The following is a 60948-nucleotide window of genomic DNA, read 5'->3' as shown; positions in this document are numbered from 1 at the left end:
CGCCATAATAAATGAGTCCGCATCATATTTTGCAAAATAAGACAGTTGCAAATGGTTGGTAAGACCACAGCAGGCACGAAGCGGTTTGCTTTCAAAAGAAGTTTTCATGTGGGGAAGTTTCCAAACACTGCAGAGCCTCTCTAAACTCCTGACAGGACTTCATCCTCCTGCTTGTATTCAACTTCATACACGCAAGGATCAGACACGTGTTACAGCCGGGCTCAGATACCTAAAATATTCATAGTGTCCTTGTCAGAACACATTTATGCAGCTCCAGTGAACAAATCTCTGTAGAAAGAACGGGCGCCAAGATGACTCAGTGAAGTAAGGGCTGCGTCCGTTGTGCTGGCATTGTAAAACAGGCAATAAATACTTAAAATTATTATTTTGGACTTGGTTCAATAATTAATGTCAAACGTCAGAGATAAAACCCATCTTCACGACAAAGTAAAATCTTTTTTTTATAAATGCCATATACACAAGACAAAGTAACACAAAATAAGAAATACTATTAGTAACAAGTACTGTGCAAAAGAGAAGCGCAGTGACATATGGAGATTAGCTGAGAGGAATTATACAGCACAGAGATGCAGCTTTATCTGCTTTACAGTGAACAATGACAGATAACCACATAAATACATTTGGATTACATAATGTCATCATTGTTTCACTTGTACGCTTGCTTGCTACAGTAAAGCAACCACAGAAGGACCTTTCATGAAAGTGGAATATATAGGATACCATCATTTTTTAAACGAACACATTTGCAGCTGGTGTAATTACTGTCCTGTGACTGCAAAGCAAACTCAGATCATCACTCCTCCATCTTCCCTTTTCAACCTCTTCTCTCTAAAAAAAAACCAAACACCTCATACTTGTTCAGGTTTATCTAATTTTGATGTCCTGAACTTGAACTTTTAACATGCTAACTGAGGCCTGCAGCCAAGAGATGTAGCTCTTAGCTGTTTTTGCTATTTCTGAACAGCTGTGCTAATATACACTTGAATGCTCCAGACCAGCAAGCTGCCAGAACGTCTGCTTTTATAGAGATGTCACTCGTGCTGAGGATCGGTTAATCAATGGTTTAATTAGCAGCATCCGGCTGCAACCTAAAACCTTTATTCTTAATTGGAAGCTGTAAGGGTGCCCTTAGTTTTTCACAGGACGCTCTGCAGTGCTCATAAGATGTTCTTTTATCTGTATTTCTTGTCTGCCCCTGAGGCTGCACTACTAACAACTGGGATTTTAAGCTTTCCATCTGGTTAACATTTCATGCTTTGTTTGGGTTGATGTTGTAGCTTTTATCATTTATAATTTAACGTTGATTTGATTCTGCTCATTCCAATAAAAGGCATTATAATAATAAAGTCCTGTGGACACTTAAAATATAAGTCACACTGCAAACTAACACTTCAGAAATGACTACAGCTTTTGTACACAACTAAGCTAAAACAGAATATTTGAAATACAAAGTTTTGGGCTGTTTTTCTTAATATCGGGGATGTTTTGGAAATGTATCCCTCTGGCTACTCAGTTCTCTTCTTTCAAGCCGACTGCTAAAAACACCTCCTTAAGAAACTAACTGATTGTTTGGATTGTGTGGCTGCTTTCCAGCTATAATCGTTGTGTGTGTGTCTGAAGCTCCAGGCACTGTGTTGCCTGCCAAGAGCTCTTCATTCCCTATTCCACACGGGCATGAAAGTGATTTTGCAAACAGAAAGCTTATAGTGAGCACATCATGTGTCTTAATGCATGCTCAATCATCCAGGCAAGGAAATCCCAAAAAGTTGATTGTGTTTGTCTGGATGTAGCGTTCTCAGTGGGAGAAACTGAAAACTGGCCATAGGTGTGAATGGTTGACTGTCTCTCTTTGTTAGGGTGGAGTTCAAACATTTATGCTACTTTAACTTTGATCGTCATGTTTAAATGTTCATACAAGTGTTTTAACAGTGACAGGGAGAAATGTATCACTGATGCATGAAGGTCAGGTTGTTCTGTTAGGTCCTTGGTGCTTTGCTTTTGGAATTGCTTGGTTTCCTTAGCTGTCTGTGGAGAAGCTTCCTCTGCAGTCCAGAGACACATCACTGCAAAAACATTCAGAGGTCAAATATTAAACAGGCTCCATCTTTGTCATTCACTCATTTATTTTCTTGAACATTAGCCAGCAATAACTTATCTCACCTTGTCAGGAATGTTAACCTACATGGATGGAAGTACCGCGTGTTGTGGTAATAATACCAGCACAAGAGCTGTTATGAATAGACTATGCTGTGTTGATACCTTATATGTGATGGCTAAACTCTGACTGCGGCTCTTATCGCTGCGGTTACCAACATATGCTCTTGTGCTGCAGACAAATAGACATGCTCACAGTGCAGATACTGACTGACTGACTGACACGTGGCTATGGAAGTGATTCCTATCCTCTAATCTAATTACTGACGCACTGAGTTTGTACTAAGCTCCATTCAGTCACAGCAGGTGAATGGGCTCTTCTACAATGACGTCCTTGCAGTAGCAGCCACGGTTTAGTTTGGATGTTCCTTTTTAATGGACATCACTTGTGGTAATTGTTAGAGCTTGCTGTCATGACTCATAGGATCAGTATATTAGTAATAGCAAGTAAATTTTGGCAGGTGCATTCAAAAGACAGAGAAGATAAAAGACTATCCTATTCAAACAGGACACTATAAGGCCACTTTAATCTCGTTTCACTGTAGATATTTTACTACTTTCTCTATTATGCTGATATGAATGGATGAAAGAGGTTTAGATAAACGTAGGAAAAACACATTTCCATGATGATCATACGAGGAGTGGTATATACTGTAAGGTGATTCAATTTTGAGGAAATTTTATTAACAAAGGTCATCATCTCCATAGCAACCACACTCTGAAAAGTTGCTTAGAAATACCTTAAACGCAACAGTTAATTATAATCGAGGAATGAGCCTTTTTAAAAGAGTTTTTAGGACTAGTTATTAAAGAAATATTAAAATGTTTCATGAATAAATTAATAACGAATAAATAAAATAAAAATAAATAAAACCGTCTTTCTCAGTGTGTTTCTAATAATCCACCGCGCTTCGCTACAACCTGGATTTCATCATTTTCACAGTGGGCGTTAAGGACCGCCCACTCTCGGTGACGCGGGGGGCGGAGTGGCGGTTCTCGGGAGCGCGCGTTCTCATTTTAGCGCTGCTCGGCCATTCTGGCACAGAGACAGTCGAAGTTTGACTGTGTGTCGACGGTCCTTTACTGAGGAAGAAAAGACCTACCGTTAGCTCCACACGCCGTGCCTGTAGCCGCGTTGCGTCTTTTCTCCAGCTCGACTCCACCAAGTCTGAATTCGCATTAAATATGTCTCATATCATTTGTTATCAAACGCCTCAGGTAAGACTGTTCTCTCTCTTAAAAATAATTCAGAGATGAACTGATGTTGCTTGATGGCTTCGACGTGTAGTCAGCTGTTAACGCGTGGTGAAGCCGTTGTATGGGTTATTGGGCACTAGCACGGCCGTAAAACGACTCTTAGATGTGTATTTTGGAGCTTAAGATAAATGGCAATTTTCGCATTTATCGGGTTTGTGCGACAACCGCTGAAAATGCCGCGCAATGCTCCCTCGTAGCGGAGAGTCGCGGACAATTTACCCCGGCCGCAGCTTTCAGGTTGGCGTTACTGATGACTACAATAAGCTAACACTGACCGGTAACATAAGAGTATTGTTATTTTAGATGTAATTACTGAATAAAACACAGTGTCTGAATTTATTGTTGGTGTAGCTGCCCCGTGGTTACCGAGCTAGGAAGCGGTTGCTAGCTTAAAAAAAGGCTAACATGCGCTTCCCTCGGATCCATCTCTCCGTGACTTCCTAGCTCATTCCGTTCATTCCACCTGCATGCCCATGCCTAGGTCGCGTAAATGCAGAGGTATTTGTATAGTCTTCCTTTGTAGTCTTTGGAGAAAAAAAATCGATTTAACCTAATCTGGTACTTTAGGGCGGGTGGGGGGGGGGGGTCCCTTTCCCGACTCAGTTTCCGGTGGCGGGATTGTATTTAGTGGCTATATGACTTCTGGATCATCGCCAGACATCATGGCCCTGGTGGTGGTTTCCTCTCGCTAGAGTGAAGGAGAGAGGGGGTTATTGAATGGCACTGCATAATAGCGACGAGACAAACATACGTACTTTAAATCAAATTGCAAGATTTACCCTTCGAGAAATGGTAGGTAGTTAGGGTGGGACACGCTGTCCTTTACTGACCCTTCATGTAGTTTAGCCACATTCTGTGGGCTGTGACCAGTCTTGCCACAGTACTGATGCCCCGTTTTTGCCACTGGGGCTTATTGATTACCCTTGATCATTTGGTATTCATTGGCTGCATGCTGCCTAACGCCATGGTAGTATTTGACCTACTGTGCTGTTAATCGGTTTCTGAAGCTAACAGTCACGTGGAAAATTCCCTAGTAACACACTGATTTAATGAAAGGGCTAAAAATAAACATTTAACGGGTTCCTTAATGTATGTCCAGTATGTGCTAAATGGAGTGTGTGCGTATATATGCAGTCTGATCAGTTGTGCTCACAGGCATTAGTGCTTTTATTTGCAGACGTGCTATTTTAATGAGATGGCCAGTAGTTGACTTGGGGGAGGGGGTTGGTTTGCTCCTTACATGCATTTGACGGCCTCCTCACCTTGTAGCTTATTGGAATGGATTTCAACTACAGACATGTTCCAGCGTAGGAAGGACTGTGTTTTAATAAGCTACAGAGGCAGCTGGGTGTATAGTGCTTTTTGTTATTGTTGTTCACCCTTATTAGATTCCCTTTGCGACGTGTTACAGGCGGTAAATTTCCACACGGTGAAAACTGGGTGTAATATTAAGCAGTGCCTCTTTTCACCACAAGAGGGCTGCCTAACAAGCATTAATTGTTCAGCTTTCCTACCAGCATTCTTTGTGCCTGTTTAATCAGATGGAAAAACGGAGAGAGGATCCATTCAGAGCTGTCCTCTGTGACAAAGTTGTGAACAGTGTCACTCTTTCTCTTCCAGGCTATTGTTCTCCCTCCTTTGTTTAGTGGCTTTCAAGCCTGCCTGTACAACGGCATTTGAAGCTCATCAACCATGCGCCCCGACCCCCCCCTTCTTATTTTACTGCTTGCTCAGTGTCTGATGTGATACAAGTTTTGATCATGACTTGTGCTCACACAAGTGCCCCAAAGGACAGCCACAGGCAACAATTTCATACATATTCTGTTAAGCCTGAGACAATAAACATTTACTGGTTCCCAGAATAACTGTGTCAGTGGTTTAAAATTATCCAAATACACCAGGTCCTTGTGTCAGGAAAGCTGGGTTTAAGATGGAAACTCTGTTAAAGAACTATCTGGAAAGTTGAAGGTGTGGCTTTTGGCTGCCAGAGTTTCGCGTAAAGTGCTTGGTGGGAAAAAGGGAAGTGAAACGAGTCAATATGCCAGTGTGGTGGACCCAGGCCTGTGGAGGAGTTCACAGCATTTGTTCCTTCTCAGGGAGTCTTCTGCCAGATGTTGCGTAACGACTCAAAAATAGGTCAGCGTGCCCTCCGTCCACACGCAGACGGGCTGAATTATAGCTTTCTGTGCCAGTCTCGCTGTGTGTGCTGTTCATTGCTTTGTAAAAAGCCTATTTTCTAGAATGTGCCACCGAGCTTTGCTTTTTTCAGTGTGTGCTTTGGCACACATTATTGGCAGGTTCACATATTTGCCAATGAGCTCTTTCCCAAAAACAAAACAGTTGCGCAACATGGCACATCTTGATGCTTTCTGGCTTTAATTTTTATACTGCACGCAAGTAGCATCACTCCAGCACTTGCAAAAAAATAAAGCCAGTAGTGACTGACAAGTAGTGTAATGCTTTTTCAGGAAAATGCATTACTTTTTAATCTTTTTTATTATTATTTTTTTAATCATGATCATTTTGTCCCTCAGACTTGAATTGTCCCAATTTATTCACGTCCCTTTGTGGGTTGCAGTGGAGGTAAAGAAACTGTTGGATACAGCCTGAAGCACAGTAATCCCTTCTTAGAATAGATCCTCCTTCCATTACTTTCTTATAAAACTGCTAACAGTATGGTTATGAGTTTAGTAGGTCACTGGATTTGAGTACTTTTACTTTGTTGATCTGGCTCAGTACATGTGTGTACTTGCTCTGCGAGTGTGATTGTAAATGATATCGGATAGAAGTTTAAGATTGATTTATGTATTCATACCGTTTTTATTGATCCTTTTCTAATGTTGCAGTAAAAACAAACATGCACTTTATTCAAAGTTAGCTGGAAAATAAATGTTTTTAAAAAGCAGAGTACAAATTAAGTTTTCTCTCCTTTTTGTTCCTTTATTACAAATGTGTCATTCACACGTGACCTTGGCTTGGAAAGAATGTGTTTGTTTCCTCTGAACTATCTGACAGCGGATAACATGGTTGTTATTTCAGCAGCGGCTTACAAAGACCATGCTGTTTGTCTGCCTCATTGTCAGTCTGGTCTTTTGCTGTTTCTTTATCGGGTTAGCAGTGAAGTCAAACGTAGAACAGCTGTATTTACTTCTGTTAAAATCTTTTTGTTAAACTGGGATAATCGTGTGTTTCGGGGTCAGTTTAGGTATCCCTCTGCTTTACTTTTTGGTGAAGTCTAAATTTGTTTTTTAGTATTGGATCGAAATGTCTGAGGGGGAGGATCTTTACTAGGTCAGTGGGTTTTGGTCAGTGGTTGTTGATCAATGGTCATGAGAATTTGCATAATTATGATTACGGAACTGACCTCCCAGCCCATTGTTCCTTCAGTGGGCTGGTTTCAGTCATTATGCAAATGTACTGTTTATAAGATTTGGGGAAACCTGCAGTCAGCTGAGACTGAAGACGTCACTTGGATGAGTGACAAAACGTTTCTCCCACAAAACGCTACGTCCAGATGAACAGAATCAACTTTTGGAGATTTACTAGGTGTGATGTGATTTGTAGGTGGGGTTGTGCACTAGGGTTACATGTATATGATGCATTTGCTGTACAGTGTCCTTGGGTGTTCTGAGGGGCGCTATTTTTAAATTTAAAAAAAATTATTATTATTATTATATGAAGCTTCACATGTCACAAGTCGTTTCCTCCTGCATTTTTCTTATAGGTCAGTGCCTGATTATAAAGGTTCCTATAGGGAGGAGCTAGCCGAGTAGGCCTGTCATGTAACATAGAGCTGATGGAGCCTTGCCTCGGAGAGAAGGGGAGATGAAGCTGAAGACATGAGATGGATTAAATGGTCTTGCTTGGCCTTATCAGCAGGTGTGGAGATTTAGAGCCAAATGGAGTGTTGCAAGGGAGGAGTATATGGTGCTTGGCTACCAGTGCTGCAGGCTCCATGCTTTACAGCAGGGGTAGGCAACTCCAGGCCTCGAGTGCCGGTGTCCTGCAGGTTTTAGATGTGTCCTTGATCCAACATGCTGATTTAAATGGCCAAATTACCTCCTCGACATGTCTTGAAGTTCTCCAGAGGCCTGGTAATGAACTAATCATGTGATTCAGGTGTGTTGACCCAGGGTGAGATCTAAAACCTGCAGGATACCGGCACTCGAGGCCTGGAGTTGGGGACCCCTGCTTTACAGGATATTGGGATAACAGTTTCTTAAACATGATGGGATTGACTGGTCTGATTTATCTTTTATTGAATTTTGTAAGCAGTCTTGTGACTATTGAGGAAAACTGAGCTCTGCTGCGTGATTGTTTGTTTCCAAAGAGAAGGGACTGCAGCGCTCACTTTCTTACCACGTGGAACTGACTCATGCTCACATTGCCTGAATGCCAAGAACATGCAGCATCCATTTAAAAACCAAGCAAGAACATAACTCCCTGTTTTCCTTCTCCTTTTTTTTCCCCCATGCAGGTTATAATGTGCAACAAACACAGAATAAGTACTACTCTATAGCCAACGGGATACCAAGGACTCGATTGCAGTCGCTTCAAGCCTGATAGTTTGTCCTTGTGGCTGCTTCCCCTCTCCATTCTGCTCAGTGGTCAGCTGGCATTTCTTCTGACAACTTCCCATCCCTCTCCCTGGGTGAAGAAGACTTAGTTCTCACAGGGATCTTAGTCTGCTTTGCCTGGTGCCTACGTTTGTTTCCTGTTCTGCTCTCAGCAGTGGTGCTTCCCTGGATTTGAATTATTCTCTATTAGGTAAGACAACCACTAATGCAAGGATTATAATTGACAGTGCACGTTGCAGACGCCTAATCCTAATCCGGTGTAGTCGTCAATGAAATAAGCCAGCGTTTACGATCCTGCATACCTGAAAGCATGTCTCACACTGCAGAAGATATTCATTAGTGCTTGACTAAATGCATATATTTTTTGTTCTCTTTTCTTTTTTTTTCCTTAGATAATTTGTCAAAATTTTCCAAGATGATTCAAAACGGTTATTTGATCTTTGAGGATGAAAGTTTCCTGGACTCTACCGTGGCCAAAATGAATGCCCTGAGGAAAAACGGGCAGTTCTGTGACGTTAGGCTGCAGGTATGCTTTATTGCAGAAACACTTGCATGGTCCATTGCACATTCTCAGAAAAGCCACCGAGTTATTCTGTGAACTTCTATGAGCTGAGGTGGAGCAGGGTGTGCTCTAGAGGACAAATGACCACTTACTCCACTGATTAACCTTTAAATACATGTTGTAAAAAAAAAAAAAAAAAACTCAATTGCTTTTCATTTTAACTTTATTAGTTTTACCCACTGTGATCTTTTATGCATTTCCCCCCCGATCCTGATTGAGTGACCCTTCTTTCTCTTTATTGCCCAGGTGTGTGGTCACGAACTCATGGCCCACCGTGCAGTTCTGGCTTGCTGCAGTCCCTACCTGTTTGAGATCTTTAACAGTGACATTGAGTCTCATGGAGTCTCACATGTCACTTTTGAGGACTTGGACCCAGAGGCTGTGGAGATCTTGCTAAACTACGCCTATACTGCCCAGTCAGTAGCAACTCTGACCTTTGACCCTTACGCCCATCTCTTTATGATTCTTAACCTTTGGTTGATAACGACTATGCATTTTCTGTGTGATAGACTCAAGGCAGACAAGGAGCTGGTCAAGGAAGTTTACTCTGCAGCCAAAAGGTTCAAAATGGAGCGAGTCAAACAGGTATGTTTTTTCCTCATCGGCCCCATTCGTCACAATTTTCTCCCCCATCATCCTTAAAGGTTATTTCCTCAGTTAATCCCAGTGTGTTCCGCTCACTTCAGATTTGTGGCGACTACCTGCTGTCTAAATTGGATTCCCAGAATGCCATCTCCTTTCGAAACTTTGCCAGCTCTATGGGAGATGCTAGATTTTTGTCCCAGGTAGATGCCTTCATCCAAGACCATCTACTGGAAGTGTCTGAACAGGAGGACTTCCTTAAACTTCCCCGCCTTAAGGTACTGGCATAAAGGATCACACATGTAGTTAAATATTTAAGTATTTATTGACTGTTTAAGTGCATTTGAGCCATTCTGTAATGAAGAAGTGATACATTGTAAGCCTCCGTTAACAGTCTTATGTCTCTGTAGCTACAGTTAGTGTTTAGTGAAATAACTCAGGATTAAGCTTTACATTTATACCTTTCTGACTCTAACGCAAGATTAACGATACTTACAGTATGAACGTGCGCCCTTTAATCATTACACTCAAATCCTGTTGAGTGTGGGGGACGTGAAGCACAGCAGGCTAACATGAGGCTTTTGTTCACACTGGACTGAATTAACCCCGTGGTTGAGTCAAAGTGAGCCTCTCCAGTTTTGTAAGGCTGGAATATAAACCTGCATGTGATTTCCTTTATTGTAGGATTGCATTATGCTGAGAGAAGAGCTGAAATTGGCATTTTAAACAAACTAATGGCAAAATGCTAATCATTCAGTAAGATGAGGTTCCCAGCTACCCAGTAAAGCTCGTGGTATTCATTTTCTGTTACGTGCTCACTTCATTTCTGCCGTGCACGCCTCCTGTTTCACCTCCTCACTCTGTTTACAGTTGGAGGTAATGCTAGAAGACAACCTCACCCTGCCCAGCAATGGCAAGCTCTACTCGAAGGTTCTCAACTGGGTGCAGCGTAGCCTGTGGGAGAACGGTGACCATCTGGAACGACTGATGGAGGAGGTCAGTATCCGGGTGTGCCGTCTCGGCTCATACTAATCTGCATTCTTGCCTTCCCCCTTCCCCTCCCTCTTAACTCCTCCTGTTTTTGACATTAAGAAGTCATTAGGAGGCTGAAGTAGAAATGGCATGCCATTTTCATGCTGTTCTATCAGCATTGTTCTTTTTTTGTTCCCTCTGATTTGTTGGAGTGTTTGCAGTAAGAAACTCTGTACCCCTGAACCCTACTACAAATTAGAGGTGAGCCCAAAAGAGCTGCTGTCTGCTCTTGTCTTTATATTTTTGGTTTGTTTGTTTTTTCCAATATTCTCTTTTGGGTATGTGGTTGGATTACATGCAACCCCATCTGAGTATTACGGTGCTCCTCTCCTCCTATGAACACACACACACTCAAAGGTCTGACCCTTGATTCTGATTTTTCACTTTTTGCTATCTGAACAGGTGCACGTTTGTTGCTGCAGCACTAACAGGCACTCCTCCCCGTTGATTTATATCTCCTGTAGGTTTATTAGCAGCAGCAGGAGACCAGACTGAGGAGCCAGGACTGAGCCACCAGGGTAATGAGTCAGAGAAAAGGGAGGGAGGAGAGGAGCACAACTGCCCCTCAGCAGCTTCTCTTTGCAGCCAAACAACACTGTGTCCCCATCTGTCCATGGCATACATGCACATGAATCCCATTTCCACATTTATCAGAACACATGGTTCATCATCTCCCTCGCAAGCGATACATGCAATTGAATACCCCGTTACTGCACATAAATTCATGTTAAACTTTTCTAAAATACACACACATCAATCCTTTGCCTTTTATTTTATTTTTATATGCCCTAAAGATGGGCAGCTGAGTGACTCCAGCAGCTCCGACAGAATACATCTGACTGCTCGCGTCTCCTGGTGGATTTAATCTGTTATGTCCCAGCAAAGTTGTTTTACCTGCACTGTTGTTAGGCATCTGGATTTGCCTGCTCGTTGTGGCTGCTGTCACAGTAACAACTTCAACTAGAGGCTGAATTTTGAAGCAGCTGATGTGGGAAGTGTGCCACACGCAGCTCCTCTTCTTCATTCTTCACAGAAGATCTTTCCAGATGGAGCTTCGCATTTTATTATTTCTTTTTTTTTACCAACTCCCTCTGTTCATAGATGGAAATTAAGGAGATGCTCTGTCACATTCGGCCGATATCTTCTTGCGCTTGAACGCCTAACACACTCTGTGCAGTGCTGGTGGTATGTGTGTCTTTAAAGGAAGCCTTTCTATTCAAACAGCAGAAGATCCAGGTCTCTGTCCCTCCCCCCTCTCCTCTTTACAGCACTGCCTCTCCTCCCCCCCCCCCCCCTTTTTTTTTTTTCCCCCTCCCCCCTTATAAGGGGCTCTCAGTGTGTTGCCATGGAGACAGCCACATGGGTGTGTTGTTCCTGTTTGTCTTTCAGGTGCAAACGCTGTACTACTCACCTGACCATAAGCTGGTGGATGGAGGGCTGGTGATTGAGGGGCACAGTGAGGTGTTTGGTGGCGAGGAGGACCACCTTCAGTTTGTGCAGGTACTCAACAGCTTGTGCCTGGCTTCACCGCCTCTACCACACTTTGCTTGGCAGCGTGCGGCATACAGCTTGTGCCTGACCATGCATCAAAGAACTACATGGTCCCTTTCTGGCTAAAAGTCTATATGGCTCATTTGTACCATAATTTAGCCACAATGTAAGAGCTAATGTAACGTAGAACATGACCAATGATGCCGGCCTGGCAGTGCTGTTGAGCATATGTTAAAAGCTCTCTGTGTTTATTAAGCTAATCTCAGCCAGCTGAGCGTGGACAGTTGCTGTTTCAGGTTTTTATCGGCCTCCTTTAAATTGTGTGGTGGTCTGACACTGCTGTAGTAGCTGCTGTAGCTGGCTTCAGATATGGGGAGGTGAGATTTTGGTACTTGCTCCGGCAAGATCATGCTACGTCTACGTTAGAGCAGCTGGATCAAAGAGTAGGCTGGGATGGAATTGGTTGGCGTTGGCCACTGTTGGGGCCTGTGGTGCAAGCTTGGTTTCTGTAGCTGCAATATACTCTTGCAGAAGAAACCTGTACGGGAGAGCGACCAGCGACAGATGAGCTGCAGCTCTTCAGGAAGCCTGTCTCCCTCCAACCAAGCAGCAAACGCCCCAAAGCAGACCGCCAGGAGAGAGTGGAAATACATCGCCTCTGAGAAGACCGCAAGTAAGTCCATTAACTGTGCGATCAGAACTTGCCTTTGGGTGGAATAAACGCCACATGCTGTACATGAAAAGCAAACTTTTTGTTGCCTAACCATCTCTAATCTTACTCCTAGGCAACAACTACTTGTGTCTGGCTGTGCTGGACGGTGTGCTGTGTGTGATCTTCTTGCACGGTCGCAACAGCCCTCAGACATCTCCCTCTGCCACTCCCTGCTTGATGAAGAGCCTCAGCTTCGAGGCCCAGCCAGAAGAGCTCGAAGAGCAACCGCTCTCACCGATGCATTATGCTCGCTCCGGCCTGGGCACCGCAGCCTTGAATGGAAAATTCATTGCAGCAGGTTGGCAAATCATCCATTAGCCTTACTGCTTTCTCTGTCGGTGGGGTGTGTATTTGTAGGTTATAGTGCAGCACGGACAGACGTACACACGTTGTTCTCACTGGACATGTAGGTTTTGCACTGATTAATATTTTGAGTTTATATAAGGGAGTTATTGACTGTGGTGCCTCTTTGTGTTCCTGCAGGGGGCTACAACAGAGAGGAGTGTCTGAGGACTGTCGAGTGTTACGACCCCAAGGAGGACCGCTGGACTTTCATCGCACCCATGCGGACTCCGAGGGCTCGTTTCCAGATGGCCGTGCTCATGGTAGAGTTTTAGCATTTATCTTATTTCAGGTTCATTTGTTCTGGATTACAGAGACATTTTAATATCCGCCCGGGAGCGTAGCTGCACCTGTTCAAACAGGATTAGTTGTCCTGTTTAAGTATTTCTCTACTCCTCGTGTTCAAATATGTTTGTTACATTTCTGTTAGTTGGCACTTGATGTTGCAAAAATTGGAAGTGTGAAAGGGTCTAATGACCTCTTGCAGGGTCAGCTTTACGTGATTGGAGGTTCAAACGGACATTCTGATGAGCTGAGCTGTGGGGAGAAATACGATCCTCGTACTGATGAGTGGACTCAAGTACCAGAGCTGAGGACGAATCGCTGCAACGCAGGTCGGTCCACTGTGCATGCATGTAACTTTTTTTCCATGTCTAGAAAAAAAGTGTCTGAAGTCTTCAACTCGTCGCTTTCATCTCTCTTAAAGGCGTCTGCTCCTTGAACAACAAACTCTATGTTGTGGGAGGGTCGGATCCCTGCGGGCAGAAGGGTCTGAAGAACTGTGACGCTTTTGACCCTGTGGCCAAAACCTGGACCAACTGTGCCTCCCTCAACATCAGTGTGTATCCACAGTGGATTTTGACTTTTTTGCAGCCTGAGGTGAGATGAAAAGCTGTATTCATTAAGCGAATATGATTTCAGGGAGGCACCAGGCAGCAGTGTGCGAGTTGGACGGCTTCATGTACGCGATCGGAGGGGCAGAGTCGTGGAATTGCCTGAACACCGTGGAGCGCTACAACCCCGAGAACAACACCTGGACTCTGATAGCTCCCATGAATGTGGCTCGCAGAGGGGCCGCCGTCGCCGTTCATGCAGGTGAGTCCACAGATACGAAAAGCTAGACCTGCCTTTCAGACTGATCCGTTCTCGGTCAGACTTCCCTGATGTTGGCATCTCTGGCTCTCGATAGGCAAACTGTTTGTTGTCGGCGGCTTCGACGGCACCCACGCTCTTCGCTGTGTGGAGATGTACGACCCCGCCCGCAACGATTGGAAGATGCTGGGCAGCATGACATCGTCTCGCAGCAATGCGGGCGTGGCCATGCTGGGCGACACAATCTACGCCGTGGGCGGCTTCGACGGAAACGAGTTCCTTAACACGGTGGAGGTATACAACCCCGAGATGGACGAGTGGTACGACTGCGCCAAAGCCCCGTCTCCCCTCTCTGACTGAAGAGGGAAGACCGGGAGGAGGGAGAGCAGGGGATTGGAGTTTCAGTGCTTCACCTATTTTTATTTTCCCCCCAAACTAACAGGCTTAGTGACGTAATCGTGTTTCGTGATGATCTGTGTGTATGAGCGGATACGTGTGGGGGTGGGGGGACGGGCGAGGGGTCTTCAGTGAAGATCGACTTATATGTAGGGGGGGTGGGGGGGTTGTTGCCCAAAGCAACATGACGCCTTTGCATATTGCATACAATGGTTTTTGTGCTGTATATATTTAGTTTCTTCCTCATTTCTGTCATATGCCAACACATTTAGTGCTTCTTTTCCCCCTTACATTTCAAAGGTTTGTCACCTTTGAGGTTTTCACAGAAACGTTCGACTTTTGGTTACTTAAAAGGTGGCTGTATGGAGTGGTTTTGTTTTCATTTAAGAATATTTCTGTTGGGGGAAATGTAAGTTTGCTCACACATTTAAAGGTCAGTAGTTTGAAGCCTTACTCAAAAGTGCGAGTAGATAAACACCTATCATGGCTTTTTGTGTCATTTTAAACCAGCTGGGTTGCTTTTTGGATCTTAAATGATGGCCTTTTTTTATATTTTTTTATACACTGCTGATTTACCAGTTTAAAAATAAAAAAAATAGTAGTAGCAGAGAGCTTCAGTCATTGACTCTAACCAGTGCCAGATTTAGTTGCATTCACGTGCACACACACGCACAAACCATGCTTCTGCTAACTACATTTTTGTTTTTGTGACTTAAGAAATTGATGTATGTAGACATGCAGTTTACTAAAAATCTTTTCTTTTTTTTCCCGTCTTGGGTTTAAAGTGTCAGGCATTGGCAGATTCTTCTGGAAGGATTGTTAGAGCAAGAAAATGACCACATTTGTAACATTTCTTAATAAATCATTTAAACCAGATTCTTTTGGCGTGATGTGTCATGATTTGAGATGAATCATCAGTTTGCAAATTCTGACATTAATCAAGTAATTAACAAAGTATCGCTCGATAACAGACTGTATCGTTTTTAAGTCGTGACTCAGCAGGTGACCCTAACTTTTGCTGCCACCTCATCTTCCTCTAGTTCTGCTCCTGAGTAATTGCTGTGTCCTGTTCACTGCTAAGCTTTCACTGCCACCATTTTCCACAGTGACTACCACACTAAGCCAGTTTTTTTTTTTTTTTTTTTTTTTTCCCCTCCCAAGTGTCTTTTAGTGGAGATTATGCTAAGCTGGCTAACAGACATCAGCAGGAAGGGATGACGACAGTCATTCTGGATAGTGGAAGTGTTGAAAGAGGACTGCCTGACCTCGTATCACTGCCTGCCTGCTGGAGCTGGTTTAATCCCTGCCCTGCACTCAATTCACAACTTGGTCACTGGTAACTTGTATGGTGGGGTAAATGGGCTAGTATAAGTATGTGTGGCTGTACACTTTTCTCTTGCATTGTAAAGTGGGATCATGACTAAAGAGCTGAGAGCATCGACATGTGTTGAAGCATTTTAAACTCTTACCTGATCATTTACAATTATAACTTTGATAGTTTTTCTTCCAGTCATTTTCTAAGTACAACGTCACAGCGAGGTCCCTCGACAGCTACAAGTTTAAAAGAAAGGCTCTGTACATTTTTCTAAATGACTAAGCTGAGACAGGAAGTTGGGGTCCTCATTACCTGTCCTTTCACCATCTTCCACCTCTCCCTGCATGGTGTCTGATGCTTCAGCCTCTGCTTGTGTCACACTACCAGCAGGTGTATTCTAAGCCTGTCTGCTGGCATCACAGGCATATAATCCCCTTAGTCACCCTTCACACACACGCATGACCACGCTCGGGCTGACGATCACAGCAGCGCTCTGCACATGCGAACGCTACCTCGGGAAAGAAAACGTGACGCGTCTCTTTAGTGATTCAAAACCAAGCAACAGTAAAAAAAAAAGTTCTTTACTTGACAATTTAGCCAACAATAAGTTTAGATGTCAAAATGGGCTCTTAAAAAATGCACTGAACAATCTCAACATTCATAAGAAAAATAGTGTTTTATGGATGTAACCTGAGCCTCGTGGTGAAAACGGTCCTTTTCTGTTCACTGACCTGCTGGTTTATCATGAAAGGGTTTTTGTCCTGATCTACATTAAAGAATTATGTTCAGGCGTCAGCTTCATACTGAATGAGAGCGACGTCAACAGATTAAGCTCTGTAAGAAGCTGTCAGGTAATCAGAAATGATTTAAAAACAAACCTAAATAAATGCAGGCCTTTAAATAACAAATGGTACATATTTTATTTTTATTAAAAAAATATTTCAAGTAAAAATGTTTTGTCATTTAACTAATCACTCTAAACAAAATAATATGCTTTTTTAAAATAGATTTAAATATTTATAAACTAAATTTCACCTTAACTCACCAAAACTCATTCAGGACACAAGTGCAAAGCTATTAGAGAATAATGAAATCTGTACTTAGTGAATTATACAAACCAGCTGTTACAGCATTAAACAAACCTTCAGAAAACAGCGTTATCTCTGTAACATGAGCTTTATGGATGGAGAACAAAGGCAGAAACGGGCACAGCACAAGCAGATGCGCCTTTAACTCGACAGCTTTGAGTTCAAGTTAAGAATCTGTCACGTTGAGGAATCAGTTTGGTTGATGAGCAACGTTCCTGACGGTGCTACGTGGGGAACGTCGTGTATTGACCTGCAGCTTGAACACAGTGTTCCAAGGCCTCTTGAAGCTCCATTAACTTGGTCCCTCCCACCCTGAGCTTCTCCCTGGGAATACGAGAAAACAGAGAAAGACATGAGTACAGAGAAGGGAGTGGCATCCACCTCTCTCACACAGCTTTGCCTGTATGGTTTAATTAGATCCACTAATAGAGCCACTAAAGCGGACTTGTTCACTTTATAATCCAGAGGCAGATATTAACCCTTCAACTACACTTTCCTGTCGTTCGGCTTTTACACAAAGTACACGGAGACTGAAAGGCTGGGATGGAAAACAGATCGATGAGTGAATTTTGAGTTATAAGATAAGCGTTCAGTGTTGTGAAACTGGAGGATGTGCAGAACATCCACCAGGATCAGGTGACCCTGAATCCTCCCTTAGTTATGCTGCAACAGGTGTAGGCTACTGGGGGAGTCCCATGATGCACTGGGTGTTTCTTCTTCACTCACTATGTGTCAACAGACCTCTCTGCACTGAATCATACTTGTTATTAACCTCTGTATCTCTTCCACAGCATGTCTTTCTTCTCTCACACCAACCAATCACAGCAGATGGCCCCGCCCCTCCCTGAGCCTGGTTCTGCCGGAGGTTTCTTCCTGTTAAAAGGGAGTTTTTCCTTCCCACTGTCGCCAAAGTGCTTGCTCATAGGGGTGATATGATTGATGGTTTTTTTTCTGTATGTATTATTGTAGGGTCGACCTTACAATATAAAGCGCCTGTATAAATAAAATTGAATTGAACATTTCAACAGAAAGGTGTCAAACGTACGGCACTTTGGTCACAGGAATGCACTCTCCACCAGTACACAGTGTTTAAGATGGGCTAAGCTTTACAAAAGGAACCTTGTGTGTGACACTTTTTCTCTCAGGAGAGATGCCATCCATCCCACTCTGGATGGAGCAGCTCTCATTTCTAGAAATCTGGCCAAATTTATTAAAACCCCCAAAATGTGACTATCCAGAGCTGGGAGCAGAAAGCAGAGTTGCAGTCTTCAATGCCTCTCTGCAGCTTCCCTCCTCCTGTTATCCCCTAAACCCATCCCCTTAGAGACTGCGTCAGCTCTCAAAAAGACAAAAAAACAAACTAAAAACCAGCAACAAACAACTTAAACATAAAACCCTGAGAACCCCGCTCCAGAAATGTCTCTTAGTGTGCGACAAGGAGTTGAGAGCGGACAACGATCTAATCTCCAAAAAGCCTGTGGCTAATGAAATGTTTTAAGCCTGATCGTGTCAATGGGAATGGAGGTCAAGTTGAGATCTGGAAGATCGCAGCACTTTTCAAGAAAACTGCTCACAGGACAGCAAGAAAGGAAAACCTGTTTCACTTAAAAAGACCTGGAAGCACAGTCGGGCATGGCGCTGCACCGTTCTTATCTGCGGCATAAATATGACCTTCATGGAAGAGTCATTGGGAAAAGTCTGTTCCTGTGACCTCCCCATAAAAGTCTGCAAATGAGCATCGAAACAAGCCTGTGGACTGATGAACTAAACAACAGGAGTCTCTAAGGGCCCTGAGTAAAGACGTTGCAGCAAGTGGCACAGGGAACATTTCAGTGGTGAGATGAAGAATGGTTTGTAGGTAAACAACGACAGTTAAACACTTCTGATCACAACACTACGGATGATCCTACCAAACCTGATAATTCACAAGGTGTTGTCTCTAGAAACAAAAGCTAAAGGTTTAGACACGTCCTCGCCGTCCACCAGCAGAACGTTTCATCATCATCAGGTGACGTCTTCAGTCTCAGCTGACTGCAGGTTTCCAACCTTATAAACAGGACATTTGCACACTGACTGACACCAGCACCACTGAATGAACAATGGGCTCTGAGGTCAGTTCCTTGATTATTAATATGCAAATTGTCATGATCATTGATCAGCAACCATTGATCAAAGACCACTGATCAATGGCCATGAGTACCATTCACATTGCTCCTTCAGTGGGTTAGTTTCAGTCTTTGCACTGCAGCCCTCCACCCCCCAAAAAACCCCTAAATAACCCGAAGGCACTCAAAACCTTTAAAAGCTGACAGTCACCTAACAGAGTGGTGCCGTGCACACACCACGAGGTGCCCCAACGTTTGCTTAAGGCTCTTTTTCCTATTTGTAATTTTGAAACTGTGAAAGTTGAAGTTAGAAATAATCAACACGTCGTCTTGAATTGATGCCTGAAAATGAAACCGAACATGGCACCGTGTGGATGAATCCAGACTTTTCTACGCTAACAGTTTGATCACTGAACTTTGGATGTGCTGATCGCACTCGCCACTCACAACAGACAATCCTGCTTCTGTGTACACGGCAGCTTCCAGAAGCTCTGGATTTCACTGGCAGCTATTTAAGCACATTTCCCTCAGCTGAGCTAATTTTTTTTGGTAACACTGCTACAGTACAGCACATCCAGGCAGTTGCAAACGCACATAACGAGGGTTCGGCATGCACAGACATGCAAACTGGCTGCTGAAATCTTGGCAACAGCTGCTTAGCAGCGGAGACGCTGAGGGAGCTTGTTGCTCGTTGGCCTTTTTTCTTTGTTTTCACTAGATGATTGTGCAACTGCAGGAAGGAGAGGAATCTGCTGACTGCTATCCATCCACTTCCCGTCCCTCACCCCAGGGTGCAGCTGTGTGTTTTTGGAGCCTGTGGAAATGGGTACAGGCTGCTCCCAGGATGTGCTGATTGGTGGCAACTGGGCTGGTTTTGCATTCCAGAGCGCGCCATGGACAGACAAGCTTCCCTCAAAGTGTTTCCACTGACAAACTACTGCGACACGTTTGTCACATCGACAGTGTGTACACAGGGAAGGGCTGCTGTGTTACATAACAGCCTACATGTGTTTGACAGGTAGTTAATGCATGTCCCCGGGAGACACTAATGATTTGCACTCAACTGAAAATAGGACCACGTGATGATGTGATGTTCTAAAGCAGAGCATCATGTGATTAGCAGGAGCAGAAAGCCTCCGATTGTATTCCATCCCCTCTGATGGCGCTAAGAACATTTAGGATCTTGCATCTGAGCAAAAAGCATCACAACAGTAACAATAAAGACGAAAATGGTTGCATTTATATCCATGTTTCCCTTTTCCCCTCACCGGTCCTGCCAACAAGCACAGAGAAATCTTTCTTTGTCACTGTGATGCGGACAAAGAATTCTAATTACTGATCAAATTAATGCAACACAAATTAATGCAACACATGAAAACAAAGATTCATATTTCACTAACATCAGGCACGAGAGGGCGAAATAAAAGCTTCTATTACTGAAGGAGACCGATCTGCCTTATCAGACACACAGCAGCACTCGAGTATAATGAACAGAAAGTTAACTAATGGAACGCCCGAGGCTTTCTTGTGCTGAACGATGTGCTGTTCCCCACAGGCTTACGAAACGGCAGAGCGGCGTTTCCCTCTGGATGCTCCGTGTGACCGAGTTACATAAAACTAATGTGTAAATTTCATGACATGAGACGACGCCAGAAGGAGCCACCGCTAAATCTGTCGAGTGAGTCAGCGTATTATGCCAGAAACGATATGAAAGTTAAACATGGACGTGGCTAATGCGTGAACAAGCACTCTGTGATAACAGAGTCATTCGATTATCAGCTGCGGTAACCAACAGGCACGCTGCTCTGCACTAAAAGCCATCGGGCATCAACCTGACGGCACGTCTGCGAGTGAAAAATAATCCAGGTGTGGTGTCATCATCAGACCGATGACTCCATGAAAACAAAACAGATGTTTTCAAACAAGAGCAGAAGCAGGGCTGTGTGGATTTGAATATTTCTTGGAGCTGAGTGGATTTCAACAGAAGGCAAACTGAGCTGAGTCGCAGGACATCACATTCATTCAGTAACAGGACTGGAAGTTACAATCCCTGATAATTGGAGAAGGTCTTCAGGTATTGCTGTTATGAGGAAATGCAGCCCAGAAACGTTACCAGCGAGACACATCGTCGTGTGCCTCAACTTCACAGGGTGTTTCGGTCTTTCACCCAAAATAATCTGCCATTTTTACCTTCCTTGGTTAGCTTTAGGGATTAGCTGCATCGGTCAACTAGCACTCAAATGCTTCCTCAATTGCATCCTCCCACGCTACCAGCAGCTCAAAATCTGCCAAACATTTGCCTCTTTGTTCAAAATCTAGATGTCTTTCAGAAGCACATGTGACTGCCCACAAGCTCTGTGCTCGATTTGCACAATATCCTTTCTTACTAAACACACAATGGCATTCCTATATCACATAACAGAAAGCAGTACCCTTATTCCTGGTGCTTCTGTGCCAGTGCAGAGTAACAGACCTATCACTGATTATTTTTAAATGTGTTTTATAGTGTTATAAAAAGTATGTTATCGAGAACGATAAGCAACACAGAACACGTTTTATTTAACCTGACACAGTAAAATCTTATCAGCTGAAACCAGCGCCTCCCAAGGCCTTATATAACTCGTGACATAATACCACTGCACTCAACAAAGAAATCAAATATTTAACACTGCGCTCGCTAAGTGAAGTCCTAGATTGGTTCACGGCGAATGTAACAAATAAAACATTTAGGATCAAAACAAAGAGCCTGTCAGTGACGATCTGTGGCAACAAAAGCCAGAACGATGCGACTGCCAAGTGCCTGCAGAGCTCTTCTGGGAAGTGACACAGCACAAGCTGCCTTTAAACACTAAATAAAACATCTGACTTCACATGATTATTCCAGGCAAGAGAGTCACTGAAATACAGGAAAGTCATCTGATAATGCTCTCAGCTCTGATGACACAATAAGCAAGATCACAAAACGAGCCATTTTTCTCTCTCAACAGGTGATCCAGGAGTTTTTTTTCTTTTTTTTAAGTTTCCTTTCTCACTGTCCCACTTCCCCTCTGTTTTTCTGTTCCTTCATCTTTCTTTCTCCCTTTCCTATCCCTCAGTCATGTCTGTCCCGTCTGTAACAACTGAAAATAAAATAAAATAAATAATAACAACAAAGGTCGATCAAATGGATCAATACAGTAAGGCCGTGATGATCCACTTGGTAAAGTAAATCCATTGGGTCTCCTTGTTGGCCTTCAGACAACAATTCTGACAGCAAAAAAACCAAACATCAAAAAAACCAAACGAAAAAACCTCGAGTCATCTCGGCCTCAAAAATTTCAGCACTTGTCCCAAAATCTCATCTTGAAAATTGATGATAGTGTCATAAATTGAGTCTCGTGTAAAAGAGATAACAAAGATTGAGGAACATAGCCAGAATCAGACGAATCCTTCAAGTAGCTCGGTGTCCACATCTCCTCAGACCTGACATGGGCTGCCCACATTCAGGTCCAGACCAAAAAGGCTAGGCAGCGCCTGTATCACCTACGACAACTGAGGAAGTTCAGGGTCTCTCCAGAGATCCTCAGGATCTTCTATACAGGCGCTGTGGAGAGCATCCTCACACAGAACATCACATCGTGGTTTGGGAACAGCTGTGTGAAGGACCAAAAAGCTCTCCAGAGAGTGATCCGTACAGCAGAACGCTGCTGCAGGATTGCTCTCCCCCCGCTTCAGGACACCTACACCAGGAGATGCCGGACTAGAGCAGATACTGAAGGACCCGTCCCATCCTGGCAACAAACTGTTCCAACTTCTGCAATCTGGTAGAAGGTTCCGCATCTTCCGGGCAAGGACAGAGAGACTCAAGAGGAGCTTCTATCCCCAAGCCATCCAGATGATGTACAGAAATCACCTGCTTGCTGCATACATGCTACTACTGCACATTCACCTAATGTATATATTATATATAATGTTCTCCCTCTCTCGCTCTCCGATCTCAGGACTCTGGCCTTCTAAAGGTTCCTAGAGCCAGAAAATCTGAGAGCGTGCTTTTTCTTTTCATGCCCGTTTCTATGGAACAACCTCCCTCAAGATATTAGGCAGGCATGCTGTGTGGAGGTTTTTAAAACTAAGTTGAAGACACATTTGTTCACCCTATCTTACGTCTTAATTCTATGGCTTTTAGTTTTTAAATTTTTACTGTTTTTTACTTGTATTGCCGTGTATCGCTTTTATTTTATTTATCTCTGTAGTTTCAAATAGTTGTACAGCACTGTTTGAAAGTGCTTTATAAATAAAGTTATTATTATTATTATTCAGGGCTCTAGAGTGCGACCAATTTGGTCGCAAATGCGACCAAATTTTTCAGTGGTGCTACTAAAAAAAAAAATATTTGGTTGCACCTGTGCGACCAAATGTTCGGGTAGCAAAAAAAAAAAAAAAAAAAAAAAAAAATCTGCAACCTTCCCTGTGGTCAACAACAGACACACATTTTGCCCCTATCGTGGACTAAACCAATCAGAGATAGTAAGGGGCGGGACCTCTCTGATTGGCCGTGGTCCAGTTGAAAGTGCAGGTGGAAGTGGGAGGTGAGTAGCTTGAATAAAGCGATATCAATTCATTAAATCCTGAATCGACTTTTAAATATTACTGTGTTTTGCCAGAAACGCCAGATTCTCAGATTAAAGCTCACAAAACCATTTCAACAACAACCAAACAGCAGATGAGAGCAGGTACACGGACTCCACACAAAGACGTAAACACAGACCCGACGCATCAGAATCAACTTTGTCTTTCTCGGCTTTCTCACCCGACGGCCCGCAGACGGACACGCTGTCGGAGCTCAGCGATCCTGATGCGTCCGGTCCGCGCTGTGATTACGTCTTTTTGCGCTGATTCTGAGCTGCAGGTTTTGTCTCTCCAACCAAAATCCACGGAGCCAGCAGCAAAAGAAGCAGCAAACTGCGCTTCACATCTGATCAATGTCATCATGAATTTTGCTGTTTTGCTTCCACGACTATTAAAATCACACTTCATGCACTGCTAGCTCTCTCTCTCTCTGTACTTCAAGAACAGTTTCTCATCTCCAATCTGTTTTCTGTATTATTCATTCGCTTATTACCCACCAGTCTACCGTTGTTTACAGCGCTGTGGCTGCTGTCTTTTTCTTTTCTTTTTCTTTTTCACTTAAATGACCTCGGACAAGAAAGCCTATTTTTTCTGTTGTTCAATACTGAAGAAATTTAAACTTTATATGCAGAACATTGTAGAATGTTTTTAAGGTTATCTGCTATAAAAAGCCAGACCAGGAAAATCTCCTTCATGTTTTTCTGTGTTTTATTCTCAGTTACTTTCACACAAAGGCATCTGCTGTGATGTTCACAATTCTGAAGAAGTCAGTGCTGATAAATGATCAGAATTATAATATTTCTGACTGTCTGAGGCTAAGTTGAATCGAATCGGGACTTTGAAAACCGGAATCGAATGGATTATAGAAATCAGTGATGATACCCAGCCCTAGTGAGCAGCCTAGGCACGACAGAAGTGGATGTAGCTGTAATAGGAAAAGAACTATTGCTAACTTTTCTGTTAAGTTAAGGCCTGATCCGTCTGAAATTCATAGCCAGTGCTCTGACACGGTGTCATCAATCTTTGAATGCTGAAAAAGCACAGTGTATCCAGAAAAACACATTATATTATATAAATTATTATAACATTTGTGTGCGCCTAACTTTTGTGCCGGTACGCCTAACTTTTTAAAGTTAGGCGTACCGGTACGCCCATGGCAAAAAGTTAGTCTAGAGCCCTGTTATTATTATTATTATTATCTATATGAGGGGTGGGGAACTCCAGGACTCGGTGCCGGTGTCCTGCAGCTTTTAGACGTGTCCTTGATCCAACACAGCTGATTTAAATGGCTAAATGACCCCCCCATGTCTTGCAGTTCTCTAGAGGCCTGTTAATGAACTAATCATCTCATTCAGGTGTGCTGACCCAGGGTGAGATCCTGCAGGACACCGGCCCTCCCCTGATCCATAAATGTTCAATAGACTGAAGACAAACAAAACCAATCCTAATAACAGTGACGGCTGGAGTGATGTCACGATCTGAGAAACCTTTTGAGAGTCAGGCAGCAGTGTTAAACAAATAACTGACGGTTGAATACGTAAAACTGTGGCTTGTTTCCATGGTAGCTGACATCACAATGGACTGACAGGTGTAGTGATTCTGCTTGTTTCTGTGGCTGAGTTTTCACGTAAGATTAAAGTCTGTTTATTAAAACTTTAAAAATACAAGCAGAAGTTGAATAAATCCATCTGACATAGTGATAAAATAATGTACGTGTGTATAAGACACCTCACAGCTTAAACACTCTCAACCACGTTGAAGGTTACAAGCAGACAAAAACGGTCCAAAATCTGTGACGTAATGATGACATTTATATCCTATAATATGTTCCCTTTATAACAGTTTATGATGGGCATTTAAGATTGATGAGATAATCTCAGAGAAAGCGTAAATGTAAAGCTCATGTGTCACGTTACACGATATAAAAGGAGGGCAGAGGTTGCTCTGTGCGTAGTCCTGAACTTAGCCCTTTGCTCAGCACTTCATCAGGCTCCTTGAAAGTCCGACCTACTTCAAATTTACATCTCAACAGATAACAGTGAGATAGAGCTCAGGTTAAAATAAGCTCTTGAATCCAAAGGCAGCTTAATGAGGTGACACAAAACTCAATTCACTCGTGACCCTTCTTTTACTCTATGAGACTGCACAGGAGCACTGCTACATCTCCAAGATTCAAATGAAGCCGCCGGGTTACTAAACACTGATCTCCTGTTAAGGCTTCACCCTGTGAGACGCGTGTAGTTATGGCTCTGCAACTGACAAGGACACGCTAACTGCACCGATAAGCTAGCAGCTTAGTGGTTGCTAAGGTATGGCTAACAGATTTTTCCCCAAGGAAATATATTAACAATGAGTTGCACGACTGTTTGGAAATGTTGGCATGACACAGTCATTGTAACAGCTACTCGCCTGGACACGCTGCAACAAAGAGCGCAAGAATTTCGAGAACATGCTTGAATACAATACCTGGTAAGAAGAAAGTTGTAGCTAATGGCACGCATCACTGAGTATGTGCGCAGCCACGTCACGCTTTTACCAAGCTCCAAAGCAGCCATTTACATTTAACAATAAAAATACAGTTATGTTATGTAGATGAATATTCCCTACCTGTAGTCCGGCTGTGAAAAACAGTCGAGCAGGCTTTTGGCGGTTAACCTGGAATTCTCAGTTACTATCTGAAACAGAAAGCAGTTTATCTGAGCTAAAAGAAAACAGCACATTAAGAAGCGCTTAGCATGGCAAAGTCCAGTGCATCTAATTGTGTACCAATAATTGTCATATGCCACTGACATTGTTGGAGTTGATGATGCTGAGCAGTGTCTGGACTTCTTCTAAGCCGGGAGCTGATAACAAGACACTGAAAACAGAAAAACACAATGTTAGAACTGATCTCTGTTACAAGAAAGTCCCACTGGGATCGATACGTTTCAGTTTTGATTAGCCAGCTCAGGGTTGGGGCCCTGGAGTCTGTCCTCTAACACAGAGGCAGCAGCGCTGTCACAATTTAGTGTCACGAGTTAACCGTCCATGCGTTCACATGGCTGTGAAAGGAAACCACAGCACACACCCCTATTTCACGACGGCAGCCTATAAAGCACACACAGCAGTGAGTCCCTGGACCTGTACAGCGCGTTACATGATTTCAACAAAGTAATATCTGAATAAAGGCTAAATATCAAAAGGAAAAACAAACGCTCGGGTTCATGAACCATCACAAAAAGCCCCCCAGAAACACTGTGTGCGCAACCCAAAGGCCCAGCGCTCGTCTCTGACAGGTTTGAACTGATTTTATGGCCAAAGGGAGACGACCACCAAATATTTGGAGGATGGTTTTAACCGGTGTGTAATGTTCTTCTGCGATTGCACGAATTTGCTCAGATTAAAACTGTGCCAGACAAAATGAGTTTGCAGTTCCATGTATTATCCGCGCATTCATCCACAACCGTGCATCGGCATAAAATGCAAACCCGCACTGTCATTAAGTGCATTACTCTGACGCACACGGGGATAATGCAGAGCGAGAAACAAGAAGACAGCAAGGAACGGCAGCAGAGCAACGAGGGTGGAAGGATAGGAAATAGGAGAAAATGATAGGAAATGACAGTGTCCTAAATTATCCATATCTAGAGTATTCAGAATGAGAAAAATGAAAAAGAGGAAGACGGCGCGATAGCGTGCATGGAATGACTCATAGCTCTGCTCAAACACATGAAAATGAGCCCGGCTGTCTCCTAGGCAACCATGTTCGTGCAGCCCAATACACACATGCATGCGTACGGACTGGCGCAGATTTACACACAAACACGCAGATTCCTGCTAATAATAATCCACAGGAATGCAAATCCTGCAGTGATTCATATTTATAATATTTGTCATGCTGGCAGACATCAAGTTTAAGATTGTTTAATCGTGACCTGACTCGACATGCTTCACACTAATGTGGAAATGCATTCACAGCAATATCACTCAGTGTGACAGAAGTTCCCATTTTTGTTTCCAGCTTTTCTCTGGACTGAAAGCACTCGTGTTATTCGGCCATTATGCATATTCTGGTATGTCCTTCTTAGATGTTTACAGACAGTATCCCATCTGATGAATTCACTGTGTGTTTACTTTACTATCTATTTAAAGTGGCTCTTATTAGCCTCGCACACGCCCACGGGTACGCACGGACGCCGCAGCTGCAAACTCGAGAGAAAGCAGGATTATCGGAGTGTTCGAAAAGGACGCCGCTGTGGCACAACGTGTCAGGAGGCTTTTGTACAATGTTATCTGCAGCTTCACCAGATCATATATTAGACGTGATGTAATATCTGGTAACGAAGTCCCACCATTCAAAAACAATAAAAACAGACGAGCTCGGAGGGTTAAATGGTTTGAGGGGCTTTCAGGATATCGCACTGTGAGAAGTTTCATATACTTTAAAACAGCAGATTGTTTTATGTCACCACAAACACCGCGTCACTACCAGAGCAAAAGCTTTTCTACACTGTTTTTGTATCTGACACCAGGCTGAACATCAGGAGACACCTCGACCTTTGGATGGCAGCGGTTTATTGTTACCTTCCCTCAAAGAGACCCAAATGTCACACTGAATGCTGTCCGGGAAATAGATAACAAATAATTGTCACTTTTTGTGTCCCACGCACAGAAGCGAGGTGGGATTAACGAGGTTGACACCGAGCTACGAGTCACAACTCTGGGAAACGGAAGCGGTCAAATGGAAATCGGCGATTCTTAACTTTGTTATGTCCACAAGCTCTTCCTACTGCACAGCGTGAAATGTCTTCCGTGAAAAAGCGCTGTTGTTGAATTTTCCGAGTGGAACCGAGTGAATGGAAAACAAATTAAAAGCACGTGACTGCAGCCGCATCGCTGCAGACGACTGTGATGATTTGTGTTATGTAAACGTGAGAACAAACTAAAGACTGACTCGGGTCGTTCCCAGTGCGATAAGAACACGCTTCTTACATGTGAACATACCACACGCTGACAATGCAGGCACAAGAAGTGCATTCTAGACATTTTTCTTAGAGTTCGTACCAGAAACTTCCCGCTACACTGAAGCACAGGCTGCTGCGTCATGGGAAAGGCGATAAGGCAAAGCTACAAGGTCACGGAGATTACAGCCTGCGCTACGGTGCCGAATGAAGCCCAAGAGCAATGACAGCATAAAACACATGCGCACAGGAAGGAGAGGGGTGGCCGTTTAAAGGACTTCTTCGAAAAGCTACTTGTTGAGGCAAAGGTGAGACACACCTGTGAAAACATGAGGAAAGCGTGACAGGTTAAGCAAGATCACACTCCTCTGTGGAGGTTACCGAAAGACACGGATCCAGATGTACCTGTAAGATTTGTGAAACGGTGACTGTGACGCACACACCTAAAATCTAAAGAAGCAACAGGAAGGGGCCTCCAGTGGTATTTTTTTAACTGACGTGACATACCTGCTGAAAGCTTGGAGCAGCTGCGAGACCATGGAGGACAGTTTGTGCAAGCAGGCCAAGGCATCCTGTGGTGGTGGAGCAGCTCCCTCTGGCTGAAGGCACTGCCTGGTGTGAGGGTCAAAGCCCAGAGCTTTGAACACCTCCAAGCTAAAACAAAACAGAAAGCAAAAGATTTCAGGGGGTCGGCAGAACGGAAAGAAAAACAAGACACACTTCAAAATAAACTCCAAAGTGTGTTTTTGTCCTGGCAAAATCACACTTTTTGTAATTCCTCCACAATTGGAACCACTTGGCTCTCACACTATCATCATAGTACGGTGCTGCTGCAGAATACGCTAACTTCTGAACTGATGGTGACATAGTTATTTAAATAAATCCAAGCATATGTGCTAGTAAGTAATCCTAATATGGCACCTGCAGTATAATCCCAACACTCCAATAACAAACATGCCCACCTTAGTTGACACACGTGAGACCAGATCCTCTCAAAGACGGCCCACACTTCCTGGTGAGAGTCTCCGTTATCGTCATCGTCATTCATGACAACGTCGCAGGCGGGAGATTCTCCCCCCGTAGGAGGATTTGGCTGAGAAACAATACGAAAAATACGTTTCAAACAAAAAAACTCAAATTGCTATGTTTAATAAGAAAATGGGTAATGCTTAGCTCGTTATCAGACTTTAAAAATACTTCCCTTACAATATACGTGACACAAACAGACACAACCATGATACAACATACACAAAAACCCATTAAGTCTTCAAATGCGCTCGAGCTGACCTGAGGTCGTAGCTTGTTCAAAATGTCGTCCAGTACAGCGACTGCTCGTGGAACGCGCTTTGAACTTCTCGAAAAAGCGTTCACAAGCTCTTTGGCATCTTGAACGACCTCTGAGATGGCTTCACGCTCCACCGTTTCACCTGAGAAAACACGCACGCATGCATGCAGTCTGCCCATCAGCTGACTGCACATAAAGGTTAATCTCACCTAACTAAAATGTGCTAAATGAATGAAGCTAAATAAACTCTGTTTTACGTCACGTAACAAAAACTGAACTATTATGAAAGTGAGCTCTGCTGCAGAGCTGCTGTGTTCCTGTTATAGTCAGGTGGAAACCTATAGACGCGCAGACTGACAGGGAGCTTGCATGTGCACATACTGTGCAAGAAAACATACATCCACACATAGAAGAAGGTTTACAGCACGTCAACATTTTACACAATAAACACATTATTTTCTATAAATATGAAGGTCAGAGTCAGAGACTCCGCTGCCCTCTCTGCAGAGCAGAGCGTCGCCTCCATCCTCAAAGACCCCACACACCCCCAACACAGACTGTTCACACTTCTGCCCTCCAGACGAAGGTTTAGGAGTGTGAAACCCAGAACGTCCGGACTCAACAGCTCCTTCTTCCCCCCTGCTGTCAGACTCCTGAACAGCTGACCTACCTCAACTGCAATTTGCATGTCAGACACTTTGCACATTAAGCTCCGTGTACATCCATCTACATCAACATCTCCACACTTGTCTTCCCTGACTTATTTTGTACTCATTTATTTATCTTCCATTATTTTTTATCTTTATTTATCTTGTTCTTTTAAAAATCCTTTACCTAACTTGGCATTTGTGTATGGACAGCAAAGGAAACAAACAAAGTAAATTCTTTACAGCAACAGCTACACATCTATCAGGACGCTTATCCTTCCATTTCCAGCTGTAGCCCTAACAGTGAGAATATTGTTACCTTACAGATGTGTATGAAGACAGTCTGTCCTCACAAACACAGCTGTTTTTAAAAAACAAACATCTAATCACCATAATGCTTTCCCTAAACCTGACCACAACCCAATTGCAACCCTGACACTAAAACCACATTTTGGGGACCAGGATTTTGGTCTCCATAACAGCTGTTGGTCCCCCCAAGTATACTAAACTTCCACAAAGATATGAACACACACACACACACACACACACACACACACACACACACACACACACACACACACACACACACACACACACACACACACACACACACACACACACACACACACACACAGCCTTCTTAGGGGATACCAGAAAATCACATGCAGTACTTTTCCACTCCCAGATTTGTTCTTAGCCTCAGATACAGTCCATCCAGCCTTCACTTCCTCCTTCTGCTCGCCCTTCTCTCAGCTTCCTGGCACAGAGCCAGGCTGCGTGGTACCAAGAAATCAAGCATGTGAACCAAGGATACACAAACACGCACAAAAACACACAGCAAGGACAAAACCACACTGTTTAATCTATTAACATTCTTGCCTGGATTAAAAATTATTGGGCAGCTAAACACAGGTGGACACAGAGCATGAGAAACAGAGACACACACACACACACACACACACATTCAGCACTGTGAGAATACACAAAGGGGATCCAGCAGTAAGACCCAGAAGTGCTGCAGTGGGCGACTCAGCATCTTTCTGACCCACATTTCCGTCTCCTACTTTAGCAAATGACCTGATTCTGCACGCAGTTCTTTAGGGTTCTAGCACAGTGCAGGGCGGACAACATCACACCCCCACGGTGGACGGCTTACATTCGAGGGATGACTCAGTATTTCACCACCGCTCTCTGCCAAGGTGCAGGGAAAGCACTGTTTTCTATACAAATAATGCAGAGTATCGGAAATTGGACATTTCATCGTCTAACAATGTAACTTTTTGCATAACTGATGAGCTAATAATCAGCTCGTCAGTTTCAAACATTGCTTATATGGCAAACTGACTATCAGAAGCTTCAGTTTATAACATTGAAATGACTACAGAGCTACAATAATTATATAGTATTTGCCTTTATACACATTAAATTCTGCTGTTTACTCTCAGGGGAATATGGACACAAGCTCCTAGGAAACTGTCGTCACCATGTTTTCATCTAGAATGTCTGATTCTATCAAGCCTGCGAGATCCAAGAAACAGACGTGATGTCCTTCACAACAATGCTGCCTGTTAAATCTTCAAATCACCACACAAGACTCCAAAATAAGGCTAATAACAGACTCACTATTCGTAACCACTGAGTATATAAGAGTATATTTTCACCTATATTTGTGCTTACCGGAGTTGAAAAATTTGATGAGCTTTAAAACAGTTTGCTCCTTCCTCCGATGGGTGAGGTGGCCAAAAACAGCAATCCAGTGCTTTTTTATACACTGTAAGACATCCTGAAGTGTCCACGGTGGCTTTAAATAAACGATCTGTTAATGCAAAGAATGATATCATGAACCAATTACTTACATTACAGTTTTATTTACAGAATGAACGTGTCACTTATGAGGAGCTCATCAATCACCGTACCCATATCTAAAGTAACTTCTTATATTATAACAGCATATTGATACAACCTAACATTTAACTAATGAACCTGTGTTTTTAGTGTCAGTGATGTGAAATTCCCCATATTTATTTATTTTACCTCAAGCCAGAGGTCATCATAAGCAGCCTTCATCTCCACTTGCAAAACGTCAGACAGCACCTCCCTCAGACAGTCTTCTAATGCAGAAATGCATCCGCTGAGGTCCCTTAGTGTCCTCTCCTCGTCTCCTTCACTGAGCTGCTTGCTTTCTGTGATCAGTTACATACAAGTATTTTATATGTTTGAGTGATTTTAGGCAGTAGATACAGAGCACATACGAGTAAATGACTAGAAATGAACATCTGTAATACTAACTCTGTGTACTTCTTGTGTACAGTTAATATAAGAAGGGAGGGAAGGAAAACAGGAAGTGCATGTGTTGCGGGGGATTCCTAGTACATAGATAGTATATGCCATTAACTACTGCATGATGATGAAGCAACACATTAACCTCCAGCTCACCTTTGTGTGGGACTCCCACATAAAAGCCCGCTTTCTTTTGACCATGTGGCTGAACCGGTGGGCACCTCGTGCTCAGCGTTGGTGATAAGACCTGAGGGTTATTGCTCGGTGGCACAGAAGCCTGAATGCCTCCAGTGATCTGAAGGCCATGTCTGGATCTCCCAACCTCTGCCTCCAAGTCAGTCTTGCAGAGTGCCTTCACCCCACTCAGGAGGGCTTTACTGCACAGATTCTTATCATTGCTGAAGATGACAGAATAGAAGCATGTTTTTAATCAGGGGGCAGTGATAAGGCATTAAGACTATTTATTTTCACAGACATCCACACTCATTATCAATTCACTGTGCGACACTGAAGCGCTGTCTGCCCGCTAATTTGATTTAGCAAAACAATCGATGACTACAGCAGGAAACAGCGCCATGAAATAGGTCAAAATGATGAAAACAAAACAAAATAGCTGTGTCATAAAATCGGAGCCAATAAGTTGCTAAACTAAACTCACATTCCCGTGCTCAGCACATCTATTCTTTGCCAATAGCTGTCTGGCCCTCGCTTTCTTTCTCTCATCCCAACTGGAACTATCTGGCTGGACCCACTCACAGTCACATGCATGTGCATTATCAGCAGAGGACACACTCTGCAGCAGCAGCAGTTTACTGTAGGGGGGGAGGAGGGATAACTCACGTGCATAAGGTGAGAGCACACTCTGGGTACAGCCTCTGGTACTGCAGGCAGCACTGCAGCACTCTGTCATCGTTATTCTCAGCAGTCAGACCATCTGCATACAAGGGGAGACAGACAGGAAGAGAGAGAGGGACAGAAGGACAAGACATGACGCTGTTAAACACCAGGAGGACTCAACAATGAAAACACAAGATGGAGAATTCATGCCTGTTTTAAAAGAGATACTGAAGGTGTAGAGGCTCCAAAATAAACCCAAAACATTTCTTCCTCATCTCCTTTGTCAGATCTTGTTTAAAATGTAACAAAATATCGACACAGCAATGAATGCACGGATACAATGTGCCCTTGAGATATTTACAATGTATATTATGGTGACTAATTTGTGAGAAAGAGTTCAGCATTAGTGCCACCTAGTGTCTGTGCAGAGGAGTCAAGCAATGACAAAACACAGTCCCGACCAAAAGTTTCAGACCACTTGAAAAATGGCAAAAAAATCATATTTTGCATGGTTGGATGTTAACAAGGTTCCAAGTGGAGTTTCATCATGCAACAAGAAGAAGTTAGGGCACCTCCTCCACTGTGGCACGTGGAAAACATCTCAGGTGGGATCTGCTTGTCATGCTGGTAACATTGGAACGGTTACGTTCCTTTGTAATGGATAGAAGGTTTTCATGTGCTCGCTGTTGTTGAGGGTGACGGTGACATTTATTTATTTATCAAGTCAACAATTCACCCAACAGCCTATCAGGCAGCTCTCACATGGGCTAATGGATGTGTAATAGAGACAAAGTTTCCACTCACTGCTGCTCTCTGCGGCCTGCTGCATAGATTGGCCCCACAGCCGAGGTTCCCGGCTCTTCAAACACTTGTAAATGTAAGAGATGGCTGGAGTCGCCAGGTGGGCCACGGAGCCTGACAGGCCTCTTCCCATTTTTAGGGAGTCCATCTCCTGAAGCACCACCCAGGGGATGACGATAATGGGGAAGCCCAGGCCTAACAGAACATGAAGTAAACACAGAGCAAGCAGACAGTACTGATTAGTTTATCCATAAAAATACAATCTGACAATGTGGAAGCGATCATAACGTTTTTTTAAATTAAAATTTTCTCTTCAGTTCTCTTGCAACTGTATTGATCCTGGAATGAAATCATTCTTTGGGAGCAGATGCGTGATCATAGAGTCTAAAAACTAAATTATGTTATGTTAGGGAAAGCAAAAATGCAATACGCTGTTCTATGGGGACAATTTTCAAGATAAAAGGCTAAATACACTGCTTGAAGATAACGTAAGCATTTAACTCATGACTGAAAAAATCTTAACAACATGAAATATTATAAATCATTCTACAAAACACCGTTAGTATTAGTTACTGCTTTAATAGCAAATTATAGCGTGAAACACCTCCGAGGCCATGACAGCGGATCTTTTTCACATAATCCAGGTGACTGAGGAGAATGTTTGTGTCGAGAACAAGGATTAGGTCCTGCTGAGACGAGTTTCTGCCTGTGAAGAAAAAAAACATTGGATTGAATCAAGTAATTTCTTGGTTATTTTTAAATGATCAAAACAATAAATAAAATAACACAAAAAATAATATTACTTTCCACATAATTGTTTTGTGGAAACTCGATTTCAGAAACTACTTAAGACTAACTTGAGCTGAGCATCTCAGTTGTCTTATCAGTTATCCATTTTGTTAGATTAATAACTAAATCCATAAGTCAGATGTTAAAATATATAAATCAGATGCTTATATCGTAATCTTTATGTGTCACACAAGGATTAATTAAAAAAAGTCAAACCATGGATCAAGTTACGAGTGGGTTAGATGTGTTAAATTGCTTCTGCCACAAGTTGAAAGTTTGGGCTTTTATTTCAGTTTTGTCACTTACAGATGTTTGAATTAGTGAGTTGAAAGTTGACATACTTAATTGAAATTTTGAAACAATAACCAAAAACTCCTCAAAGTGTGATTTAAAATTTAACACATGATGAGTGTACAAAATTGGGACGTCTTTAGGAAAGAGACGACGCTTACGTACCTGCAGGTCCTTCTTCGGGACAATCTATGTCCATAGCGGTGAGTTCCCCGTAGCTCTTCAGGACATTCACCTCCAATCTCTTCTCAGAGCGGGCAAGATGCAGCTCTTCAACCACCTGTATCTGTGGAAAAGCCATCCATTTAAAAACAAACATCTATCCTTCAGTTCTTTCTTACTGTTTTAAATGAGTGATCCCAAAAGGCTGATTCTGTTCATGTGGACAATATGAACTGAAACCAGCCCACTGAACGATTGTTCATTCGGTGGGCTGGTTTATTGTGGAAATGTACTGTTGATAAGGTTGGGAAAACCTGCAGTCGGCTGAGACTGAAGAAGTCACTTGGATGACTCCCACTGAAGACGCTAGGTCCAGATGACTGAGCATGGATCAACATTAAATGAGTGATGTTACCTGGTCAGTGTTGGTATCAGGTGTCTGCGGGAGCTGCCCATACCCAGAAGGCCTGCCATCAAATTTTAACCTTGGTTTAAGATCTGAGCAACTTTGGGTTCGTTGCATAGCTAGAATTAATCGTTAAGAACTTCCGGTTCTTAACGACAGGCTTTGTTTTGTTTTGTCCCTGTATGGTTTAAACGAGGCTAATCTTCTTATAATAGTGGAGACTGCTTTTAAATATGGAAACGGGGGTAGTCACAAGAAGTAAGAGAGTCACAACTCCGACAGATGAGGAAACAGAAAAGCCACGTGGATTGGAGCTACTCTCCTGACCCAAGGTTAGCCACGGAGGGCATGGATACAGCTGAGCCCACCCTCCTGAATATCCTGAAAGAGCTACGCGACTTCAGAAAAGACAACAACCAACAACAGGCGGATATTAAACGTGAGTTAAGAGGAGTTGATGCTAGAGTGGAAGAGGCAGAGGGACGAATGAAGAGACTGAGACGGCGCTACAGGCGGCATCGTCATTAAATAAGAGACGGGACGTCAAGCTAGCCTAGAAGCAGCGCGCAGAGACAACCTTTGGATATATGGAATATGTGAAGATTAAGAAAGGGCCGACATAATTACATGTTTGGACAATTAATTGAAAAACACGCTGGGCTTTCCCAGTGACCAGACAGCACATTGCGCTTTGACCGCGAAAAGCCCCGATCCATTGTGAAGTTTGGGGACTCCCATACGAAAGAAGATGTTCTTTGGAGCGCATGGCAGAAGAAGGAGGTGCTCTATGAAGGGTACGATTTTTGCGGACCACGACTACCCTAATGAGGTCTTCAAAAGACGCAACGAATATCACCGCGCGAAAACCCCACAGCAACCCGACAGCAGGAAGAGATTCAGTTGCCGTCCGCTTGGCGCACGGCGCACGGTCACCAAGCCGGAGTGACGCCTGATCATACGCAAGAAAGCCAACGCATCCGCTGCAGAGAAGCTTCGGATGTTCAGGAGAGATACTGACGACTGAAGAGTTCAGATTGTTTTACAAATCTGATATTACATCATGGTTATGGTCACATTACTTAGTAGAGTCGTTAACTCGGCTTCTTACTTCTCTTTTCTCTCTCTCTATTTGTAATAACTGTGGAGTTTTTAAAAAATATATAACTATGTTCAAAAATTAGACCCTGAGTCAGGATGTTAGACACAAACTTGTTAGGGTGTAGAAGGCTCGTTTCTTCTTGGAAGGACTATTTTTGTTTTTATTGTATTTTTCCTAATCTCTGTTTTTATTCAATGTTTGAGTTCATTATTTTTTCTGAGGGAGAGAAACTGTCCATGCACAAGTTTAAAGAAAAGCATTTAGCACATTTTCACCATACGATCATGCAGGACATCAAGATGGTCTCATTTAATGTAAAAGGGGCTCAAGTCTGGTTAAAGAAGTAAGATATTATCGAAAATAAAACGTGCAGCATCAGAACGTGAGAAGCTGAAAAGAATGGGTTACAAAAGGGCATACTACTCGTCTTCTAAAAATGGACTGATGAGGGTAGTTGTGATATTAACATCACAAAAAGTACAATTTGAGTACATTTCTGAGGCCTATTAAGAAGGGAGGCATATAGTAATCTCAGGGAAGATCAACAGTGTAGTGATAAGCATTTGTAATGTCTGCTCCTCTTCTTATATATAGAGCCACTTGCACAATGGTTAAGACAGAGAGAAAGTATTAAAGGTATTCATATAAGTGGAGAAGACCACGAAGTGGCCCTATATGCAGATGATGGTGTATTTATATCTGAGCCTAATAAAACATTCTAATGGTTCTCGATAATGTGCCAGGATTTGCTTTGGAATTGATGATGACTGAACTTTACCACGGGACACTGATGTGAAATTTACCTTTGAGCTGCTTTCCGAGGCACTGTGTTTGGCTGAAGTGGAAGACTTCTTTAAGATGGAGGCAGAAGACGTGTTTGCATCATCTTTATAGAAACTTCTTTGGGGCTTTAACTCCTTTTTTTCATGCTTTTGACACATCTCTATAGCAGAGGTGGAGGAGGTAGGTTTGCTGGTCTTGATATACCTGCTGTGATTTCCAGTCCTCGGTGGGTCCTCAGTTCTGCAGTTCCTCTTCTGCACATCCTGCCTTGGTTCTTTCACTTCAGCAGAAACTAAACTGGGACCCACTCGAGGCTTGTTTAATTTGGACTGGCTCCTCTGGGAAGACTTTTCATCGAACCCACCTTTAGACTTCGTTTCTGTTCTCTGAGGGACTGCACCTGCACTGAGTTTTGAGTATCCTCTTTCCACAATGTCGCTTCCAGTGACAGTTTTATCTTTCCCTGAAACATAATTCTTTGCTTTACTGGAGCAATGATCCCCATGGAATGCCACAAAGTCTGGTTTGGATTTTGCATATTGTCTGTCCTTATTAATGGGTTTCTGCTCTGTTGCTTGTGTTTTTGCCAGTCTGTAGACAGGTTTTTTGATCTGCCGGGTGCTTTGGGAGTCATCTTTAACAGAAGAAGAAACGGATTTTTCCTTGTCCTTTTTACAGCTAGATTTTGAAGAATAAAAAGAAACGATGCTGTAAGAACTTTTTTTTTTAATAATATAAAAACACGATTAATTTCCAGTTAAAAAAATGCAGAAATAAATAAATGGTTATGTAAATTCCATCAAACCTTTTCTGACTCTTTAAAACTTCTTTCCTCTTGGCGGTTTTGTAACTGTTGCTTGCATATTGTCCTCTGGATATCTGATAACATAAAAAACATGAAACATTTTGTGAAATGCAACAATTAAGGCAGACTACAGCTGAAATAAAAGCAATAAAAGAAATTTTTATTTTTTCTTGATATTTTTTACATGAGGGACTTCTTGTTTTTAGGAAAACTTTGTAATATTCCAGTGCCCTGTCACTCCTATTCTGAACGTTTTTGTCATGATAGTGCTTAGTTATGCTGCACATGTCGAAACCAATTTTGTCTCCAAACTGCTCAACCTGAGCCGTTTCTCTGATATACTCTTCCCAATTCAAATCAAATCAAATCAAATCACTTTTATTGTCACATCACATGTGCAGGTACATTGGTACAGCACATGCGAGTGAAATTCTTGTGTGCGAGCTTCACAAGCAACAGAGTTGTGCAAAATACAATAACATAAACAGGCAAAATATACGAATGGCTAAATCTGAAACTAATAAATATATGTACAATATATAATAGTATATGCAAAAAAAATTTTTCTGGATGTGTATACTAAATATTTTTCTACGTGTGTGTGTGTGTGTGTGTGTGTGTGTATACACATATTTTACAAATTAAATAGAGTCAACAATAAATAAAATATATAAAAATATACAGAGTTGAGACATGTGCAAAACAGTGGCATTAATGTACAGTATGTAGTGCATAATGTTGAAGTTCCAATTCTTATCCCTTCCGATGAAAATCTTAGGAACCTTTAACTCTGGCACCTCCAGCCACGCCTCCTGTCTTGTCCTAGTGCCACTGGGAATTGGGATGCAGTTTTCGTCGCCCTAAACCAAACCCAAACACCCACTATCTTCATGCTGCCTCCCCTCACCAGCTGGAAGCTTCAGGGCCAAAGTTGGAACAACAAATTCTCCCAGATTACAAGACGGCTCTGCCTCATCATCTTACTTCCTCAAGGTCACCTGCGTCGACTTCAGGATTGTTGACTTATTCTTAAAAAGAGGTGAAAGGGCACTCTCTCTTTCTCGAGTTGAATACATGCTCCACACACATGTTCTCAAACTGCTCTCCCATCAGGAGCTCAGTCTGGGTGAAGTTATTTTTTCTCCCCTCCTTAATGCCTTCATTTCATCTCGCCTTGACTTTTGTAATAGTCTTTACTCTGGCGTCAGTCTGTCATCAGGGTTAGATCAAATGCTCCTAGCTGTCCCAAGGTCCAGATTAAAGCACAGAGGAGATCGAGCCTTTGCTGTGACTGCTCCTGAACTGTGGAACAAACTGCCCCTCACATCAGGACCTCCCCAACATTGGACACTTTCAAAACCCTTTGAAAACCCACTTTTATGGCTTCCTTGGCTTTTAAATCAAAATGAGTTTGGACTACTTTTATTTATCTTATTTCTTACTCAAACTTACTCTCTCTGCACTCTCTCTTCACCTCTCTTGTGCGTTATCCCTCGATTTGGATGGTTAACCCAGGCATGTAAACTCATCCAGCGTCACTCTTACATCCCTCTCACTAACACACACGTATTGTGGAAAATATATTTTTATACAACAGGGCTTTTATTAGTGACATATTAACCTAGAAGCTATTGAACGTGCAAAGCTTAGGGCCTTAGAAGAAACGTTCTGCTTGTAACTTGCATACGTGCCTGCTCAGCAAAGGTTAGTACAGTATGTACTCAGGATGTGCCACAGATGAGTATGAAGAGAGCAGCACAGCGGGAAACACCTGAAGTGTAAGACAGCTGAGACAGCTCTTTAAGTCTTACAGAAGCTTGTCAATAAAGGAAGCATGTTAGGATATATGCTTATGAAGGGGCTGAACCCTGATATATAAAAACAGTATGCTGTGTGCTACCTAGTTGAGATCTATGCAGAGGATGACACTGTATACATCTCCCACGCGTGTGTTCAATAAATCATTGTTGTGACTGGACAGTATTCATGTCATGTAGCAGCAAAGTCAACTACAGTACACAAACGCTGTAACCTTACCCTCTCGTCTTCTTCACTTGAGGACGAAGACGACTTCTTGTGCTTTCTCTTTTTGGCCTTTTTAGGCATTTTCCTGGGAAGGCAATGTTAAAGAGGAAATAACGTTTCCGGTTAATATAAACACAAAAATCAAGCTTGATTTAAAGCAACACGTCACCCTGACATAAAACGAAACTAAACTAAAAGACGCATTTTACTCTCTTAAACGCGTCCTAATACTATAAAATATTGCCGCGTTAAGCCGAGTGTTAAACTCGTAACTCACAGCAGTCTAAAGTTAAATGTTACCGTTAGCTCGTTAAATCTCGTACACGAAGAAGAAGCAGCAGCAAACTGCAGCCGTACACGCTACATGTCGTCCTTACTGTCTGAAGAGGTCGCTTTCGTTGTTTCAGGGACATAAAGTAAGTCAAATGTGAGCAAACGTCACATTCCTACACAGCTCAGTTTCCCTACCCCAGAGCCGACTGTTTTCCAAAACATCCGCAGCGCTTCCGGCTTTTCTTCTTCTACTGCGAACATTTTTTCTCAGTTGCTACGTGACTGCCACAGACTGGACGGGAGAGCTGCGCGTGCGTTTGTTGCTCCTGGAGCGTTTCGTGAAAAGATTAATGCCATGCTCCACAAATTGGCTGTTTGGAGGCCTCTCATAAACGACCTAATGTTTTATGTGTCTTTCTTTTTCTTTTTTTATTGAAAAAGCTCTCATCTCTGCCCCTGGGTCTGACCCTCTGTCTCCATCCCCTGCTCTGTTGTTTTTGACTAGTTTGAGTTTGTGACTCTTTCTTATTTAGAGGATGTGGTTGGCCATCTGAGACCAAATGATCCTGCCCCTCCACGATTTTTTTAAGGAGATGTTGCCTAGCATAGGGCAGGGTTTTGTCAAACACCAGTTTAATATCCGAAGTTGTCCCTGCTAATTTTTAGCATGCAGTACAACCTCTGCTCAAGAAACCTGCCCTGGACCACACTGTATTGGCTAACTACAGGCCTATCTCCAAGCTGCCTTTTCTGTCTAAAATTATAGAGAAAATGTATATTCCTAATTGATTGGTTGTTTCGATGAGAATGGTATCTTGGAGATTTAGTGATAGCTTCGTTACCTATGATTCTTGTAATCATGTTGTTCTTGTCCTCCTTGGCCTAGCAGCTGCTTTTGCCACTGTAGACCACAACATTTTACTGTCTCGTTTACACCATCTTGCAGGCATTCGTGGTACTACTTTGAATTGGTTTGAGTCTTATTTGTCTGACATAACTTTTAGTGTTAACTTTTTAAGGGTATGAGTAATTTTCTGCTGCTCTTCAGGGCTCAATTTTAGGGCCCCTGGATTTCCCTTGTATTTACAGCTTTTGGGAGCCATGCATAGAAGGGATGGAATAGCCTTCCACTGGTATGCCGACAACTGCCAGATTTATCTGCCTCTGAAGCAGAAAGATGCTTTATCTGTTAAACTGCTTTTGGCATTTCTAGAGGATATAAATGGTAAATGGCCTGTATTTATATAGCGCTTTTCTAGTCCCTAAGGACCCCAAAGCGCTTTACATATCCAGTCATCCACCCATTCATGCACACATTCACACACTGGAATAAAAACTTGAATGGCCCTAATTTTTTAAAAATGTAAACCAAGCAAAACAGAGGTGATTGTGTTTGGTCCTAGTGGACCTTGTGATTCCTTGTGCTTAAATGGTCTTGCCCCACCTTACCTCTCTGAGCTTCTTCATCCTTACTGAATGCCTAGGTTTCTCGGGTCAGCTGACAAGCTGCTTCTGGAGGTACCCAGGTTCAAGAGGAAGCTCAGACGGGACAGGGCCTTCTCTATTGCTGCTCCTAACCTCTGGAATAACCTGCCCTGCACACTAGAGAGGCCCCTTCATTGTCCATTTTTAAAACAAGTCTTAAACCCACTTCATTCCTTGGCTTATAACGCTGTTTGACCCTTATTTTACTGCTTTAATTTAATCTAATGTGCTGATATTATTGTTTTAATTTAATTTAATGCGCTTCCCATTTTTTGTTTGTCATGTCAAGTGTACGTACGGCACTTTGTTTTCAGCTGGGAGTTGTAGCTAATGCTAATAGCAAGTTCATTTAGCGAATGTAAAATTTAAAAAAAGACCTGTTCCTGAAGTATCTTTATGACTCTATAATTGTACCCTTATTGTCATTAATCCAGTCCTTCTGGTCCCTTAAATATATTTATAAACTGAGATGTTATATTTCTTTCATTTTCTGCTGCTCTCTTGGCTAGACCTCTTTAAAAACACATTTTAATGTCAATGAGACTTTGCACCTGGTTTGTTAGGCTGCATTTCTGTAGCCAACAGTCAGTGTTGGGGAGTAACAGAATACATGTACCGCCATTACGTATTTAAAATACAAAATATGAGTAACTGTATTCCGTTACAGTTACCGTTTAAAAGGGTGGTATTCAGAATACAGTTACTTTGTTGAAATAAATGGATTACACTGCGGTACTTTCCTGTTTCATGTTGTCGCGGGTCAGGACTGTTTGGGTAGCGATTCATGGATGGGGTTAAATTTTACTACTGTAAATGCTTTAATTAAGTACATTAAATTTATAAATACAATAAATTTATTGTTGGTCATATCATATTTTTATTATATTACTAATGTGTGATGGACACCAGTCTTGTGAAGCAATCACTAGCCAATCTTAACAATTACTGTTGGCAGGGTTGGGAAGGTTACTTTTAAAATGTATTCCATTACAGAATACATGCCCCAAAATGTATTGGACCAAGTGCATGTGGCACCAGGACACCCTAGGCCGCTGGTTGATGATCGATTTTGTAATCATATCATCAGATTGAGTCCAAATGGACCATGTTCAGAACCTCCATTGCTGAAGCTGCTGCATTGAGCTGTGGCCACAAGGTAGTTGGTGTCTGTTGTGGTGACCTCTGAACCAGATGTTGAACACCAGAGGTGAAGGGAACCATCACTCTGAAGCAGGGGCGGAGCCTGGGGGTGGCTTACTGGGCTTAAGCCCGGGTTGTTTTGTCAGAAGCCCGGGGTCTTTTGGAGTGTAATTTTTCATAGTTAGATGTCTGGCTGACAACTGTATAAAAGAAAAAGTACACACAATATTCGAAGCACATAGTGCACACTGTGGGAATTTACGACTGTGCGTGAATCCCCCCTGATATTGGTATGATCCGAGCTCAGGCACTAAGCGACTGAGCGAGGGGGCGGGGCAGCTGCTGCCTGTGAGTGCGCTGTTGGAGAAACTGAGCCAGCCATACTAAGGAGAGCTTAAGTTTGACCAGGTACCAAAGCAAATCATTCGTACCGTACAAATAATGTAAATATGACGGTGAATCACGAAAGATTGATATCAAACTGATCACTTGACCAATATTACGTTACTTGCTCTTCAAGTGAATCAACAAATGGCGAAATGAAAAGCGAACAAATGCAATTTTTTTAAGAGTCTTAGCTTACATGTGTTTATTTCATATTTTCAGTTCTTACCCTCCCCGACTAAATCGGTTTCAGTTATGTACTGAAATATAAGAATGGACATTAGAGGCTTCTTTCAAAGAAAAAACTCAGGTAAATGTTATTTTATATATTATGCTTTGTATGTTGTTCAGTATATTTCTATGCAAAACAAGAGGGATTTCAGTACAAAGCAGGATATTCACATTTGTAACCAGATATTTACATACACTTTAGGGAGAAAACATAAAACATTTTTACTGTACAACATCAATTTAGAGTAAACTTTTGTTAGATAAATATTGAAATATATTTTGAATTAGTTTAATGTCAGAATAAAGAGAGACAGAGCTTTCTGTTTTTTTATCACTTTGATCCAATTTAGGAGTACATGTACACTAAGTTTGTTAATTAATAAGAAACTCCAGACGATTCCATTCTGAGCTGAAGAAGCTTCTGATAGGTTAGTAGAGTCCATGTGAGTAAATTGGTGGCACACCTGTGGATGCATATAAGGCAAAACACAGAGCCTGTTTCTGTGACATGGGAAAATTAAAAGATATCAACCAAAACACCAGGAAAAGAACTGTGGAGCTCCATAAGTGTGGCTCAGTTTGAATACAATTTGGTGCCATTTGCAATTAAGAAATACAGACAGTTTCTCTCTTTACTCTTAAAGTTAACAAATATGTTTTTTATATTTATCAATCTAAAAAAATAAACATTTAGTTTGATTTGATCTTACAATTAAAAAAGTGTTTGTGTTTTTATCTGAACAGTACATAAATATGTGGTTTCAACTGTATATTTGATGATTGTCAGCACAAAGAGGGAGAGAGAGGAACAGAGAGGGAGAATGAGGACAGAACAGAGATGAAGAAGAGCAGGTGAGACAAACATGTTAGTCAAATGGCTGTTTACCAAAAGTATCACCGTATCATAGGTACTCGTGTATCTCGTACCTAGTGTTTCTTTTTAGGTTTGTTATTTTTCAAATTCTACATTTATTAAGTTATGCAGGCTTTTTTGCACAACAAGGCTAAATAATTATATAAACTTTTCTCAATCTAAATATTGTACTTTGGTAGAATTAAAAAAATAAGTGTAGTGCAGGTCTATGATGATTTTTAGTGCTACTATCATCTAGTTCTGATTCTGGTTCAGTCTTGGTTAAGTCCTAAGTAGTCCTGATTTTGAACTCTTGTAGTCCTGTTTTAATTCTGGATCAGTTCTGGGTCTGGTTGAATTGGGGTTTAGTCTTCGTGTCTTGATACAGCCCCGACTTTGTTCTGCCTTGCTGCTTAATTAAAAAACTAGTTTAAGGTGTCCTGCACATGTGATATATATTTTTCCCTATATGAAGTCATTCATTATTGAACAAAACTCAAAACAGAGCCTATTAATCTTTCAGTCATTTCTAAACACCCCCCCCCCCAAAAAAAAAAAAAAAAAATCCCACATGCATACTACCCTTTAGGGCTAAGCCCCGGGTGTTTCAAATGTCTGGCTCCGCCTCTGCTCTGAAGAAGGAGTCCTATCAGGCTTGGTTAGCCTGTGGGACTTTGGAGGCAGCAGATAGGTAACAACAGGCCAACCAGAACGCGGATCGGGCAGTAGCTAAGGCAGAACCTCGGGTGTGGGAGGAGTTTGGAGAGGCCACGGAAAAAGACTCTCTTGGCAAGCTATCATATCCTCTCTCTAGATCCACAAAGACGGTGCAACTCCATGTGACCTTCTCTATGCTTCTCTATCACTGAAAAAATAAAGTACACCTTTTGATTCTAAGTTTAAAAACTTGCTTCCACTCAACACTTTGTCTTCTACTGTGGTTTATCACAGGAGCGCCCCCATGTCAGGGACACCCTATTTGGGTTTTGTACAGCTTGAGCAGAGAGAGGAAGGTCTGTGTTCAGCTAAGACATATTTCACTTCTGCATTGTCATTTAAGTATCAGTGTGTTTTAATAACAGAATATTACGATTAATTTTCTTAACATCAGTCTTTTTGCATTGAGAGTTGTTTTTAGTCCCAGCTCTGTCACTGTTTTCTTGTGGAAACAAAGCGTGACGAGGTTGTGGTGCAACAGCACACGAGCCTGTAAGGATGGAGGGACGAATGAGGCTTGATTTGTAAAGTATTTTTTAATTCTTTATCTGGTAGTTCATCTGTTTGAACAGCAGGTGGCAGTGCTACATAAAATAATACATGAGATTCAAACACACAGCAGCTCATGTGCTCAATCTGCTTCTAAATGCATTACAGCTGAGGGCTGCTCCAGACCAACAAGTTTATCTGCAATAACACAGCATTACATATTAGTCAATTTCTATTTTAAAATCTGTAAAATAATAAGTAACTCAAGATCAAAAGGTTTTTTTAAAATCATTAAGTTTGAATTTGACCGAGATATTTTCCAACAGAACCTGAAGAGGATTTGCACCAGATTATTATCATATATTTACAACTGTAGTTCATAATATGTTAGACATTGCAGGAAAGCCATCATGCTAAGAAACTACATAAGGAAAACAGAGGGGTTCAAGATCCATTGAAGACATGGAGAGAGCAGCCGTCAATGCCATTAGGCATAAAATCTGTAATATTAATAATAATAATAATAATAAAAAATAATAATGATGATGATGATGGAGACTATATCTGACAATAACATATACTTCAGTGCGATATGTTGCTTTGTAGCAATCCCATCAACTATTATTCAAATGAGTTGTTTTAGGTACAAAAAAAATTCTAGTTATGAACGCAATATTCAAACTTGCAACAGAGGCTTTTCATGGTGCAGTATGACTGTTGTATTCAAGAAAAAGACTCTGTCTTTGTTCCTGGGCGTTTGTAATGAACTGTCTCTGGCCTGCTGGACCATAGTTGGAGAAACATTGCTGCTGAAGAGTCAGCGACCAGCGTCAGATCAGCTGTAAGCAGTGCCAGCTGCAGGAATAATCTCTGACCACTTCTGTAGTCTTGGACATAAACGATAACAACATGGAATTGCGACTGTAATGGCTAAATGCACAGGGATTCAGGAGATGACGGTGTTTCGATTAGATCAGTGACATGTTAAATACGTGAAGATTAGCTTTGAAACTGGAAACGGTTCCTCTGTTTTGTAGTCCCATGGAGGCAGGTGATTTTGAAGGGGTTTAGTTGGGATAAAATGTGTTTATGTGGTACGATGAATGTCAGATTCACGAGACTTCATCGTCAGAGGGCTTCTTATGGCACAGATTCCGTTAGTGTTAAAAAAACTTCTGACTTCTTTGTGAACATTAAAGGGAAATGGTAAATGGCCTGCATTTGTATAGCGCTTTTCTAGTCCTTAAGGACCCCAAAGCGCTTTACACTACATTCAGTCATCCACCCATTCACACACACATTCACACACACATTCACACACTGGCGATAGCAAGCTACATTGTAGCCACAGCTGCCCTGGGGCGCACTGACAGAGGAAAAATGACTCTTACACAAATGGAAACATGTCTAATGTTTCCGTGTCACACTTGTTCTACCTGTTGCTAGCTTTCTGTATCTCTGCCTTTCTCTCACTCTGTTCAAACACGTATGGCTTCTGACATCGAGTAGCTTTAAGCAGCCGGTGAATGCCTCTGTGGTGTGTGAGAATGTGCATCATGCACACGCGTGTGATGTTTGAGTATGTGTCGGTGAGAGGTTTTACACCGCTAATGGTTTCTTCAGAAACACGAGCTGGGTGTTTTATATAAATGTTATTTTTAGATGTAGATAAAAGGAAACTGCTGCTGAAATTGATTTGACACTTTCTGTAAAACCACTTCAGCTGTTTAGGTTGTCTGAGATAAGTGTGAGCATATATAATGATATGGACAGTGTGGCTTCACACACCACATTACTCATTCACTTTCTCTCACCATCATCAATCTGTATCTACTTGGACATTTGGAAAGACATTCCTTGAAACCTTCAAATGAAAAACTGGGAAGAAATATTGATCTTTCATTGAAATGATCAAACACATTATACATATTAGTAGCTGAGCTTTGAATTTGTAACGAGTAGTTTTAAGTAATGAGCCATTTAAGTGACATTCAAAAAGAAGAAATGCTAAAAAAGAAACTTACAAAAAAACAATGCTAGCTCAGATTTCTGCAGTGTTTGGATTTCTTTGATTTTAAAGATAAATCACATGAAAATAAATGAAATATCTTTTAGTGTTTTTCTGTTCGTTTTACTAAAAGAAGCAAATGTCTATAAATACATCACCATAAAATGGTTAATAAGCCAAGACATTACACCAACCTACAGTATGTATGCCTTTCCGTACGACACAGAATGAGAAGCCTGCTTTATACAGCAGGGTCAAAAACAGTCCTGCCAGTACTTACTAAATATTTATACAAGTCCATTTCATCTAAATCAAAAGCTAGGTGATTCTTTCTGCTTTTCATTGCCAGCAGAGATGACTCCTCGGCTGGGTTACGCTCTCATATAAACAAACAGGGCTTTCAACTCTCTGTCTTCAGCATCTCGACTTGGCCTCGGTCCTAGAAAACCCCACTTGGCTCCGTGGTTTCTGTCAGAAAGTGGTGACTAACACACTGACTGGCTGTGTGACAGACACCTACCTCAACACATTCTTTAATTCTTGCTCCCATTAATAAAGGCGCTTTTATTAGTTCAGTAATTAGCCTTGGAGAGCATTCCCAGACTATAAAGGAAAGGTTGTTTTTCATAGTAGTAATGGTAAAGTGTTAATAGGCCTAAAACTATACCCTGCCATGCAAACCATTAGGCCATAAATGCTTTCTCTTACTTCACTGCAGCACCTCTCCTCATGTCAGATGGATCCAGTTTGAGGTTTTTTTAAATGTAATTTTCAGTTTTGTTTTTTTAGGACGAGGATGATGATTATATAAAAAGATGTTTATGAAAAGGGAGAAAAGTATTGATGATAAAGGTATATCAGTGATACGGGAGAGACCAGGAATTTATTCAGATAATTAAACTCTGCCTTTACCACCTGTGCTACTTTGTCACCTAATCCACCCGCCTCTCTCCTCACCAGCACTTGTCCACTAAGCATTTGACAGATCGTCTATATGTCCTTATCGCCTTCTTGCATTCCTTAGTCTTAGTTTTGGACTTTTGGACTTTCATTCTGCTCCTTTTGCTTTGTTTGCATGCCTGATATTTGCAACCATGTAACAGAACATTAAAGTAAACTTTGGCCTGTTTATTATGTTTCTGCCCTCATAACAAGGCAGTACTATCAGAGCACTGATGACAACAGCAAGATTATCTTGGTGTTCTTGTTTCTTGTTTTTGTTTCACAGCAGAATAAAAGTGGTCGTCAAAAAGACTCTAAGAACAGTGGTGATGATGATGATGGTGATGATGAAAATAAAGATCATTATGTTGGAAGTGAAGCTGATAAAATTAAGCACAACCATGAGTGAAGCAACAACAATAATGACGATAACTCCGCACCTGAACCTACAAACACGTGCAAGAATATTAAAAAGGCATAAATATGATTAAATATACTTATGTGCATATCTAATGTTTTAAAGCAATAAACGTTTCAATGATAATAAAAATGTAATTAAACTGATTGGATGCTTGCTTGGATTAGAATTAACGTGTTTCAGTGTGATGAGAGTGATGCACAATATCAAGCTGAATACCAAGTGGAATCAACCACTTTCTTCTTCTTCTTCTTGTCGTCATAATTTTAACTTTCCAGGAGAAACACGTTAAAAAAGACCCCGCTCTGGTCTCTCCACAGTGCTGGCCTGAAGTAAACCTGACCACTGACGCCTACAGCACTAACAGCTGGTGCGTGTGATGACGCTGAGGGTTGCTGGTCAATTTTATGAAAACAAATGATGCAAAAACTGTAAAATTAAATAGAAAAAATCGTAATGAAAGTGAAGAAGCGCGCATGCCACTGGCCTGATCATCGGAAGAAGCAGCGGCGATAGTAATTATTGCCGCTTGTGCACGACGTTGCCGAGGATGATGACGGTATTTAGGATAATGAGGATGAAGAACGTTATAACTCCACGTGGCCGCACTTGTACCGGTGGTGGGAGTGTCCGCGGAGGCGCTCCACTCCCTACTCGCGCGCAGGCACGAGCGGCGCTCGGATGTTTTCATTCTGAATTTATAAGTCAGAGAGAGGAGGACGCCTTCGAAACAAGAGGAAACGAGAGGGAAAAATCTTTTTGTTGTTGTTGTGTATGTTTTTGTATTAGCTTCCGGTGTAATGTCAGTTCGTCGGGCCGGTTTGGTGCTGCTTTGCGCGATGTTGGCGGTGACTTGTGCTCGCAGGAGTTCGCCGGAGCAGGAGGACGTTCAGGAGAAAACGAACAGCGCCAGATGCACATCCAGGTGCCTCACTCTGCACATGACCCAGCTAACCGCTGCTTTCAGACACCTCCAGGTACGGACAAGCATTTTGCCCCAAATCCTTTGTTTTAGTGTGTTTTTCACCTGAGGGTCATAGCCTACAAAACGCACGAGAAACCGTTGAAATAAACAGAGAAACATTTAATCCGGTCGGCTTGATGTGAAAACCCAGTCCAGTTGGTCTAATATGAGATAACGTACAAAAGTAAAATTATATATGTACTATGTTGAATGTTTACAATTACTGCTTGTTTTTGTTTGTTTGTTTGTTTGTTTGTTTTGGAGGGGGGGGGGGGTCCACCGCAGCGCTACCAGTCTTAATCAATATCGAGGTTTTGTTTGTGGTCACTTTACAATAACACAGTTTTATTATTTTGTCAAATATGTCACTTTATATATTCACATAAGCTCAGTCTAAACATTTTTCATTGGAACATATTGAACCAGTCCGTGCATTTGTTAATTATGCCTAAAAGAAGAAGGTGTGAACTTAAAATGTAAAATTATAACATGGACAGAATGATTTTTGCAGGTGATTTCCAGATGTAGTCTTAGCCACAAGTACTAATTTCACTCAGTGTGTCAGTTAGGACAGATCGTGATATTTGACTGTCTTGCTGTAGAAAATACACAATGCAGCCATTTCTAACGTGCACTTTACAAGTTGTTAATAAATGTTGCCCTCCTGTCTTTTTCCCTCAGTGCTGTGTTGTTACAATGATTTTTGGATAAGCTAGGCCAAAAGAGAAAGGTGCAGTGCAGAGTAAAGCAGCTGAGTGCTGCACTATTAAGCAAAAACAACAACAACCTTGTGATCTACACTTGAACTGTTGTTCTCCACGTGGTTTTCATCAGGAAGTTCTGACCAAATGATGTTGATGTTGCTCAGATTGAAGTCGGCCCGTGTCAATACTCTAGTGGGGCAAAGGTAGGCCGAAAAAAACTTTGGTTATTGGTTTTTAATAGTTCACAAAATGGCTCGTCTTGCAGGGATTGCTGTGCTGTGTACTGGGGCCTTTGTAGTGAGGAATGTGAGATTAACAGGGACATTAGGACGTTACCAAGTTCGAAAAGCCACTTATCGTTAACGGCTTCAACATGTGCATGCTGTGTAGTGGGTGGGAAAGTCATTAACCACAGAGTTCAGCCCCAATGGCTCTGAGGTGTGCAGACAAAAGTGTGTATGTGTGTGTGTGTGTGTGTGGGGGGTTGCATATGCTCACATATAAAACCGAGGTTTGGTCTGGTCCTTGTCCATCCAGAAAAGACCCTCGCCACCTGTGCATTGAGTAATGAGGGTGGCCTCTGGATGACTTTACCGTTTAGATGTTTGCATTTGTGTGTGTGTGTGTGTGTGTGTGTGTGTGTGTGTGTGTGTGTGTGTGTGTGTGTGTTCTAGACCAGAGGTGTGAGAAAGGGAACATTTGGTTTAAACTTTATGAACCAGTGTGCAAGAATCAAATGTGCAAATTCAGTGATTCAAATGAAACCAGGTGATTTTTCAGCACCAGCTTCTGAGTCGGGTGTTTGTGTCTTTTGCTTTGGTTTTATTACTTTCCCTAGTTTCATGAATTGTGTCAGGTTGTTTCTGATTTCTGTTCAGTTCATTTTTTCTGATATTATTGAAGCCTAGTTGTGCTGGTGCTCCAAGCTGTTTATATTTGATCCATTGTGTTTTGTAGCTTTGCATTTTTGTGGAATTCTGTTTAACTTTGATGTTGGATTTATTGTTTTTTGGACTTTAATCCCCTCAATAAATCACTCGCCTTTTATTCATTGACGTCTGACTCTTAGCATTTTGCATTTGGGTCCTCACGTCTTAATAATTCCAACATATCACAAAACAGCAAAACATAGACCTGGTAGACATATTCCTCCCTGAATTTGAGGATTTCCAGTCTTTTCTCCTTATTCTACCAGTACAATGGTTGTTAGCTTGCTGCAAAGAGAAGAAAAGGGTTTTCTGAGGGTGTAGGTCTCAGTCTGTGGGTTCCAGGCGTCTCCTCTGCCCTTCAAAAAGCTTTCATACCTGTCACTGGCTCCCTCACTGTTATTGGCCTCAAGGTTAGCCACCAAGCTCTTGGGGGGGGGGGGGCTCTTTGTCTCCTTTGTTACCAGCTGTCTGCCCAGCCTCGTTGTTGTCAGGCTCCTGCTCGGCCACCTGAATGGTTCTGGCTCTTGGAATCATTTTGTCCGGCTGCACAAAATTTGGTTCTTATAACTGATTAAAATAAAAAATCTTTGGCTTTTTTAAATCATTTGAGGATGTTAGCTTGAGCTGTAGAAGACTTTGGTGTATACCAAAAGTATTAACCAGTTAGTTAAAATAATAATAATAAAGATTGTTGTTTAGGGCTGCCACGATTAGTCGACTAGTCACGATTACGTCGACTATCAAAATCGTCGACGACTGATTTAATAGTCGACGCGTCGTTTGAAACTTTGTAAGATCACAAAAGACGCAGGAATAAGTAGCAGGATTTAAGAGTGTAATAACGGACTGAAACAGAAGATGGCAGCACTGCATGTACAAGGATGCCAGCTGCCGTTAAACCCCGAAGAAGAAGAAGCTGTGTCCCAGAATTCATAGCGCAGCCCAGCACAGTTTCCAACAATGGCGGCAGCTAGTTAGTTTTAATATTACTCTTATTATTCTTTCTGGGTCACAAAATAAACGTTTAGGCGAGAATGTAGCTGTGTAAACCTCAAATATCTGCTCAGTTTATCAAGACACCGCATATTTTCAAAAGCGCTCCGACGTTTTCGGAGACGTCTGTTACCCACTAGCTTGATAGTTAGCCGGGGGCAAGGCTAACTAGAGCCGTGAGAACACCGGACTCCCCGCAAATCGTTTTCAAACCCACCGCCGTCTTTCGCTACTCAGGTTAAACATGATATATGAGTCACTTAGATAACTTAAAAATGTTATTGTTTGGCTTTTTTCAGTGTTTTATTTGTTCCTGAGTAAATCGGTTTGGCTGAGATTAAAGTTATAGTTTTTACACAGCTGAATAAACCTCAAGCAGACAGCTGATTATCAGAAGTGTGAGATGCTCAAGAATTTACTCCTGTGTCCTGTTATATTTTAGATAGCAAGGAGTTTATTAAACTCCACCGAAACAATCTGCAAATTTCATTAAAATTTAATAAACTATCATCTTGTCTTTATTTTTAGTTAGCACAGACCTTAAACACTTAAAGCTGTAAGCTAATGATAGTTATATAAGAGCAGATGCTGCTGGTGCAATAAGCTGTAGTTTTACGTCCAATGGATGATGATCTGATTAATCGAGTAATTGCAAAAATAATCAGTGACTATTCGACTATCAAAATAATCGTTTGTGGCAGCCCTATTGTTGTTGTTCGTTTCTGTTTCTAACATCTTTACAGTGAGGATTGACATTTTTTTCTATTTTGACACATTTTGTAGAGTCTGTTTGATTAAAAATAAATGTGAGATTAATCAATAATGCACTGATTTTATTGATTGATTCTTGATTTATTTATACACCAACACCAACTGGCTGTTATCTCCACATCCACCTTGCTAACTGAGCTTGCTAGCATCAACTTATAATTTAGCACGTTATACATTCGTTTAAATGCGGTCATCTCTGGCTCCAAAAAACCCAGACGACACAAACTACATCCATCTTTTATATACAGACTGTGATTAGAAGAAATCGGAGAGGAAAAGGACGCAGAGCCTCAGAGGTTTTAAAAAGAGTCTGTGTGTTTAAACCAAAATAAAAAGCACATCAAAATTCTGAGGAAACAAGGAAACAAATTTTCTTCTCAGCCACATCCTGGAGAGTTGCATCACTCCTCGAAACTATTATAGGACAGCTTAGAGAGCACACGGATTGATTGATGGGTAGGAGTATGTTAGAGCATTCATTCCCTCTAGAAAAAAGAAAAAAGCCTTTAGATAACAGTTCCAGCAACTACGACATCAGTAAAGACAAACCGAGCTTTACTCATCCTCCTCAGTCACCACACTCAGACACAAACACACACATTGCTTCCTCTGGCTTCATGTGGGTGAACTTTGTGTTTTTGGCTCTTTCTCAGTGTGTGTGTGTGTGTGTGTGTGGCTAGTGTGTAGCCACTAGAATTTGAGTCACCAGTTTTCTATTTACACCTCTCTTTATGCTGCGTCTCTGGGTTTTCCACTACTTTCCCTTGTATGGCGTAATAGTGTAATTATAGCTCTTTTGTGTGTGAGAGAGCACACTTAAATATATATATAAACATGTTGGTATGTTGTCATATTCCCAGATTCCTCCTTGATGTAAGCTCCTAAAATAAGCGAAAAACTCCCGTCTTGCCCGAAGAGGTGAATTATTTTACACATACGTAGTAGCTCAGATTAGCCCGTGTTCTTAGACGCTCACATGCTGTGGCGCTGATGGGATAAGGGCTGGCGGTAGGTTAAACGAGCTCCCTGTGCATCCTTGTCTAAGTGTGCGCATGCGTGCATCTGTCCCGACTACGCTGCGGTAGGTAACTCTAATCGGCCCAAAGGTCGGTCAGCCAACCAGTCACGCTCTGAAAAAGACCAGAGACAACGGTCAGGTCAGGTTGCACGGAGACAGACGAGGAGATAAGGGCAGGTGGGCAGACTCGGTCAAGCGTGAAGATGGGCAGAGGGATGGAAAGACAGGAGAGCAGGCAAGCAGGTGTGACAGACGCAGGTGAAGACAGACAACTCGGTGAACTGATACGTAGGCTATAGAAGTAGACTGACATGCAGCGAGACAGGCATCCAGGTGAGCGACGGCAGGAAACAAAGGCTTGTTTGATTCGCCTCAAAGATAAAGCCAGTGCAGCTTTGTGACTGCCCTGTCATTTGATCAGTGCATAGATGGTGATAAAGTTGTGGCAGTGTAAGAGCGACTCTCACCTGAAACCAGGACAAGAAATTCCAAAACAGTAAATCACAGCTGGAATGGCAAGGCTCTGAGGGCATGGCTTTGTTGCAGCTTTGGAAAGAAAGACTCTTTTGCCACATCTAGACTGTCGTGATATTTTATATGTGCTACTTAAATCCTTTTTTCCCCCTTGTTACTCCTTTCCATTGATAAGGAGATAAATGTCACACGTACGTCTGGGACAAACAAAGAGCAAATACTGGCTTGGGTATGGCCTCACCTTGCAAGGCAACTGGAGTCTTGTGAGATTCACAAGATCACTTTTTAAAGACCATCCCCAGCTTGCCCGGCTTTGAAACTACGAGTTTACTACTCAGTAAGGTTGTAAATATCTGAAGAATCAACAGGTGGCACGCTGCCACAGTGCTCGACTGCAACTTTGCTTTTCCTGCTGGATGCTCCCCGTGGTTCATTAATCGAATTGGCTGTAATAGATCGTAACAGATGGATAGTTCTTCCAATAACCTGCCTTCTAAGGTGTGTTTCAGTGTTAGGAACAATAACTTTCTAAAGTCTCCACAGAAACACACATGCACACCGTTATACTCCAAGTTCTTTTTTGCACATTGTGCACATTGTTGCACTTTGTTTTTTTTGTTGCAATTTTTGCACATTGCACTTTATATTGTCCTGTGTTGATGGTCTGTTATATGTAGCACCATGTACTGTAACACTGCACATGGTTGGAATGACAATAAAGCCACTTGACTAGGGCTGCCACAAACAATTATTTTGATAGTTGACTAGTTGGCGATTATTTTTGCGATTAGTCGATTAATCAGATGCGGATGCTGCGATGGTGCCTAGGCCTAACACGATGGGACCACGTCATGAACACCGACGTTAGAAAGAGGATGGGAATCACGCCAATCACAGATAAGATGCAAGAAGCGAGGCTGCGGTGGTACGGACATGTGGTACGGAGCGATGAGAACTCAGTGGTGAGAACAGCACTGCGGCTCAGCCCCCAAGGACGTCGACCTAGAGGCAGACCAAAGCGGAGATGGATGGACCGAATCAAGGACGACGTGAAGAAGATCGAAGCCGATCTGACCGACGCCCTTGACCGACCCAAGTGGAGACGACTTTGCAGAAAAGCGGACCCTGCAACCGAGCGGGAAAAACGCTAGGAGGAAGAAGTCGATTAATCAGATCATCATCCATTCAACATAAAACGTACAGCTTATTGCACCAGCAGCATCTGCTCTTATATAACTATCATTAGCTTACAGCTTTAAGTGTTTAAGGTCTGTGCTAACTAAAAATAAAGACAAGATGATAGTTTATTAAATTTGACTTATATATCATGTTTAACCTGATATGCGAAGGACGGCGGTGGGTTTGAAAATGATTTGCCGGGAGTCCGGTGTTCTCACGGCTCTAGTGAGCCTTGCACCAGGCTCGCTATCGAGCTAGTGGGTAACAGACGTCTCCGAAAACGTCGGAGCGCTTTTGAAAATATGCGGTGTCTTGATAAACTGAGCAGATATTTGAGGTTTACACAGCTACATTCTCGCCTGAAAATATGTTAAACGTTTATTTTGTGACCCAGAAAGAATAATAAGAGTAATATTAAAACTAACTAGCTGCCGCCATTGTTGGAAACTGCGCTGGGCCGCGCTATGAATTCTGGGACACAGCTTCTTCTTCTTCGGGGTTTAACGGCAGCTGGCATCCTTGTACATGCAGTGCTGCCATCTTCTGTCTCAGTCTGTTATTACACTCTTAAATCCTGCTACTTATTCCTGCGTCTTTTGTGATCTTACAAAGCTTCAAACGACGCGTCGACTATTAAATCAGTCGTCGACGATTTTGATAGTCGACTAATCGTGACTAGTCGACTAATCGTGGCAGCCCTACACTTGACTTGACTAGACTTGACACAGGTTGGCAGACAGTTGGTTTTCTTTGTTTTTACGCTCTTTGCGCTAACTCACTGGCGAGCTTCCTAGTTTGAATACTGTCAGTCTTCTCGTCTAAACCCCAGTTTCTGACGGAAGGAGAAGGAGAAAGCTTTAAGATTTGGGAATGTAATAAAATCCCCTTTGTTTTGACGCTTGTTGTTTACAGGATGTAGGGCGCCACGAACTCGAAGGTGGACACAACAATGAGTCATGGGGCTTCTGTCGGGAAGCTTTCGGACCTCAAGGCTGTTCTTTTGGGAAGAACTTTATATTGTGTTGAGTGGACGTTAGTCATGATATATTCATCACACAAACAAGCCGTACACCATCACCGCGTTTGCTTCTGGTCATCTGGGTGTGATTAGCAGAGTTAATGCCTGATGTTAAAGAGACTTTCTACTGCACCTCACCACAAGCGCTGACCACAGCACACACCCACACACACACTTTCTCCTCCTCTGTCTCTCCTGCACACACTTTTGTTTTTTTTTTAATCACTGCATCTGGCAGAAGTGTGATTTATATCTCTCTCCCCTTCAAACACTGACGGGTGTGTGCAGCTGCGTGCGTGCACGCTGACCGTGCACGCGTCGTCGTGTTTTATTTTAAAGGCTAATATCAGGTTGTTTTTCCTTCAGCAAAGATCAGCAGCAGCAACCATGTGGAAGTCCTTTAGCGCAAGTGTTTCCTACTCCGAGGGTCAGTCTTGTGCTTCTGATGGGTCTCTCGTGACAGATTTTTCTTGCGGATCCCAGAACTGAAAGTTTAAGACCCAACAAGTGGAAAAACTTAAGATCGCTTTTTTTGTCTTTTATTTTATTGTAATACAGTGGGGCAAAAAAGTATTTAGTCAGCCACCGATTGTGCAAGTTCCCCCACTTAAAATGATGACAGAGGTCAGTAATTTGCACCAGAGGTACACTTCAACTGTGAGAGACAGAATGTGAAAAAAAAAAAATCCATGAATCCACATGGTAGGATTTGTATAGAATTTATTGGTAAATCAGGGTGGAAAATAAGTATTTGGTCAATAACAAAAATACAACTCAATACTTTGTAACATAACCTTTGTTGGCAATAACAGAGGTCAAACGTTTACTATAGGTCTTTACCAGGTTTGCACACACAGTAGCTGGTATTTTGGCCCATTCCTCCATGCAGATCTTCTCGAGAGCAGTGATGTTTTGGGGCTGTCGCCGAGCAACACGGACTTTCAACTCCCGCCACAGATTTTCTATGGGGTTGAGGTCTGGAGACTGGCTAGGCCACTCCAGGACTTTCAAATGCTTCTTACGGAGCCACTCCTTTGTTGCCCGGGCGGTGTGTTTTGGATCATTGTCATGTTGGAAGACCCAGCCTCGTTTCATCTTCAAAGTTCTCACTGATGGAAGGAGGTTTTGGCTCAAAATCTCACGATACATGGCCCCATTCATTCTGTCCTTAACACGGATCAGTCGTCCTGTCCCCTTGGCAGAAAAACAGCCCCATAGCATGATGTTTCCACCCCCATGCTTCACAGTAGGTATGGTGTTCTTGGGATGCAACTCAGTATTCTTCTTCCTCCAAACACGACGAGTTGAGTTTATACCAAAAAGTTCTACTTTGGTTTCATCTGACCACATGACATTCTCCCAATCCTCTGCTGTATCATCCATGTGCTCTCTGGCAAACTTCAGACGGGCCTGGACATGCACTGGCTTCAGCAGGAACACGTCTGGCACTGCGGGATTTGATTCCCTGCCGTTGTAGTGTGTTACTGATGGTGACCTTTGTTACTTTGGTCCCAGCTCTCTGCAGGTCATTCACCAGGTCCCCCCGTGTGGTTCTGGGATCTTTGCTCACCGTTCTCATGATCATTTTAACCCCACGGGATGAGATCTTGCGTGGAGCCCCAGATCGAGGGAGATTATCAGTGGTCTTGTATGTCTTCCATTTTCTGATGATTGCTCCCACAGTTGATTTTTTCACACCAAGCTGCTTGCCTATTGTAGATTCACTCTTCCCAGTCTGGTGCAGGTCTACAATACTTTTCCTGGTGTCCTTCGAAAGCTCTTTGGTCTTGGCCATGGCGGAGTTTGGAGTCTGACTGTTTGAGGCTGTGGACAGGTGTCTTTTATACAGATGATGAGTTCAAACAGGTGCCATTCATACAGGTAACGAGTGGGGGACAGAAAAGCTTCTTACAGAAGACGTTACAGGTCTGTGAGAGCCAGAGATTTTCCTTGTTTGAGGTGACCAAATACTTATTTTCCACCCTGATTTACGAATAAATTCTTTACAAATCCTACCATGTGGATTCATGGATTTTTCTTTTCACATTCTGTCTCTCACAGTTGAAGTGTACCTCTGGTGCAAATTACTGACCTCTGTCATCATTTTAAGTGGGGGAACTTGCACAATCGGTGGCTGACTAAATACTTTTTTGCCCCACTGTATGTGTGTGTGTGTATATATATATATATATATATATATATATATATATATATATATATATGAGCATGGTTTCTTGTTGTAGGACTTCATTAAAAAAAGCAGCTGGAGGCCTTTTTGTGAAGTCTGTATCTTTATTTTACAATATTCCGTCTTGATGGATTTGTTGTGTTGAATGTTGGCTTTTCATTTATAAAATATCCTTGAAGAAGAAACTTTAGCCAGATGAACAGCATCCTGTTTCACAACACTCCCCATCCTTTCCAGTCTCCTCCTATTAACTAATATTTATTTCCACATTTCACCTTCTTTTGACTGTCTCTTTATTCTTTTCAGTATCCTCCCTCTCTCTTACTTCCTCTCAGTCGCCCACATCCAGCTTCTTTTCTCCTTTTCTAGTCATCTCATGCAAGTCCACCTCCTCTTTCTCTCACAGACTTTTTTTTAACATGTGCAGCTGTTTTGCCGCAGACACACATACATACACTTACCAAGACCCTATGAAACCTCACTCTGACCACCGTTTAATGGCCATACGGCACACAGACCCATCTAAACTGGCTTAATTGGCTCTGACAGCAAATATGTCCCATGAAATCGACTTGGGATTAGCTCATATGTGTGTGCATCCATATGTGTGAGTGTAGACTACAGAAGGCTCTAAAGTGGATTGACTGACACTGGAAGGATGTTATGGCATGAAGAAGACAGGAAAAAGAACGATACCGTGAAAAAGATTGAGAGCGAGGATGAAGATGTGAGGCCAGCAGGGGGGAACACGGCTTTATATCTCCTCTGTGAAAATCTGGAGATACTTAGCTGTCCTCGGTACTTTCGCTGGAAGATCTATAGTTTATCATCGGTGTCATTTTTAAGTCCTCTCCTGTCATTTTTACAGGAGTTGGCAGAAATGCAGAGACTTGGAAAGGCAGTGAGTCCAAATGAAACACAGAAGGAGTGACAGGGTGACCAAAAGAGGCTAATCCTCCGCTTCCGTAATCCCTCTGATGGTGCATGAATGTTCAAACAACCCTGCTTAAGGATCTATAAGCGGCACAAAGCAGCGTGATGTTGACAAAAACATAAAACTTTGGACTACCTATATACCTACATCAAATACTTCGTAGCAACCGATATCCATCCATGGTGTGTGTTTGCTAAGAAAACAGCACAAACTTGACAGATTTGCACTTATCATTTTGTTCCACTGTTCAGAAATCACACGGGAAGAAATGGAAGGTTCATACTTACAGCAGCTTTAATAGACCAGATAACAGCGCTCTCTCTCTCACCCATACTCTTGTTATTATTAGGTT

The 60948-nt window shown here is 42.3% G+C and overlaps 3 protein-coding genes across 11 annotated transcripts in view; 2 read left to right on the top strand and 1 right to left on the bottom strand.

The window, feature by feature from the left end:
* Nucleotides 1-3205: 3205 nt before the first annotated feature.
* Nucleotides 3206-15094, top strand: ivns1abpa (influenza virus NS1A binding protein a). Of its 3 annotated transcripts, XM_086269764.1 has the most exons (15): nt 3206-3393; nt 7910-8199; nt 8402-8535; nt 8818-8987; nt 9081-9156; nt 9258-9431; nt 10024-10149; nt 11575-11685; nt 12208-12349; nt 12462-12686; nt 12872-12993; nt 13218-13344; nt 13437-13568; nt 13652-13825; nt 13920-15094. In XM_086269764.1, the coding sequence occupies exons 3-15, from the start codon at nt 8425-8427 to the stop codon at nt 14180-14182; spliced, it is 1953 nt and encodes a 650-aa protein (XP_086125890.1). In that variant the 5' UTR covers nt 3206-3393; nt 7910-8199; nt 8402-8424; the 3' UTR covers nt 14183-15094. The 3 variants fall into 3 exon arrangements, with proteins under 3 accessions (XP_086125890.1, XP_086125888.1, XP_086125889.1); XM_086269762.1 differs by having other exon boundaries at nt 8818-9156; XM_086269763.1 differs by lacking the exon at nt 3206-3393 and adding an exon at nt 7289-7311 and having other exon boundaries at nt 8818-9156.
* swt1 (SWT1 RNA endoribonuclease homolog) lies at nt 14644-41304 on the bottom strand. Of its 6 annotated transcripts, none has more exons than XM_086269756.1 (17): nt 40842-41304; nt 40497-40569; nt 38460-38533; nt 37675-38332; nt 35370-35490; nt 34729-34830; nt 34128-34319; nt 33327-33420; nt 32643-32884; nt 32241-32389; nt 31884-32022; nt 29562-29701; nt 29237-29367; nt 28782-28928; nt 26125-26191; nt 25942-26009; nt 14644-16945 (listed from the first exon to the last, which is right to left on the bottom strand). In XM_086269756.1, exons 1-17 carry the CDS (start codon nt 40895-40897, stop codon nt 16846-16848), a joined length of 2553 nt encoding a protein of 850 aa, XP_086125882.1. In that variant the 5' UTR covers nt 40898-41304; the 3' UTR covers nt 14644-16845. The 6 variants fall into 6 exon arrangements, with proteins under 6 accessions (XP_086125882.1, XP_086125884.1, XP_086125885.1 ...); XM_086269758.1 differs by having other exon boundaries at nt 40762-41303; XM_086269759.1 differs by having other exon boundaries at nt 40808-41303.
* Nucleotides 41305-50058: 8754 nt separating this feature from the next.
* Nucleotides 50059-60948, top strand: part of anos1b (anosmin 1b) — a 60130-nt gene continuing 49240 nt past the window's right edge. For both annotated transcript variants that reach the window (XM_086269673.1, XM_086269672.1), the window contains exon 1: nt 50059-50401. In XM_086269673.1, coding sequence (XP_086125799.1) covers nt 50225-50401 — 177 coding nt within the window. In that variant the 5' untranslated portion in view covers nt 50059-50224. The remainder of the gene's footprint in view (nt 50402-60948) is intronic.

Source organism: Aulonocara sp. 'chitande type north' Nkhata Bay, linkage group LG17, assembly GCF_057382095.1.
Source record: "Aulonocara sp. 'chitande type north' Nkhata Bay isolate Kocher_YH1m ecotype deep benthic linkage group LG17, A_spYH_male_GT1.1, whole genome shotgun sequence".
Classification (NCBI taxonomy): Eukaryota; Metazoa; Chordata; class Actinopteri; order Cichliformes; family Cichlidae; genus Aulonocara; species Aulonocara sp. 'chitande type north' Nkhata Bay.
The sequence above is the reverse complement of the archived record's forward strand: the minus strand, read 5'-3'. Positions and strand labels throughout refer to the sequence as shown.

Bases quoted from the DNA above. Each gene is read 5' to 3' on its own strand.
- swt1 (XM_086269756.1), bottom strand. From the start codon at position 40,897: ATGTCCCTGAAACAACGAAAGCGACCTCTTCAGACAGTAAGGACGACA. The intron at 40,570-40,841 runs GTACGGCTGCAG...TTGCCTTCCCAG, and splicing joins GTAAGGACGACATGTAGCGT to GAAAATGCCTAAAAAGGCCA. The intron at 33,421-34,127 runs GTGAGTGGAAAC...CCTTGTATGCAG, and splicing joins GCAGGCCGCAGAGAGCAGCA to ATGGTCTGACTGCTGAGAAT.
- ivns1abpa (XM_086269762.1), top strand. From the start codon at position 8,425: ATGATTCAAAACGGTTATTTGATCTTTGAGGATGAAAGTTTCCTGGAC. The intron at 8,536-8,817 runs GTATGCTTTATT...TTTATTGCCCAG, and splicing joins TCTGTGACGTTAGGCTGCAG to GTGTGTGGTCACGAACTCAT. The intron at 12,687-12,871 runs GTTGGCAAATCA...GTGTTCCTGCAG, and splicing joins TGGAAAATTCATTGCAGCAG to GGGGCTACAACAGAGAGGAG.